Below are 63,372 nucleotides of genomic sequence, written 5' to 3'. Positions count from 1 at the left end.
CATCCACATTTTGTTGTTGCATGGCTGTGTCAATAATGTGAAATGTGCTACATGCATTTCAGTCAGAGTCCGTTTAATAAATGCAAAATATGTCTAGTGTGTGATTCTTAAATCAAGCCACTTGGTTTGGTATTAAATCTTGAAATATGTTTATTTTTGATGAGACCTTTGCTGAAAGAACCAGTCTAACTTATTTTAAGGGTAATTTGCTTTATTTTAAGATATCCAGACTAATTTAGACAACCTAGACATGTTTATGCTCAATTTGGGATAATAATAGAAAGCCAAAATTTTAAAATAAGTAAATAACCATTAAAACAAGATACGTTTCTAAATTTAAGATTTTAAATCTTGGCAAGTGCCACCTTATTTGCAGTGTAGGAGATGTACAGATGGACAGATATAAAAGGAATACAATAAAAGTTAAAGTCATCATTAGACTTGAAGTGTCATTTCCGTCAGTATTTTAATATGGTACACAAACACATGAAGCATTTTAATAAAATTAACAAAAAATATATATATATGTACACATTGTCTACAGTCAGTGCAGTGTACAAAAACTGTATGCAAAAAAAAAGGTAACTGTGTTGTCATAAAGTGAGTCTAGAAAATGCCATTTCTGGAGAAATTGCATGTGAAGGCTGTAAGGCTGAATAAAAACCTGTGGAATAGATGGAAGAGCTCATGGCGTGAAAAGGTGGAATATATTGAAGTTGGAATGAAGTGAATCGGATGAAAAATGTGGAATTAAATGTGAAATGTAGAATCTCCCATTAAGAATGAGTGGGGAAAAGTAGGGTACAAAATGGGGAATTGTGGGTAAGGCATGAATATTTGGAATAAGAAAAATACACCCTAGAATGGCGTGAATTTTTAGAATATGTTAAAATTGGAATAAGGAGAATCAGATGAATTATGTGGAAGAAGATAGATGCCGAAAAAGTGGGAAGTTGGAAGTATAGGAATAGCATATGCGTGAAGGCCACAGCCTTCACACAATTAATATACATTGAATTAATTATTAACTGATCAACAGAGAGGTTAATGACATGAATTTGAAGCACAGTAACTGTTTGCTCCCTAATACTTCTGAAGTCACATGTTACATTTTGGTGCATATGTGACAAGAAGGAAAATATTACTCAATGACTTCTAAATTAAATATGAAAGTAACATTAAAGTGTGAATATTTTTTTATTTCAGGTTAAAAACTATGCTTTTCATCATGCCTATGTGTTTAGATCTTTCAAAGTTTTTAAGTACTTTGTAGGTGTCTTTAGTTCTTTAGATTTTTTGTTTTGTTTTTGCTTTAAAATATTGTACTTTTAATTATGTAAAGCAGACCGAGTTTCCTTGTGTTTGATGTGCTATAGCTGCCTGCCTTAAATTTGTTTTAAATGTCTCCACTTTCTGTTCATTACTCTCATATTAGTCTTAAATGATGCACCTTGACTGGCATGTTTCATATTCATAATATTAAATCCATTTTGAGTTTTAAATTATTTTTAGACTACACTGTCTGTTTTACAATTTATTTATTTTTTCTTGTAAACTGAACTCGTTTACACTCACGTCTCTAGTAAGTATCGCTCCACACTTGCTCTCTCTTATACTTGGAAGTAAAGGGAAAGCAACAGATTTATGATTATATTTAAATGAATGATGAGGTTGTGTGCCTTAATATTTAGTACATTTCGCTTTCTGTATACTATATATTTAAGGTTTTTGATCTTTTTAGTAAAAAAAAACCTATATATTCATAGGAAAAAAATTACACGACCAATTAATTTAGGCACGGCTTAAGAACATTTCAGGTAGGCTTAAGCCCCGTAAAATAGGTCGAACGACGCCATTCGGTGACACAATAATAATGTTAATAATGTTATTGCAAAGTAATGGTCAAAAATACAAAACGAGTACATAATAATGTAGGCTACTTAAAAAAAAAAATGTGTAAGGACATCATGGAATATGGCTAGCAAATTGTCTGACAAAATTAATGCAATGTAATAAAGCTATGCAATAAATCTTGCCTTCATGACGATTATAATGATGAGCTCATTATTGCCTCTCTGAGTGAGGTGGTTATTTTAATGATCATTTTAGAGGCTGTAAATTGTGGTACTGTGCAGGTTTCCCGGGTTAGCAATGTCCTCACAGCGAGACACTGGAACACAAATTTCTCCTTATGACCCTTCCATCATTGATTTACTAATGCATGTTAAAACCGACTGAACGGGTGAATTTTATCTCATTGGAAGAATGAATGGGTGTATAATTGGAATAATTTTAGAGCAAAATTTTGTCTTTTTTTATGCTTACAAAAAAAAAGCACAGAAGAAGCTCAAAATGTAAGGTTGGGAACAAACTCAATATATCCCCACCCACTGGATCATTAGTTGAAAATGGAAAGGTATACTGCTTAATCAAAACTGCTGTCCTGTCAATGGCATAGAATCTTTTCAAACAAAAATTAGAACTGCATTATGCAACTGAAGTACATTTGTATGTTGACACTGCTTGTTACAACAACAAAAAGTGATCTATCACTAGTTATTTTTCTTATTGTCAACAAGTGCACCCGACTTTTACATAAGTGAAGAACAATCAAGAAAATGCCTCTGCAATCATGTACAGTACATCTTTTTTAATAGAGCATATAGGCTTTCGTGATCAAAGTAAATTCCATAGCATATTATTAAACTGAGAATGACCATGACAAATGCATGTTCAACAATGAAAATTGCAAACTCAAGTATCAAAACTGGATGTACCACGGACTAACCACGGCCTCAGATGGATTAAGCTTTTTCTGATGTCAGTCCCTCTTTGGATTGACCTCCCACTAAATGTGAGAAGTCCCCTCTCTGCTCTTTTTTTAAATTCATCTTAAGACACATTTTTATAGTATGACCTTTGAATTATTGTGAGACAAATTTTTTAGTGTTGTATGATATTTACAGTTATTAATTTAAGGCTTTAACTGCCTTTGTCTTTTTCATAGCTGGTCCATGTATCACGGAGCCCTGTTTTTATTGCCGTTTGCAAGGCAAGTGAGAGATTGGGGGATGTTTTGGGACTGATGTGTATGCTTTGAAAAAAAATTAACTTGTAAGATGTGGCAAATTCATGACAGAGATGAGTTGGCCAGCCTCGCTCTGCAAGATGAATTCTTGCGGTATTTGTGAGTTCACAAACTCTGGAGAATACATCTTGTTGATTTCTACCGATCCGAAACACTGGTGGTTCGAACCAATCACAGAGCGACATTGTGTTTGGAGCGTGATATGCAGCTGTGACGAAGCCAATCTAAGCAGAAAGCCAGCGCCGACGCCGCAGCAAACAATCAAACCTAACATGGACAAATGGACGCGTAAACTAATTCTGTTCTTGCAAAATTACTCACCATTTCCTTGTTGAACAGCGAGAGGCGCTTGGTGCATTTTTAGCTGATAAAGATGTTCGTGCTTTTGTCCAGAGGTGGACGTGTCAATAAATTTTGAGCATCCGTCATTCGGCAATCGTCAGCAGTCAGGACATCCTTCCGTCATCAGCAATCCGTCAATATCTCAAGTTGAACAGCATTGTAATCATCAGTACACGCACCACATTTGAGTGAAAATGGTTTGATCCACCTCAACCCCTCCCACCTGTGCTTTTGCTTACAAGCACAGATGAGCAGAGCGCGTCCTCCTCCTCGAGTCCAGTCACAGTGCACAGTACTTTTTTTAGATTTGTTGACACCATGGAATTTAAAATCAACATAGTTTTCCCTTCAAATGATAAATTTTCTCAGTTTAAACTTTTGACCTGTTCTCTATGTTTTTATTCTGAATAAAATATTAAAATTTGGCACTTCCACATAATTGCATTCAGTTTTTATTCACAATTTGTATTGTGTCCCAACTTTTTTGGGGAATTGGGTTTGTAGTTGTTAAAGATTACATATCATCGAATAAAATTATTAAACATGGGGTCCCATAGGGGTCCATACTAGGACCACTTCGTTTGATTTTGTATATTAATGACTTTGTTAACTCCTCAAAAGTGTTCCATAAAATTCTATTTGCGGACGACACTGGTCTCTTTTTGGCCCACAAAATTCCACTTGAACTCAAACGACTCATAAATCAAGAACTGTGTAATATTGATTTAAATGTAATAAACTTTACTTGAATGTCCAAAAAAAACAACTATATGATATTTCGCTCCCATCAAAAATAAGAATATGCCAAACACATACATGTCGAAAACAATGGACAGACAATTCCACAAATACGCTCTACCAAATTCTTGGGAATACATTTGGATGAATCACTGAATTTTAAAAATCATACTGATTTCATTGTCAAAAAACTCTAAATATGTGGGCCTGTTTACCAAACTGAGACCTTTTCTTCCAAAGCCAACGCTCCTCACCTTATACAAAATTATTTTTGAACCACATTAGCATTACTGTAATGTAATCTGGTACAACACTTTTCCAAGCCATACAAAGAAACTCCAAGCTCTGCAAAAGAAGGTGATGCGTATTTTTTCATGGTCTGAATACAATGCCCCTTCCTGTCCTCTCTTTCATCATCATGGACTATTAAGACTTCCTAAGCTCCGTTTGTACCATAACCCATGTTTCATGTATCAAATTGGCAATAATTTGATCCCTCATCTCAGCAACCTTATTCCTACGTGCTCCTCCCAACATGGACATAACACCAGGTACAAAGACATTATCACAGGGAAAATGCGAAGGCTCAAGACAACCAGTTCAAGTGTTGCATCTTATGGCCCTCAGATTTGGAACCAGCTTGATATACACCTCAAAATCGCCCAATCTCTCCCCATCTTTAAAAGGAAACTCTAAACGGAACTGGCTACATTTTTATAATTAGCTGAATCATCTGCCTGGGATCAACATTGTTTGTTTGTCATTTGTGTAGTGTTAGGATGTTTTTAGTTTGTATGTGTGTTTGTATTTGTTTAGCTTGTTATTTGTCTCGTTTCTGTTCCGAGCCCTCCATTAAATAAGCTTTAAGTAGCTTCTAAGGGGTGTCTCTTTCACATATAAATGTATATTTAGATTGTCTTTATGACAAATGCCAGCTGTGATATTTCAACATGTGAATAAATCGAATTGAATTGAATCTGTACATTTTCAATTTGACTTTCTTTTAACCAGGTTTCCGTCATAGCAATCACTTTAAATTTTTGTGCTAGATCACTTAGAAACTCTTTGATTATAGTTGTTTTATGGTTAAAACTTCGACAATTGAAGTGTATGATGGAGAATCTTTCATTTTATTAAACTGTTCACTTGAGTAATAATACCATTCCCCTTCTGTAAGTAAGTTTTGTACAAAATCAATTTCCATATCATAGATTTTACAGTTTGTCTTGATTTGTGTCCATGATATTGTGAGTTTGTCCTTGTTGTAGTGCATCAGAAGTTTAGCGAAGCTAAACCACCAAATGCTGATTGTCACAGTCTCTATTCATATTTGTCCAAGTCCTGCATATTCTGGACACACAACACTTTTGCTTCCTCTGGTGGGCCATTTAGTTTTATATAAACTTTACCCAATTTGTTGTCCAGGTAGAGAATATTTTTTTCTGTTTCCTTAAGAAACGCGCCTTCTTTGCAATTTCCGCATTTTGCTTTGTTAAATGCTCATTCAAAAAAACATTTGCACCTTTCAATTTTTTCCCTTGTCTCAGTATAGCATTTTCCGCTTTCTGTTTGAGATTTTTGTTGCTTATTCTTCTTTGGAAGCGGGTGACAAGTTTCAACGTCTTCTTTCTCAATATCTATACCCTTATTGCGAAGAAATGATATGACCTGTTGCTCGACAGAAGACACATCACAATCTGGAGCCTCGCCTCCACACTGTCAAGAAGGGGGAGCTTGAGGACCCAAATGCGGGAAGACAGGGCAAGGAGGCAAAGGATCGATCAAAAAAGGGATTTTAATTTCTACAAAACAAAAGGCGAGATCTAAATTGCACGGAAAAACATAACATGGAGAAAACAACAAGGCAAAACGGGCAGCATGACATGGGGGGGAAAATCCAAGGCAAAAACGGGCAGCATCACAGGGGGAAATACAACAATGACCCGACACAGACAGAGGGGAGACAGCAGACTAAATACACAGACTAACGACACAACAAGACACACCTGGGGCAAGACACAAGTGGCTGAGGGCACTGATTGGATCACACTTAAACAAGACCAAGAGAGACACACAAGGAAAACAGAACCCAAAACATGACAGAACCCCTCCCTCAAGGGACGGCTCCCAGACGTCCCTAACACAAAAAGGTCCAAAAACAGGGCGGGCGGGGGGGTCCCGGAGGCGGGAAACTGGCACACCCATCAAGGCCAGTCCGGGGGGCGTCCCGGACGCCAGACGAGGGTAGCCCGGCGGCGCCGGTCCGGAGGGCGCCCCGGACGCCACACTGGAGCAAAGGGCGACCACAACGTGCGCCGCCAGACAGGGAGAAGACGGCAGTGGGACATGCACCTCCTTGGTCCGGGGTCTTGAGGCTGCCGTGGCACGGGGTCTTGAGGCTGCCGTGGCACGGGGTCTTGAGGCTGCCGCGGAGTCGGCAGACCTGGCACGGGGTCTTGGGGCTGCCGCGGAGCCGGCACGGGTACATGGGGCTGCGGCGGCAGACGTGGCTCGGGTACATGGGGCTGCGGCGGCAGACGTGGCTCGGGTACATGGGGCTGCGGCGGCAGACGTGGCTCGGGTACATGGGGCTGCGGCGGCAGACGTGGCTCGGGTACATGGGGCTGCGGCGGCAGACGTGGCTCGGGTACATGGGGCTGCGGCGGCAGACGTGGCTCGGGTACATGGGGCTGCGGCGGCAGACGTGGCTCGGATACATGGGGCTGCGGCGGCAGACGTGGCTCGGGTACATGGGGCTGCGGCGGCAGACGTGGCTCGGGTACATGGGGCTGCGGCGGCAGACGTGGCTCGGGTACATGGGGCTGCGGCGGCAGACGTGGTTCGGGGACTTGGGGCTGCGGCGGCAGACGTGGTTCGGGGACTTGGGGCTGCGGCGGCAGACGTGGTTCGGGGACTTGGAACTGCGGCGGCAGACGTGGTTCGGGGACTTGGAACTGCGGAGGCAGACGTGGTTCGGGGACTTGGAACTGCGGCGGCAGACGTGGTTCGGGGACTTGGAACTGCGGCGGCAGACGTGGTTCGGGGACTTGGAACTGCGGAGGCAGACGTGGTTCGGGGACTTGGAACTGCGGCGGCAGACGTGGTTCGGGGACTTGGAACTGCGGCGGACGTGGTGCAGGGACCTGGGGCTACGGCGGACGTGGTTCGGGGACATGTGCTTGGCTTGGCGGTGCTTGGCTTGGCGGTAGCTGGGTGAACATGGCTTGGGGTGGCGTGGCTGAAGTAGACTTGAGAGCAGGAACTGGGGCCACATCAGCCTGCCACCATGGGGAGTGAGGAGCAGCAGGGATACTAGAAACCGAGGATACTGAGACTGAAGGAACGTGACGAGAAGAAACGGGATTGGGTAAGAAACAAGGTGAAGTGGGGACTAAGTCTTGACGTGGCGGTAATGTGGGGCTATGAGGTGCACAAGACGGAGTGATGAACTTGGCGGGGACCGAGGTGACGGGGGGTGACATGACCCGGTGTTAAAATAATCAGCAAAATGGTGACAAAATGGTGTCATAGGGCAGGGACTTAAGTGAACTAAGGAGATCGGGTGAATGGGGAACAGAGGACAAGGTGGAACCAGCCAGAGAAAAAGAACTTACATGGAGGGAATGGGATTGGGTGGCAGGCTGACGGTGCTTTCGAGCCGACCGACGGCGTGCCGGTCGGCAACGGGAGCTTCCCGCTGGGTCTGATCGTGGTCGGGTCATTCTGTCAAGAAGGGGGAGCTTGAGGACCCAAATGCGGGAAGACAGGGCAAGCAGGCAAAGGTTCGATCAAAAAAGGGATTTTAATTTTGTTAGAATTATTAACATTGTTTTTCTGTTTTACATATATATTCTTCAAAGTGTTTTTGATTTTAGTTAGATATGTAAAACTGTTCCCATATGGTAGAAGAATGTGGTCTGTTTTTCCTCCTAAGGAAGTGAGGTGTCGGAATCCACAAGGCAGATATGCGGGAATCTCCGGTGCAAAGCTGCTACAGAGTTCAATAGTTTATCTAGGAAGCCAATAATTTACCTCACATCTGTTAAGGACTGAAAGAACTCAATGGGAGATGGCCTGATTGTATTTCACTCTGCTGACAGGACAAGATCAAAGGGGGGCTGTGCTCTGTGTGGAGTTTTATGGGGAATCTCTGGTGCAGGGAGGGGGTGTGGGCAAGTTGCCCACATCCTTGAGGAAGAGATAAGAGAGGGGGTGTGTAGACTTGTTGTGACAGGAAATGTCACATGTTGAGAAGAGACCAAATGGTACTTTCTTTGTCAATGAAGGGTGAGGGAACGATTTCTGTATCTATGCATGCATGAACTTTGAGAAGAACACATTTGTGGGTGAGCTGCGATGATTGAGCAGTAGCTCCAAGTGGCTTTCAGAATCTGAAATAAAGCTGGCAAACTTGTTCACAGATTTCAACTTTGAATTTATTTGAACACGCAGAAATCAAAGAAATTATTTCCAACAATTGGTGACCCCCGACGCTGAAAGGAGGTAAGAGGATTTCGAGCTGCAGTGATTCATGAACGAATGGAACTTCTAGGCGCCTAAATAATTAATTACGGTAAGTGGAGACGTTGATCCACGTAGAGAAGTTCTGTCTGTTTGAAGATCGCTGCAACTTGTTTTCGTCTTCTAAATTGTGTAAATTTGTACATGAGATCTGTTTGAACAAGTTGTAGTTTGATGTCGTTCTAAAAATTTCTGCGACATTGGACTATAAACACGTACGTGAGGTGGTGCATTTTTGTACAGCAAAGTGCAGGCCTGGATTGCGCATGTTTTGACAGGAAGAAGCAGCGTTTTATTAATTTGTTTTGTTTTTACGCTGTGAAGGATTCGATGGACTATGATAGTTATTTTTTGAATATAAGGATAAAGAGGATACGGGGTTTCGTGGATATTTGAAGATCCATTGGTAAATCTGAAGATCATAGTAGACGCGCCTGCCCTTGGCAGTTTGATTGGTTAGGATTGTTCTTTCAGGTAGTACATGTCGCCTGTTTAAAACGTCCATTTTCACGTAATAAGTTATTTTAAAATTGCGCGCGCTGTTGAAATTGAACAGTTGGGGGAGTCAGGTCGATTACAAAGGACATTGGGTTTTTCTGCTGTTGTATTTGCGATCGCTAGATTACGTGTGATTTTTGGTTTGGTTTTGCGCTGAACGAGCGCCTTGAAAAGAGAGACAGTTTTGACACTGCGGAATTGGATGACACTGCTGTCTGTTGGAAACGATAGGTCACGTGATTCGTTGTCTGTGTATGTTCTGTGATTCGTTGTCTGTGTACGTTCTATGTTGTGCTGTGTGTTTTGTGAGCTTCTGTGTTGCTCGTTGTACGGTTGTTTAAACGTTGTCGAATAAATTTACCCTATTGAACTATCATATTGTAAAGTGAGACGTCACTGCATTGATAAATATTAATACTGCTTAGGTAGTATATACACTTGTTGGAACTACGAGTGGTAAGAACTCTGAATAATGGAGGGCGATTTTGATCGTAATACTGAATGGTTTGATCTTAATGTACTTCCGGTACATGGTGGAAATTTGAACTTGGACGCGCAAGTTAAGCATGCTTCCGGAGTTGCAGTTGGGACCGTACGAGAAAAGAGTCGGCGAAAGATGCAAGCAGTGTTGATAGATTGGGTTACGGCTGCTTGCGACAAGGGTTGGTTCCCACCGTTGATGTCCACGGTTTGTTTGATCGGTCTGATGAAAGCTGTGGAATTAGCATGTGTAAACAAACGGCTCTCGCTGGAAAAAATGGTACGACAGACTTTTGTGTTTTCTTTGAAGGGTAGAAAAGTGCGACGAAATTGTAGACATGTGGATCAAATGATGAGGAATGCTAGAATGTTGGCGATGGGCAGTTCGGTTAAAATTGCTAGAGGAGCGTTGGTAAAAGCGGGTGCTATGGATGTGGCTAATTGTGATGCTAACATTGTTGCACCTCTGGCGAGCAGCGGGCCACTCGGGGCTGTTTTGTCTGATGTTGTTAACCCGTTTACAGGCTCACCGTACAAGCCTGCGGCTCAGATGCTGCAGGATTTGCAGGCACCGATGTTGACGGTAAATAGCGGTAATCTGGATGTGGATTGGCATAGTGGTAATGATAAAAATTCTGGACCGCTTCGGTCTACGTTACAGGCCGCGGCTGACGGCTTGGCAGCTGGCGTAACCGCCTCTGTGACACGTTTGGAGACTCTCTTGTACGAAATTTTGGACATGAGGGCGAGTCCGAAAGTGAAATTGGACAAAGCAAGTGCTTTTAAATTGGAACTAGCTAGACATGCTGAAGTGCCCCAGGTTGTTCGTCGCAAATGGCTTATGGTTATTTCTCGCTTTGAGAAAGATGCAAATGACGACTTGACAGAAGACGAATACTTTGGACGACGTAACTGTGACGTGAGGTCTGACACTTCTAATGCATTGGCGAAGAACTATGTTATTGTAGACGTTCATGAAAAGTTGGATGATCTGTCATGTGGAGTTGGGGATGTTGTGGAACAATATGACTTTAGCACGCCTGACAGACTCCCGGAGGATACTCCGAGGAGAATTGGGACTCGTTCTAAGGGGGTTTTGCAAGCACCTATGTTGACAAAAGTTGATCCGGCTTCCGGACATTCGGCGACTGTGTATAAACCTTATTTGCCGACTGATCTGTGTGTGCTTGTGCAGAAACTTCCCCCGTTGCAAGCGGGTGGAGAAAATTGGTTGCACTCGCTGCAAAGAAGTGTGACAGGTCAGATTTTGACAGCTGGAGACATGCGTGCTCTTTTAACGGGGGCGTGTCCTTTGTCTCAGCTGGATGCGCTGATGGCTAATTCAGGAATGTCATCTTTGAGTGACGGTGAGGCATTGTCCCGTGAGGATTATTTGACGCTGTTTGGTCATATCTGATTTACTGTACGCTCCGAAAGTTGATGAAGAGGCTGCGACATTTATTGACCGTGCTCTTGTGGAATTTTCCTTAAAGACTGGTCATTTACCGACTGATTCTACACTGTACTCTCAAGTTTTTCGTGCGGCAGTGCTAAAAGGTGTCCATAAGTCTGTGAGGCAGGCCATGGAAGTGAATCCCGATTTGCCTGGCTCTGAACACGTTAACGTTATAACGTTATGGTTATCTCATCTGAAACATCATCTGAGAAGGTATGCGAAAGATCTTGAATCTAAAACTGACAAACATAGGTCTACTGAATTACAATTGGCTGCTATACAATTGCAGACTTTGAAAAAAAGTACAGAGGAGACTTTTGCTCTCCCGGCATCTACTGTTGACTCATCATCTATTCTTGTTTCTGAGTGTGCTATGTATCAATCGAGATCAGCTATCAGCCAGGACCAGTGTTTCAATTGTGGACGTTTCGGCCACTGGGCGGACACCTGTCGAAATCACCTACGTGGGAGAAGCAGAGGTGGAAGGCGTCTACAGGGCGGACGCGGCTATTACCAGCCAAGAGGACGTGAGTCACGAAATGTTCCTCCACGCCAGACTTCATCCCAGCAACAGTATCCGCCGGTGCCGAATCAGCGATTTCTGCCGCCACATAGCGGACAGTTTCCACAATGACGGGACCCAGAATCCACCTTATGTGCACTGCAGGAGCCTATGATTGCATTAAAGGTGAGCGGAACTACTTTATCATTTATGGTAGACACTGGAGCACGCCACTCTACCATTATGACTTTACCAAATGGAAGTACGCTCTCCAATGATGGCATCTCATTGGTTGGATTCAAGGGAGAAAACACTATCCTGCACATGACGAACCCGTTGCAGACAAAGTGCTGCTCGCAAACATTTATGCATTCGTTTGTTTATGCTCCAAGTTGTCCTGTGAATCTTTTGGGAAGGGATCTTCTCATAAGGACTGCTCCATTGATCCAATGTGGGCCAGAGGGGCTGACGCTTCAGTTCCCAGATGGACATACTTTTCACTGCGGGGGTGATTCCTCCTCGAATGTCTCCTCCCAGTTCCCTGTGGTGACTTCACACGCCATGTCATGTTCCTCTGCTGACATGTACTGGGCAAAGATTGACACTGATTCCCCCGGCTGGAGGGAAGCGGAGACGTTTTGGAAAACTTGGTCCTCCTGGGTGCGACATCTCAGGTCATATGATGTGATATCGGATTGTATACATTGTACACTATTTTACGACAGATGTGGTGATGAGTTATACAGTGAAGCTTTCAGTGCAATTGTTGACAATGTCTGGGAGTTGCGTGTGGGTGATCTGTTTGCAGGACCTGCCGGAGTGGCTTTTTCGGTTGATCTGACGGAGGAACAGTCTCGATGGTATGAGATGGCAGTACCACCTGGTGTATCTGTGCTGGCATGTCATCCTCACATTTCTTTGATGGTGTCATCCCAGCATACGGCGAAGGATTTAGGTCCATTTGTCCTGGCTTGCACAAAAGCGACGGATTGGCAGCCTTCAATTCATACAGATTTACTGTATTCCAAATCTCTTGATGCCTATTGGATTAAATCTGATTTGTTTATTTCCATGTCTGTCTTAGAACATCAACTTTTGGACCGACATCATGGCCGAGAGACATCTGACAGTGAGCTTGCTGGTGACATCTTACACTCCATGCCTGCTGCACTGTGGTCTACTGACCCGACTGATGTGGGACTGTGTAAAGTTGCACCTGTGACTTTTGAAATGAAACCTGGCTCCGTTTGGGTACCACAGTACCCGATGAAGGAGGAGGGGCGACTTGGCATCTCAGTAACAATTGATGGGTTGCTGAAAGCAGGAGTTCTTTGTAAGATGGATAGGTCTGATTACAATACTCCCATTCTCCCAGTAGTAAAGAAAAATACTGGCGAATTCCGAATGGTGCATGATCTCAGGGCAATCAATGCTAAAGTTCTGACACCCTCGCTGCCGGTGCCAAATCCTCATTCAGCTCTGTCACAGATATCTCCGTTGCACACGCATTTTACCTGCATTGACCTTGCAAATGCATTTTTTGCATTCCTCTTGACTTGTCTATGAGGAAGTATTTTGCATTTTTGTGGAATAATGAATGTTATTCCTACACCCGGCTTCCTCAGGGTTTTGTGCTGTCTCCTGGTGTGTTCAATGCTTCTCTTAGGCAATTGCTGTCACCTCTCAAACTTCCTACTGATGTTCTTTTAGTGCAGTATGTAGATGATCTGCTCCTTGCTGCGCCATCCGAGGAGTCCTGCCTTCAAGCTACACAGCTCCTTTTGAGTCACCTGGCTTCGGTGGGATTGAAGTGCTCCAAAAGCAAACTTCAGATTGCCCGGCCTCAGGTTTCATTCTTGGGTCGACTTATATCGAGGCATGGAACAGGTATTTCTCCGTCGCATAAAGATGTCATTTTGCACCATCCTAAACCGACAAATGTTAAACAAATGTTGGCTTTTCTGGGTCTGTGTAACTTTTCCAGACATCATGTTCCGGATTTTGCGGAACTGACTCACGCATTAAGAGAATTGGTGAATGAAAAGGGAATGAGAAACCTGTCGCTTGTTCTAAATTGGACACATGCTGCTGAGAACTCTTTTGTTCTGCTGAAACAATTTTTGTCTTCAGCTGCAGCTCTTGTAGTTCCTGACTACACTAAAATGTTCTTCCTTGATGTTTCTAAAAAATCCAGCAGTGTGTCAGCTGTTCTTTTTCAGAAGGGGGAAGATGGTAATAGACATGTTTGTCTTTATGCATCGACACCTCTGGAAAGATATGAACAACGTCACACGCTGTGCGCAGCTTTTGCTTCAGCATTAGCTCGCTTGATTCAGAAAACATCTCATATTGTGCTACATCATCCGCTGACAGTACGTACAGCTCATAGTACAGTACAATACATAACCAGCCAAGCATTTACTATGACAGGGGGACGACAGAGAAAGATTGAATCAGTTCTAACACAACCTCACATTTTGCTTGTACATGAGGGGGCTAACATGGCAGATGGCATGATTGAGGGACAATCCCACTGCTGCACTCAACGAATTCTGGAAGACAACTCACTGAGAAAAGATCTTTATGATACCGCAATAAATGACTCAGACTTGACGTTATTTACTGATGGCTGTTGTTTTAAGGGCAATGAAGGACTTCAGTCAGGTTTTGCGGTAACACAGATGATTGGAGCATCCTTTGATCTGTTAGTGGCAGACAGACTCACAGGACCACAGTCAGCTCAAAGAGCGGAGATAGTGGCTTTGATAGCTGCACTTCAGTTAGCAAAAGATAAGACTGTGAACATTTACACTGACTCGGCGTATGCACATGTAGTGATACACACAGCCATGAAAGAATGGCAAAGAAATGACTTTAAGACTGCTTCAGGGATGCCTATCAAACACCATCAGGACATATTTGAATTAAAAAAAGCTTTGCTTTTGCCTAAAGCAGTAGCTATAATTAAGTGTAAAGGGCATTCAAAAACTAATGATTTTGTGTCAGTGGGAAATGATTCCGCAGACAGGGCTGCAAAACATGCAGCAGGGTACAGCCCAACCTTACAACTGATGGTGAGTGAAGGTGAATTAGGACAAAAAATAACTACGGAAACAATTAAGCTGTGGCAAGAAAAGGCCAGTCCAGAAGAACAGAGTGTGTGGCTGGGAAAAGGAGGACAAAAGGATGAAGCAGGTATATGGCAGAAACAAGGTAAATATATCCCATCACAGAAGCAATTAAAAAACCTGATTTCTGAAGCACATGGACTTTGCCATGTGGGTACAGAAGAAGTGATGAGACGGCTACAGAATTGGTGGCATCCTTACATGAGACAAATTGTTAAAAGTGAACTGCAGGACTGCAATGTTTGCAATAAATTTAACAGTATGCCTACATCTAAACCTCCCCAGGGCACTCACGATCCAGAAGTGACTGCCCCGGGACAAATAATCTCAATGGATTTTACTGACATGATCAGGCCCGTACAAGGGTACCGATATTTGTTGGTAATTGTGGACTCCTTTTCCGGATGGCCGGAGGCATATCAATGCAAATCTGAAACCGCAGAGGTTGTGGTAAAACATTTGATAAATCATTACATCCCATCACATGGGTTTCCCAGGAAAATTAGATCAGATAATGGGACTCATTTCAAAAATAAACATCTACAGGAAGTAGAAAAAGCATTGGGACTAAGACATACATTTGGGTCCGTATATCATCCCCAATCTCAAGGACAGGTCGAGAGAATGAATAGAAACATAAAAGAAAAATTAGCTAAAGCACTGGCCTCATCAAATTTGAATTGGCTACAAGCTCTTCCTATTGCACTAATGAATGTGTGAATGTCATTAAACTCAGCTAAAGGCTGGACTCCATTTGAAGGTCACAAAAACAGACCATTTCCAGCTCCAAATGTGCCGCTGGAAGAGTCACACATTGAAGAACCTCCAGTACTAAAACAATTAGTGTCTACGTTCTCTAAGCTAACAAAAAAGTGGCCAGTTGCTCCTTTAGAAATAAATGATTGTGAATATGTGTGGTTGAAGGTAACTAAGCGAAAATGGTCTTTCCCCAGGTGGACAGGCCCACATCGTGTAACCGAGAGAACGTCCTGTGCAGTGTGCTTGCATAGGAAGGGGGACACCTGGTACCACCTGTCATCCACCAGGCCGGCAGGGAAACCAGCTGGCTCAACAATCCAACCTGCAATCATCGGATGTCCCGATCTAGGAGCCACGTCAACTGATGATCCAGTTTCCGGCTCAGGAGCTGTCGTTTGAGGACATCATTCAATCTTATTGAACGAAGATCAAGATCAAGTGCCTTTTCTTGGGCAATCATTCCAAGAAGAAGTCAAATTTTGGGCAGAATAATCCCAGGTGGCAAATCGAAGAATTTGGGTAGTCTACCCCAAATTTTTAAAGAAGAGACGAACTATTGCGACACTCTTTTCATTCAAAAATGACCTTCAAAGAACTTCATCACGAGATGGCTTCAAAGCTGAAAAACATATCCTTCTGCTGTACTGCGACCTTTCTACTCATGTTGACTTGGTATTTTTGTCAGCCTTTTGACACAACTTTGAACGCAATTACAACGTATCGTATTAAGCGAAGTATTAAGTCTACATATAATCCCTGGGTCACATTCTGGACTTATGATAAATCAATTGCTGTGACAGTTGCTCCAAATACAAACACTTCTGTTAAAATTCCTATTAAATCCTTAAAGGGATTTGGTAGGGGGAGACAGACTAAGGGGGAAGATTGGATAAAATACTGGTGGTATTTGACAGGTCATGTACAACGAGATTGGAATGCTCTAATAACAACACAGGATGGAAGATACTGGCGTCCGGGAACTAGTGAGGAGGCAGTCTTCTTTAGCAAAAAAATAACATTGCGTAATATGGGGGGGGCGACTCTATATGAACTTTATTTTTCCAGAAGGGGAATTACGGTCGCCTAACACAACAATTGATAACGCCTCCTGTTTTGGATTTCTGTTGTGGGCCTGGTTCTCCGGACATGACCCATATTTCCCCATTTTGGTATGCGTAAATAAAACAATGAGTAATTTAGAACAGCCAAAAATGACTAAATACACAATGGAGAGCGGAGTGAAGGCGGTCAGCGTACCAACTGAGGGAATAGTTGAGAGGTTTCGGGTTACAAAAGGATTTTCCGGGGGCAGTAACAATTGGCTATTATTGGCGAATGAAGCGGCTCGAGCCTCTGATAAAAACAACTGTGTGGTATGTGTAGGTCCACGTCCTTTATTGAGAATCATTCCGGCTAAAATAGATGATCACTGTATAATGGAACTAATGAATAAGGCTGTCCCCAATGTCAAATGCTCGAAATGGGATAAGGTGTATCCCCTCGTCGATTGGCAGAAAACTAAACCAGTATTTTCAAACACAGTTGCAAATGGTAATTTTACATGTATTAAAATGACAGGTACTGGAGAACAATTGGGGGAATTAAATCACATCACTCAGTGCGTGTCAATAGTAGATGTGGGACAGAATTTCCAACCGAAATCCAGAGCGGACATATACTGGTGGTGCGGTGACAACAGAATATTTGATAAGTTGCCTTTAAATACAAAAGGATATTGTGCCCTCATAACCCTTCTCATGCCAGTACAAATCTACCCCATCTCTATTGATAACCTGTTACAAATGATTGATAATTGGGAACCAAAACCTCCTTCTTTTCAGAGGACCAAACGACATTCTTGGCAAGAGCAGAATGTTCCCACCTACATTGATGCAATTGGAGTACCAAGAGGTGTGCCAGATGAATACAAATTAACTGATCAAGTACTCTCAGGATTCGAATCTGTAATTTGCTGGTGGTGCACCATAAACAAAAATGTAGATAGAATTAATTATATACATTATAATGTACAAAGGCTAGGAAATTGGACTCAGTCTGGCTTTGAGGCTGTACGCGGCCAGTTAGCCGCCACATCTTTGATGACATTCCAAAATCGAATTGCACTAGATATGTTGCTGGCAGAAAAGGGCGGAGTTTGCTCAATGTTTGGAGATCAGTGTTGCACTTTTATTCCTAACAATACTGCTCCAGATGGAAGTCTGACAATTGCAATTGAAGGGCTGCGAACACTCAATAAGAAAATGAAGGAGCAATCAAGTGTAGATACTTCTGTATGGGATAATTGGATGAATGTGTTTGGCCGTTATAAAGCTTTGATTTCCTCAATTTTGATATCTGCGGCTGTTTTCACTGCGTTATTAACGATTTGTGGATGTTGTTTTATTCCATGTATTCGTTCACTTTGCCAACGACTTATTACCACTGCGATTGAGAAACAGGATGTACAAAATAAGTTGTCTCATATGATGGTAGCTGTTGCTAATCAATGGATGTCTCCTGTTGCTTCGAATGAGGGGGATGAGGATGCCGCTGGCATTTTCCTTTAAAAACAATATCTAATGTGTTGAACTATAGCATAGTTCAAATGAGGGAATGTTAGAATTATTAACATTGTTTTTCTGTTTTACATATATATTCTTCAAAGTGTTTTTGATTTTAGTTAGATATGTAAAACTGTTCCCATATGGTAGAAGAATGTGGTCTGTTTTTCCTCCTAAGGAAGTGAGGTGTCGGAATCCACAAGGCAGATATGCGGGAATCTCCGGTGCAAAGCTGCTACAGAGTTCAATAGTTTATCTAGGAAGCCAATAATTTACCTCACATCTGTTAAGGACTGAAAGAACTCAATGGGAGATGGCCTGATTGTATTTCACTCTGCTGACAGGACAAGATCAAAGGGGGGGCTGTGCTCTGTGTGGAGTTTTATGGGGAATCTCTGGTGCAGGGAGGTGGTGTGGGCAAGTTGCCCACATCCTTGAGGAAGAGATAAGAGAGGGGGTGTGTAGACTTGTTGTGACAGGAAATGTCACATGTTGAGAAGAGACCAAATGGTACTTTCTTTGTCAATGAAGGGGGAGGGAACGATTTCTGTATATATGCATGCATGAACTTTGAGAAGAACACATTTGTGGGTGAGCTGCGATGATTGAGCAGTAGCTCCAAGTGGCTTTCAGAATCTGAAATAAAGCTGGCAAACTTGTTCACAGATTTCAACTTTGAATTTATTTGAACACGCAGAAATCAAAGAAATTATTTCCAACAATTTCTACAAAACAAAAGGCGAGATCTAAATTGCACGGAAAAACATAACATGGCGAAAACAACAAGGCAAAATGGGCAGCATGACATGGGGGGGAAATCCAAGGCAAAAACGGGCAGCATCACAGGGGGAAATACAACAATGACCCGACACAGACAGAGGGGAGACAGCAGACTAAATACACAGACTAACGACACAACAAGACACACCTGGGGCAAGACACAAGTGGCTGAGGGCACTGATTGGATCACACGAGGAAGGGCAGGATCACACTTAAACAAGACCAAGGGAGACACACAAGGAAAACAGAACCCAAAACATGACACACACCCGTATTTCCCGATACTGCCTCCGCATAAGAGCGTGGCTTGATCTCCAGCCCTGTGACAATAATGTCATTTATTCGGGAATACTGTTCCAAATCCTAAACACGGCGTTCCAGATTTGCGATTATCTTGCTCTTTTCCTCATTTATTCGCTTGAGGTCTTTTATTTCCTGCATAAGTTCCATTACTTGAATCACCTGCTTTGAAACGGTTGCTACTTCTGCTGAAAGGAAATCAACCGATTCCTCTCCATACTTATTTCTTGCCATTTTGGCTGTTGAAGGGCTATTCTTAAGCTCGGCTTGACACTAGAGTCTTTAACTGTTCTTTTTGTGCACAACATATGTACAACAAGTATAAGAGAAGGTTTAATGAGTTGAAGTTCACTTCTAAACAAATGTCTGAATTTAAAACATTCTAAAGTTAGTGTGCGGATACGGTGGCCATTAAAGGGTTAAAATGGTCAGCACTCTTATCACGCTTGTTGTACTGTTACAATGTAGGTTGTGATATTTTGCAGCATGTTTATAAATAACATGATTGTAATACCATACAGGGTCGCTGTCTTGCGTGCTGTGCAAGAGTAGCTGTGTCCGAGCACTGTTCGCTATTATATGTTGGTTTTTTTTGCTTTTTTTTTTACTGTTTGCCGATTCGGGCAGCCAGCTCACTGCTTCCTCCTTGATGCATATCACGTGACCAACGTACTTGACATGACGCAACAGCGACTATTTATTGTGAATAAAAAAAAATTTTAACTGTATTTTGTTTCATTTTCTAACTAACAAATTATTTCCGTACTATCAAGATAATGTATTGCTTTTATTCTCGCGCCATTCTTTTTCATGCTTGCAATGCATTGTGGTCTGACACACACACACACACACACACAACACACACACACAAATATATTAATTCATAAAGTGTGGACAGATTTTTACACACCAAAAAATTTATAAAAATACAAATACTGTATATTATTTTCAAACTGTACAAAACTTCAAACACAAAAGGTATTTACACTACAAAACTATGTGGAAAACAAACTCAACAAACTTTAACTCATATTTAGAAATTACTGTCCCCTGTCCGTGTCCCCGCCGCCCCCCCCCCCTAATTTTTTTTTTTAATGCACCATATACACTCAGTGACATGCTTGGGAGGCGGGTGGATCGGAGCGTGGGAATATCATTTCCCTCGGCTCCAGTTCACCTGCTCCTAATTTTAATGCACCACACACACACACACACTTGTATATACACTGGGTGGGGTGCCATTCACGGTTTAGGGGTAGAGTTCGCCAGTCGGCGAGCTGGCGGACTCAGTAACAGGGGTTAACTTTCACAAAGAACGCTGGGGTGACGACCGGTGCGGGGGGGGGGTCCCCGGGGGCTGGGGATTGGGGGGCTGCCGGTTGGTCGGCGGGGGGGCGGCTTTGTTGGGGGGGAGGGGGGGGATTGGCGGGGTGGGGGGTGTCTGGGGGCTTGGGGACCTGGGGGACGGCTGGGGCTGGGTTGGGGTGGATGGCGGGGGGGTCGTGGGCCGGTGGGGTGCCTGGTGGGCCTGCAGTGCCCCGTCCTGCTGCGTTGGGTCGGGCGGCGGGCCGTGTTGGGGTGGAGGGCGCTCCTGCTCCTGGGTTTGCTCTCCGGCCGGTGGCCCTGGCGGGGCCCGGGGGTCGTCCTTTGGCTCTGCCGCGGCCTGGAGGGCCCTGAGGTGTTGCGCTTGCTCTGTCCTGGCAGGGGTCGACGGCTCCCCTCTTTGGTGGAGATTTTCATGCATGCCAGATCCACCACACCAGCATCTATCGAAACTCAGACACAATCTGCTTCCTCCTCAGGTCATTGAATCGGTGTAGGCTGGTGTCTGTGGATCTCACTCGGCTTCGTCTGTCCTTCCTTCCTTTCCTCAGTCTCTTCTTCGGTCTCTTGAGGTCTCCCTGATTTTTTTTTTTGATTTGTTGGAATTTAGATGTTTCTGGGATTGGGGAAGAATTCTGGTGGGTGGCCCTGTGGGTGGTGTCTGGTCGGTGCTGGATTTCACTTTCCTTTGTTTTCTTTGGTCCCCTCGGGTCTCCTGACGGCGGTGTTCGGTTTAGGTGAACGGTATGGGATTTTTTCTAATAGGTTTTTGGTGAGCTAACAAATACACGCACGCACGCACGCACATACACATACTCACCCACATGCAAAAAAAAATATATATATATATATATATATATATATATATATATATATACATATTTAAAAATAAAAAATAAAATAAAAAAAGAGCAATGATGATGACATTTCCGAATTAACAATACTGAGCTCTTTAAAAAAAAAAAAAAAAATTACTCTTGCTCCTGGTTCTCCCCAAGACGCCCCTTGTAGTCTGGGTACCCCAATATGGGCATGTTCCCCTTTAGGAACACCAGCCTTTGAAAATTGGCACTGGCCAGGGCGGCCCTCTCCGGCGTGAGGACGTCGCCAGCTGTAGAAATCAGAAAACATTCTCCCCACCGCAGCAGGAGGGGGGTGTTATACTTGATGAACAAGTCGACCCACGCCTTCCTGTGCTCCTTGGGGAAGAGGTCCCTGTAGAGGCCTTCCCGTTTTGGCCTCCAAGTGTGGATGCTGGCCCTCAGCTCCTAGCCCACATCCGAAGCGCTCACCTCCTCAGTGCCAAACAGCTCCCTGTAATCAGCAATAGCTGTTTAGTGAATTTTTGGAAAAAAATGTTTTATTCATTTAATATAGTGCCACACTTTCAAGTTTAAATCTTCAAACCGACATTTCTTAGATACAGCGGAGGTGAGGTGGCAGAGTTATATGGGGATTGGCAACAATATCCTCTGCGTCAAGCAGTTCTTGGACGTCAACAAGCTGTCCCTACAACATTTCCTCTGCCTCCTCCTCCTGAATATCCTCCATTTGGTTAGTTTCCGGCGGCACGGTGGGTGACTGGTTAGCACATCCGCCTCCTAGTGCAGAGGACGTGAGATCGAGTCCGGGCTTTGGCCTTCCTGGGTGGAGTTTGCATGTTCTCCCCGTGCTTGCGTGGGTTTTCTCCGGGTACTCTGGTTTCCTCCCATATTCCAAAGACATGCATGGCAGGTTAAATGAACACTCCAAATTGTCCGTAGGTGTGATTGTGGATGGTTGTTCGTCTCTGTGTGCCCTGCGATTGTCTGGCAACCAGTTCAAGGTGTACCCCGCCTACTACCCGAAGCCAGCTGGGATGGGCTCCAGCTTCCCCCGCGACCCTTGTGAGGACAAGCGGTTAAGAAAATGGATAGAAGGATGGATTGTTCGTTTCCCCAAAGGCATTGAAGGCTGTGACGTAGTTTGCGCCATTGTCTGTGGTGGAAGATACCACCTTTCTGACAATATCAAACTCCTGGTGGATGTCATGGATGACTCCCCCCAGGAGCTGATGTGTCCGGCTGGCCTGAGAATTTTTTTTTTGCTTTTATTCTAAATGTTTTGATAGTACCTATTAGGTTTTTTTAATTTTACACTCGTCGATAGAGTTTAAGTGAAATCATGTTGTATATCAGGGGTGCTCAAGTTTGGTCCTTGAGAGCTCCTATCCAGCCTGTTTTCCATGTTTCTCTCCACTAACACACCTGATTCATGATCAGGATCGTTATCAGGCTTCTGCAAAGCTTGCTGATTAGCTGATCATTAGATTCAGCTGTGCTGCAGGAGGGAAACATGGAAAACAGGCTGGATAGGGACTCTCGAGGACTGAACTTGAGCACCCCTGGTGTATATGATTTTACTTACACTCTATGGCAGGGATAGGGAACCCTGGTCCTCAAGAGCTACTGTCCTGCCTGTTTTCCATGTCTCTCCTCAAACACAGCTGACTCAACTGATCAGCTAATCAGCAAGCTCTGTAGAAGCATGAAAACAATCTTATTCATCAATCAGGTATGTTGGAAGGAGACATGGAAAACAGGCAGGACAGCGGCTCTCGAGGGCTCGGGTTCCCTACCACTACTCTATGGTGTATACCGCCACCTATAGCGGCGGAGTCCCCTCTCAATATTCACAAAAGAAGAACAGATGGAAACGGGTATAAGTCGCATGTCCGTTATGCGCAGTTTCAGTAAATTCGCTTAAAAATTGAAACAATTGGATGGAAACCTGACTATTGACATCCCACCCATGTACCTTAATGGTGTAAAAGGCAATGATTTGAGAGTCTGGTTGAACTGACTGGTACTCAATTCACACTCACTATGACACAATGCAGGTGGGGTTATTGCATCATGTTTACTGCTTACCTGATTGATTGCACAGTGTTTATTCCCAACTCAGCTTGGGAGACATTTCAGACATAACTGAGTGGGTGTCCGTCATTGGTGAATTTAGACGGATTGACGATTACATTGATGGATGGAACCCCCCTTTCTATCAATGATTAGTTCATAAATGTTTTTAAGTTTGCCGTCAATCTACAATCGTCAACAAAATGGGCATCCGCCATTGACGGTTTGACAGACCTTCTGTCAATGTTGACGGAATGCCGACCTCTGCTTTTGTCCCCCTTCTGACATGAATAAGGACGGCATTTTCATCCGTGGCCGTGAAAAAAACAAAACAAAACGTGCACAATGCCACATCAACCAATCAGCTCTAAGTATTGTACAGAATATCCCGTCTTTCCCGAGGAAATCACAGTGGAGCAGTCCCAGATTGATATTGTGGAGAACTTTCTTGAGTAAATCACAATATCAATCTGGCTATTGCCAGGTTAGAGTTAGCCGCCAAGGCAACAAAAAATACCTCGCTCTGAGGGTAAACAAATGCTATAAAACATTGAACAAAAGGCGCCTCAAAACGGAGGATACCTAAACTACAAACAAAAGGCATTCCTAAAACTAAAGACTAAACTGAAAAAATAAAATTATCATCATAAGAATGGTCGCAAAATATTTATTTTAAGTTTTATGAGACATCATGGCTAAAAGTATCTTTGTGAACCCACAAACAAGACTGAAACCAGTTTATTGCTTCCCTGCATTGCTTGCACATTGAGCACAAGCAAAGCAAAAAAATCTGCTCAAGAAATTTGAAAGGATTATGGTAGAATTCCAAAATATCTTGTTGGTAGCTCATAGCATGTATGTGATTAAAAAAATTAATATTTAAGTATTAAGGGCTAGCTTTTGCTAAAAGTCACATTATTTTGACAACTGCTGTTTGGACACACAAGTCTGCTTCATTTAATAAAGATCCACAACTGTAAAAATGCAAGGGCACCTCAGTTGTTCATATTACAGGAGTGCAACATAATTGAAGGCCTTTCATAATGAAAAGTGTAGTTGGGAGATTACTCTTTTGAAGGCCTTTGAGGTTAAATACACATTTGTACCGGAGGTTGTAGCATCCCTCTGTCTTTTGCCTAATGTGTGTCAGGGTAATGGGGAGATTCTAAAGCCAGATGACGATGCAGAGGACAACCTTGACCCCAACCACCCTGTGAGGCACCACAAGATAATGAGAGCTCTGGGAATGCGCCACTGAACACGGCCGCCTGGCCTGATCCTGATGTGCAAGCTACATAAGGATGGCGCCTGAGCACTTCATATGGACAAGTGTGTGGTAAATCGGCATGTTTTGGTTTGATTTAAAAGTAAAAAAATAATAATGCTGTCTCTTGTTGAACTCAGGGATGTTCGTTTTGGCCGGCTGTGTTCGAGTTTGCTGAACTAGTTGTGAGACCTGTGTAGAGTTTTTGGTGGAGAAAATGAACAAGCTTAATCTAAATTTAGTTTTATTTAATTTTAAATAAAACACAAGATCTCAGAGAATATAGCATTATACGAGCAGTTGAGCATGTACGCTCATGAGCTCAGCTACCGTGTTGCAGGTTGCAAGGATGAGCCAAGTACTTATTGCAGCGAAGCCGGCAGATAAAGCAACACTCGCTACGTTCGCGAACCCTCCCAAGCCTGTGCCGCTCAGTGAGATACAGGCTGAAAGCAACAGTCTCTCCACTTTGCCACCACATAATATTGTTGTCTTTGTTAGAAAACGATCCTTATGTTTTCCGCGTGTTCGTAAAATCAGACTGGAGATCGGTGAACAGGTCCTTCGAAGGATTTATTTTACAGAAATTTCTGGACACAGACAAGTTACAGTCAAAACGCTGTCGTTCCCCTTGTGTGTGTGTCTCCCCTCCCACTTGTAGTCATTCTTATAGTTTCAGCATAGCAGCCCCCAAAAAACACCCCTCCCCTTCCTCTTCCTCCTTTGCTGCCCTTAAGCCCCGCCCCTAAGTCCCAAGACAGACAGTACTCAATACACATGGACAGATGGCCGATTGATGTGGAAATATAGTAGGTCAGACAACCTGGCCCCCCCAAAGCAAACACAACTTTACAAAGGAATCCTTTTTTAACACATTTTCTCCCCCAAAACAGATGGCTAATTACGTGGGAAAAGGAAGGAAGAATCTTCAAACGTTCCGTCACATTATTACACTCATCAAGCTTTACTGAGGAAATTAAAGCAGTTATGACTTAATCTAAACAGTTATAACTAAAATCAAACAGTTATAACTAAAATCAAACAGTTATAATTAAATCTGAGCAGCAGATTGTCAACATCTTCAAGGGAGATCCATTGGAATACTAACCATTTATATGTCACTTCATCATGGGGTGGAGAGAAAAATGGAGACCAACCAAGATTGCCTATACAGTACACTACCTACCTGGAGCAGCATACATGTGGAAAACCCAAATAGCTGATAAAGAGCTGTATGCATATATATAACAAGGGTATAGTAAAGCTAAGACGCTCCAATTGTCCAATTACAAGATGCTAAGCAACGCTGGGAAAAACTGCAAGACTCCATTGCTGAGTGAGAAAAAACTTCAGGCCTCTAAGCAAGAACTCCACAGTCAGCTGCCGACAGCGGAGAATGAGATGAACAATCAAAATAAAGAGCTTCAGAGATCCCTGTTGATTCCATGCAGGCTCATGCTCAGGAGCTCAGGAGCTCAGGAATGCCAAAAAGGAAATACTGCAAGCACAAAATGAGAGCACAGTTTTGCTGACAAGGCGTTTCAAGGAAAGAGCCTGGAGGATTCTGTCAATGCTGAACGGAGCATGGAAACTAACATACAGGCCTTACACGATGACAATATCTCACTGAAGGCAGATATTCAGAATCTGTGAGCACATGGCTTACTGATCATACATGCCTCCATGTGTGTCCATGAAAAAGTGGGAGACATTGTGCTGGTTGCTTTTTCTTTCTCTCCGCCTGGAGACATAACATTACAAGGGGGCCCCCTTGTAATGTTATGTTAGCAGTGATTTATGTTGACTTTAACACCCTCTTGTGGTGAAATGTGTATTGCATCTGACTCACTTGAGTTGACAACGTCAGTTTTCAATTACACTCCTGAAAAGCAACACGTACTCGGTGGAGCGTTGACCCACGTAAGGCTGTAAGTGACTGTTTGTGGTCAATTGCACAATTTTCGGTAAGGTTTAAAGAGCTAATAAGTCAAGTCTAATGTTTTTGCGAATTCAAATGTTGGTAAAAATGCGTTAAGAAGAACAAATCTTTGAAGATGTTAGCATTCGTTAGCCTCTCATTCTAGCGGACTTGAGTTTGCTAACTAAGCTAACTACAGTATGTTAGTGTTTCTTGGTTTCTTGGTTCTTGGTACTCTAATTCAGAACCCATGTTCTAAACAACGTAAAAGAGCATTTATTGGTGTGACAATTATTCATTTACATGCACTAGATAAACAAAAAGTACAGTAAATAATTAAAAAATGAAATAAACATAACTTTCTGTCAGTTCAATGGAAAAATTGTCACCTTGGCGCAGATGATGAAAGTGTTCCCAGACATCCCCATAAACAAAACGGCCCCACATATTTACCCTTCTTTAGTTTGTTTAAATTTGCAGTTGGATGGTGTGTTGTCAGGCCCTTGTGACCTTTTGCATACCTTTTGTCAGGGTCTCAGTAGGGGTTAATTGTAGGACAAACAATGGTGTCCACAAATCATGACATATCTGCTGAGGCATCGGGATTTATATTATGCCTGCTCAAAGTCAGAGCTGCTGCTGCATCAGTGTGTGAGTGCATGTGAGAGTGAACTGAGTTGAGGGCACAACCATGAAAGTTGACTGCCATAGTGGCCACCCATAAAATAATGCCATGAACATATTGAATAACTAAGTGAAGAAAATATAATGGAGGAAACCTTAAATCATCTCTGAGTCTCTTAATCTCCCAGTTTAAATGGGTCATAAACAGTCATTTAATCTCTTTAGAGAGGAGACTTTAAGACTTTTCTAATAAAAATTCAAGATGTGTTGAAAAGGGCAAAAGTGGAGGGTCTGACACTTCCTTAAAGTAATGATGTAGTTGGGAGTTACAGAAATGGAAAATATTTTTCTGATCTTAAGGGTTATATATATATATATATATCACAGAGTTAGGGTTGTTTTGCGTGCGTATTACAGTATTTCTTCTGACTGTACCTTAAAAAAAATAACAGAAAATAAAATGCTTGTATCATGCTTGAAATCTGTTTGAGGATAACAAATTAAATTCAACCAGAAGTTCTTAACAACCTTAAGAAGCATTCTATTCTGTACAGTAATGCAAAAGTTGGAACTTCTATCGTCATCAAACAAAGCGATGGTAATTTAATAGTAAAATAAACAATTTAAAATGTATTTCATTTTTATTTACTTTGATTCATTTGTGTAATTACATAATTGCTTGTCTAAATTATTGCAAATAAAATAAAACAATAATATTAAACAACACATTTTTGCATTATTAGAATAAAATATTTTTGCAATAAAATATTTTTGCACACACATTAACTATAGATGTTTTACTTAATCTACAAATGATAAATGACTGGGCCCGTTAGTCTATTTAAAAAATAGCTGTAGCTGTGTCCAAAATCACAGGCTGGTCCGAAAGCCAATTCGTAGGCTGGGCCCTTCAATGCCTTCGAAGGCTCCTTCTAATGTTGCCTCATAAAGCAAATTAATAGGCCGTGTCATGCCACATGACGTCACTTCCGGCGCGACTCAACTACATGTCAAAATTCACGCAGCCTTTGAATCTAGCCTTCAAATCTGGCCTTCGTTTCCATGGAATTTCCAGGAAGACGGGCCCTGAGCGAAAGCAGCCACGGAGCATACTTTCACAGCCTTCATGGCTCGGCTCTTTTTCTACGCCGCTATATGTTTCGTCTTCGAAACTTAATACATGAAGGCACCTGAAAGCAGCCGTTCAGACTTGGCAGAGTTTGCCTTTGAAATGTAAGTATACATTTTTATATTTAATCTTAAAATATCACTTAGAACATAAGACACATTGGGCAACAATTTACTTAAGATAAACTGTAAGACATGTTTTTCCCTTATTGTGATTTAAATTTTGGATTTATGGTGATGTATATAAATTGAACATTTCACATTTTTATTTTTTTATTTAAAGCTACCACAGCCAACCCTCAGCCAAGATGCTGTTCTCAAATGCAACAATCATGTCACTAAAAAACAAATGACAAAATGATTAATTACTAATAATAACAATTAAGCTGTGAATCACTTGTATCACATTTTCACAATGGCAGCTGTAACAAAGCACATTATAGAACACAGGACAACAAAATAAAATGTATAATTACAAGATCATGGACAAATATCTTGAAGTGTATAATCTGCATTTTATTGGCCTGCCAGTCATAAAATGCAGCAGCAGCACTTGAACTGGCCAGTGCATCGCCTGTATTGCAAACCCCAGGGTCACTGCCTGAAAATCTGCTGTTCGAGAAGTTGATGACTTGGTAAGAACTACCACTTCCCCAGTGTGCAATGTACAGTACAGACCAAAAGTTTGGACACACCTTATTCAAAGAGTTTTCTTTATTTTCGTGACTATGAAAATTGTAGGTTCACACTGAAGGCATGTGGAATTATATACTTAACAAAAAAGTGTGAAACAACTGAAAGTATGCCTTCAATTTTGAATAAATCCCCAACAGTGTCACCAGCAAAGCACCCCCACACCATCACACCTCCTTCATGCTTCACGGTGGGAACCAGGGATGAGTCCATCAGTTCACCTTTTCTGCGTTGCACAAAGACACGGTGGTTGGAACCAAAGATCTCAAATTTGGACTCATCAGACCAAAGCACAGATTTCCACTGGTATAATGTCCATTCCTTGTGTTCTTTAGCCCAAACAAGTCTCTTCTGCTGGTTGCCTGTTCTTAGCAGTGGTTTCCTAGCAGCTATTCTACCATGAAGCCCTGATTCACACAGTTTCCTCTTAACAGTTGTTCTAGAGATGTGTCTGCTGCTAGAACACTGTGTGGCATTGACCTGGGGCCTCATGTACACACAAAAACGTGGCGTACGCACCTTTCCACTCTCACGTTCTGATGTATCAATAGTGAAATGAGCGTGGGAATGTGCGGTGCTTCACAGCAACTCCTTGGCTGGCGTACATACGTTTTTCTTGCTTTGGAGCTGTTGGCGAGTTGTATAGGTGATGCTGGGCAGTTGCGAGAGGTGGAGTTTTCGGCAGGTGGTCACTGTAAAAGTATAATATATTTAGATATCATTTTACACCACGGGAGGGGGCGGTGGATGGCTGCATCCATGCGCCGAAGACGTAATCGTAGTCGTGGGGGTGTACGGCGGACGACATGTGGCTAGGTTGCATGGGTGGAGTGGGGGTGTTGTGTGTGCGTAGGTTTTCTGATCAGAAATTGATCAATGACAAAATGATGCCCCGTAAACAAGCGCATTGAACATGTCCTCTATCTATCGTCGGCGGACATGCCAGGAAATGTTGTCACTGTGGGATGCGCGGGGGGAGTTTTGTATGGAGGTAAATATGGTGCAAAACTAACTTGTAAAAAAATGTTGTACCTGTAGAAAAAAAGTCTAAATTTGTATCTGTAAAAGTCGTGATTTGTACCTGTAAAAAAACATGTGTATCTGTAAAAAAAAAAGTGTACCTGTAAAAGTCATGATTTGTACCTGTACAAAAAAGTGTAAATTTGTATCTGTAAAAGTTGTGATTTGTACCTGTAGAAATGACAACTTGTAGTCAAAGAAGTCACCATTAGGAGTCACAAGTGTTTTTTCTGCTGCTGTCCAGTCACGTGAGTTTTGCACGAAATATCTCGCTACAAATGGTGCAAAACTGATTCGTACTTGTAGAGCTCCGTGATTTGTACTCGTAAAGAAGGGGGCGGGCTCTGGTGCAAAGCAGGGTTATTTTGACCAATCAAGTGAGAAGGATTTGAGCGGGCTGATGCGCAACCTCATTGGTTTAGCGAACGACGGTGGCGGGACTCGCGGAAGTTGCCAACCACATACGTATTAAGAAGACTTCAGTCTCTTTTGGTTTTTGGTATTACAAGGTAAGTATTATGTTACTTCATCATTCTTTCAAATATTGTTGTTTAAACGCTGGTCATCCAACCTGTTTTTATGATTAGCATCACATATTTAGCTTTCTAGCTAGCTGGCATTTGATTTCATGCTAAAGCAGTCTAGTCGTTATCGTCATTTCTGGCGCAACTGACTTAATTGCATCTCATGCTTTGAATACTGTGGCTATATGACAACAATGAACAACTAAACTACTTCATTATATGCCAAGAATGGTGCAGTGCGCTGCTCCCCTGTGTTGGTTAAAATTGTTATTTCTTGTATTAGTTAGCTGGCTAACAAACAAATTCATAAAGCTGACATATGCGCCATTGACAGGTACTGGAGGGAAGATGCACCGAATCGATATTATGTATGTACACATTTGACTCCATAGTGTACTTTATCTTGTTTTGCCTTGTAGAAAAATGACCGATCAGAGCAACAGCTCTTCGCTGAAGCCGCAGGTGAGCGGAATATCGCTACTGTCTTGACATTAATGGTGTCTTTATTATTATTTCTTACTGTTTGCATAATAATTTAATCAATAATCAATAATTATATATAATAATAATAATAAAGTCTCTTTACAATTATAAAAATGTTGAGATATTTTAAGTACCTTTATTTTTGTGAGTTTTTTTTTTTAACTTAATTTAATAGACCTCTATATGGGCATCATCATTTACACCAGGCACATGAAAACGGTACTCGATTTGTTGCCATGTTTGCTGTAGGTTTACCATCCATCAACACAGTATCTGAAACAAAAAAAATGCAATATGAATAAATACTTTATTTAATAAACACTGGTTAAAATAAAACAAATCTGGTTAAGACATCTCAACAACTGCCTTTGTAATATATTGTTTTAAAAATGGTAAACAGATGTTATGGACATCCTGTATTTCTCTCTCGGAACTGCTGCTGAATCTTTTACTGGCCCGACTCCATAACAGACTATCAGGTGCCCTTGAGCGTGCCCCTCTGGACCTGGACTATCTGCAATTTATAATTTCACAGGACATGGTTTTACTGAGTGCACTAGCTAACCAAATTCAGATCCCTGAGCAAGTGTATGAAGCCCTTACTGATGTGCATGGTCTATTCTCTGCCCAAGATGAAATGGAGCTTCATGTAACGGTTCCTGTGGGGAGAACAAAACCTGGTTGTCCAAAAATTTTAATATGTAGGGAATATGTTTCGGAGCTCCTCAGCATAGGGCTATCTGCAGCGTACATTGCCAGACTTTTAGGAGTTTCTAGGTAGACGCTGCAGAGAAACATGAACAGCTGGGGTCTGTCTGTTGGGGCCTTGTACAGTCAACTGACTAATGAGCTTGACAACCTGGTGTCACAAACACACCTCTGCAATCCACATGCTGGGTACAGATTAATGATGGGATTGTTGCGGGCACAGGGGCATCGTGTACAGTGGCAGAGGATTCGTGCATTGATGCATAGGGTTGACACAGCAGGAATTGTGCTGAGAATGTCAGCATTGAGGTGTGTTGTTCGCAGAACATACTCTGTCCCAGGCCCAAGATCGCTGATGCATATAGACACAAACCACAAACTTATAAGGTTGGTTATGTTTTTCAAATCAAAATATATTACCTGTACATGACTTAACTATGTACAAAAAAAGTGATAATACCTAATGTTTTTCTTTATCTCAAATGTCATTGAAGGTACAATATGGTGATATTTGGAGGAATCGATGGTTTCTCAATGAAGGTATAAATAATTGGATATTCCCTTTAAACGTCTAAACTTTTTGTCATCGAATCAGGTATTTAAATTGTGATTAGTTGTTTTTTGTTTTTGAAGACCTTCAGATTGTAGTACTAGTTTAGGATGGCTACCTCAGAAATCAGTTTCATTTTGTTTGGGAGCACCTTTGTATTTGTATTCTTCAATGGTAACATAATAGTACTGTAATACTCTTACTTACAGTAATTTTAGTTGTAAAGCTTTAATTGCACTTACAGTAACAAATCAAAACTCCATCATCTGTTAGCTGTGACTTTATGCTAAGACTTCGCTGGCACTCTTTGTCTGAGAATTAGATTACATGTTTTCTTTTTTAACATTTTATAAAGACTCATTTCTTATGTAATCTCTTAAACAGATGCAAGGTAGAGAATGAGATATTCTCAAGTGCCATTACACCAATTGCATTGAGTATTATTGCTGCATTTTACCTTTTTAAATATAATCCTGTTTTAACTACATGACTGTTAGGGGTTATTGAAATTGTATTTGTTAAGAGCTTTGAAATTGACACTGAAAATTTATATTGTTATTGTTAACCTACTTTGATCATTTGAAAATAAAAAGTACAGTTGTTTGAAGTCATAATGGGACAATTCTATTCTTCTCACATAGATAATGTATCTTGCTGTTGCAAATAATAACAAAGCCTCCACAACCCTTGCCTTCTTCAATGAAGCTGTTGAGAAGTATGGCTTACCTCAAAGGTTAGTCCGACATCATCACCAAGCCTATCCTACCCTTAATAATGTCAATCTACCTATTCTAACCATTGACTTGTTTTAATGTTTTCGTTTCAGTGAAGTTTAATGCATAATTAATAGGAGTTCTCATTTTTGTTACATTTTCTTCTCAAGGGTTCGTGGTGACCATAGGGTGGAAAATGTGGATGTAGCCCAGCTGATGTTCTCCACAAGAGACTCGGCAGAAACAGCTTCATTACAGGGAAAAGTGTGCATAATCAGAGGTACTTTAGAAGACACTTCATTTTTATGGAACTACCACATTCATAACCTTGTAAGTTTACAGGGTGAGTAAAAAAAAAGTATACGCCAAAATCAATACGCAATATTAAAAAATAATAATAATAACAACACAGAAAACTTCCGGTTAGACACATGTTGTAAATACATTCAAATTATTCTTGTTTTTGAAGTGGTTAATGTGGCCACCACCAGCAGCACGGGCAACATCTAGCCTATTTGAAAAAGAGAAAAGAGCTTAACTGAATGAAAACTTCACTTAGCAGTCGATGGCTGTGATTGGCCTGGCAGAACCTCAGTGTGTGTGATTTAATTTTTTTTCTTCTTGTGGTGGTATGTTAAAGACAAAGTTGATGTTCCACCACTTTCATCAAATATCAATTACATGAAAGACCGAGTAACAGTTGCAATCAACATTGGCAACTTACGGTTGTCTTTACTGCCAGTGGTAGACACTAACCACTTGTAAAACCTAAAAAGCTATTTACAACACAAGTCCAAGCTACAGTTTTCCATTGTTTTTCATTTTTGAAATATCGTATGATTTTCAATTTTCATTTGATTTGTAGCTTTAAAGGATATCCCCTTGAGATGCAACATCTAATTTTCAAAGGTGACATTCCAACACATACAAATTGTAATAATGTACAAAATAAAGGTAAATAATTCTGCTGTGTTCTTTTTTTTAATCACCCTTACTTTCTCATTACTTGAAATTAGTGGAATATTTGTTTCATTTATCAACTGCATTTATCATTTTTAAACTACTTTTTTTGTTGATAATAGAAAAAAAACATTTGCCATTGAAATGCTTAAATTTAAAAGGATTTGGAACAATTCAAACATGCTCTCAAAAATTATTAAATAATTAATTGGATAGCCAAGTAGTTGATTAATTGTTGCACCCAGTTGCTTGTTTTTCCAAATATGATTCACTATTTTACATGGTTTAAAAGGTATGTCTTCTTTAATTAAAAAAAAAAAAAAGGGGGGGGGCACAATTACATTGACTTTACAGAATTGAACGTCTTTGGCGAGATGTCTACACAGCAGTCACTTGCCTCTACTAGCTGTGTTGCACCAAATGGAGGAAGATGATCTCCTGGACCTGTCCAGCAGTGTTCACTTTTTCTGCTGCCATTATGTCTTCATTCCTCGCTTACAAGTCCAGCTTGATGTTTTTAAAGATGGCTGGGACAGCCATCCCATGAGCAGCGAGGGAAATCGTACCCCGAACCAACTGTGGCACATGGGACTGCACTATAATTTACAAGAGTCTAATGATGTTGTAAGTACTTTTAAAAATGTGGTAAGCAAAACTTACTTTAAACAGTACACAATGAATTTTTTTTCACATCAACTACAGGATTTGAACATCCCCCTGATAAACTGGGAGAGTAGTGGCCTTGTGTCCAGCAACACCGACTCTTGTGTCTATTTGCCTGAAACTGACTGCCCTTTGACGCCTCAAGAACTGGCTGGACTCCATGCTGCTGTGGATCCAGCAGAACCTTCTACATGCATAGGAGTAGACCATTATTTGGCTGCAGGGAACTACATGCACAGTATAAACTATGTGTAGGGTCTAGCCAAGCGCTTCTGGGCTGTTGTTATTTGTTTCAAACTGCTTGCACTAAATTATATTTTATGATTTAGTACTATATTAAGTTTGTATTTGTTTTTAAATTGCTTACACTTTAAGAAAACAACCTGTTAAAAGTGGAGCACATTCATTTACAGTAAATGTATATTAAAAAAGAAACTATTCAATCAGCAAGCAGACTCTTTATTGACATTGACATAACAATTTGGTTCATTGATTGCGCTGCAAACTACACTAAAACGCTGATAGTTATTTGAATTGTCTTTTCGTACAAATGGACAATGAACTGTAATAAGAACCTATCTAGCGAAACATCAGAAATACATTATTTAAAGTAATTAAATAAAGATTTTGATCTATACCAAACCAAAACCAGTATCAGTTGTGGCGATGCAGTTCTTTAAATGGTCACTGAATTCTGTGTAATGGCTGTAGTGGCCAGGCAACTTTAAGTTTTGGAAGCACGTAGAAGACGTCGGATGTTCCGCTCTCACCACCTCCACTTTCATATCTGGCATGGGTATCTCCCATCCCACCCAGAACTTCAGGAGCCTTTTAAGATTCTCTTGTGACTCTAAAAAAATAAAATAAAAATAAAAAGTGGAATTAAGTTGTCCATGCTATTAAGTAACAATAATCAATTAGATTACAGTTTTTATTAAAAAATATATTTTATTTATGTATTTTTTTGAGAAAAAAACAAGGGTTCTGCAACATCTGGAAAAAAAGTGATCCCTGCTAGAGGATGATCATTTAAGAAAATCAAATCACAGAAGTTCCTATAAATAACTGATTAAAATTCTGCCTTGTAGCAATATGTGTCTGCTTATGCTTAAATACTCATAATACAATTTGTGTTCATAAACAAGAAAAAATGGTTAAAACAAACTTTTAATTTTCAACCACATTTGAAAATCTGCATTTATGCATTACAAAATGTGTACAAATATCAACATGTCATTTACCTGTCCTCACAAACTGACGCAAGTACCCCATTATTCTACATCTACAGTCAACGGAGTAACCATCTTCATCGTCCAACCCAGGTTCCTCAGGCCATTTGATTAGGTCCAAAACAACCTAGGACAGCAAATGAGACAATCATTATGGCACCACAGTTGGCATTGAACCAATTCATTCTATTTTGCAATTTTCTCTCTAATTTATACAAATGGTCAATCCAGACATGGGTGTTAATTGTGTGAAGGCTGATGTGGTCTCAACAGCCTAACAATGAAACCTGTATCCTGCTGAGGGGAACAACATGTGATTGTTGATTTCTCGTCAGACTTTGTTCAAGGTTGGAATTGTTCACTGAAAATGATTCCAAATCAAAATGTCCTTGGAACAAGGAAACAACATTAAAAATGTTGGCAAATGTTTGCATAACTGAACATATGATGACGAATATTCAATAATATAACCCTAACCCTAAGCAAACACTCTCCCTCTCATTTGGATATGGGCTTAAAGGTTGTATCTAACGTGCGTCAAAGGTTTGCGTGCAAGGGACTGTGCATGTAGCGAGTTTTTCTTTGTTTTCAGTTTTTTATTATTATTTATTCTAAGGTTGCAAAGATGTTCTCAAGACACTTGCAAAGTCTATTTACGGCCCCAAACATTCTATGTAAATCACAAAGGAATAATGAACATGTTTTTATGGGGAGCATAAAAGTTCTTTGCGAGTGTCTGCCAAACAGCGGCCGAAATTAGTTTCTTCCGTTGGGTGTCCGGGCTCTCCCTTAAGAGATTTGGTGAGAAGCTCAGTCATCCGGGAGGGACTCAGGGTCGAGCCGCTGCTCCTCCGCGTGGAGAGGAGCCAGTTAAGGGGGCTCGGGTATCTGGTTCGGAAGCCTCCTGGACGCCTCCCTGGAGAGGTGTTCCGGGCATGTCCCACCGGCGGGAGGCCCCGGGGACGACCCAGGACATGCTGGAGAGACTATGTCTCTCGGCTGGCCTGGGAACGCCTTGGGATCCCGCCGGAGGAACTGGTTCAAGTGGCTGAGGAGGTCTGGGCTTCCCTCCTAAAGCTGCTGCCCCCGCGACCCGACCCCGGATAAGCGGTAGTAAATGGATGGATGGATGGATGGATGGATGGATGGATGGATGGGTGGTGGGTCTGGCAAACATCTTCGCAACCTTAAACTAACCTTGAGGAAAAAAATAATAATGTTTTGCCAGACTGTCACATCAAATCAAAATTGATATAGCTCCTTTTATACATTACATTGCAACTCAAAAGTGTTGAGTGAGTAAAACATCCATAGTACAGTACAAAGAAAACTCTAACCCTCCCCCCAACATGCCCATGAGCAGGCTCTCTCAAACTCGCACAACTTTTAAAAAAATATATATATATATTTATTTAACCCAAGTGTAATGAAGTTATCTGGCCAATCTTGACCTAATGAAATCCATTTGCATTCCCATAAATTCCAGTTAATTCCCATGCAACATTTTTAACTTTGAAAATTACAGACATTTTAAAATCCTAGTCTTGTGTGATTTGTGTACTCAGAGACAAAGTTTTACAAGACATACTTCGTTGAATACCTCCACACTGCACTCAGACTTTGTTTCTGTTGGAAAAACTGATGCCACTGCATCGGGTCGAGACTCCAATAACAGCATAATGAGGGTTTCTTTCAGTCCTTGCTTCAGCTGTTTGAGTTGGCGGGAGTTTCGGCCGAGCACCTTAAAGTATCACGTGTGAGTGAGGTATTACAACCGTGTGAGCCATTGAAGCCACAGGGCGACCATCTTACCTCTCCCATCCTGAGAGAAGACTACAATATATACTATAGGTATACATACAGATTAGACATATACAACTCCTAGGCTCTTAGTGTTGGGCCGGGGGGCAGGTGTGGCAAGGTGGTCACTATTTTTTTAACAAGTGGACACTGGACAGTATGTGCTGCTTTGACGACCCCCTTTTACTTTTATCGCTCAGTTCTTTAGACCCCAATATTAGATTTGGCAGAGGCATCTTTTGTTGAGTTACAGTACAGCAGTTATAATTCATTTATTAAAAAATATACAAGTTTCCTCCTACAACCCTCATTAAGCATATAATGTATACATGTATTTAAGGCAAGTTGTAAAATGTCTGAAGTCCTCTTGTTTATGTTTAATAAATTTATAAACATCATAAATCAAATGTTCTCCAATTTCGATACTGTAAATATATATGAGGATCGTGTGTGACATATTGTTTATTGTGACATATTGTGATGCTGCGAGCCATCAGGAGGGTATAATTTGATGCTCAAAGCCTGGTTTCCAGCTGATGCTGACAGGGTTTGTGAGGCTCACTTTATTACCGGTAATTACTTGTGACTATAGATTTGTTATTTGGAGAGGATTTAAAAAACGAAGAAATCGAGTTTGTGCAGTAGCTATAAAAACCGCTGTCATATTTATTTTTCGGTCTTATTCAGGTGTTCCAAAGCATGATCGACAGCCACCCTGACTTGTTCCTCGCCTTGAAATGGGCGATATTGTTTTACGTCTCATTTATACAGCGCGGCTGAGCCCGCTATCATTTTCTGTCAGACAACCAACCGCGCATGCGCCAACATTTTTCATCAAGGATCCTCCTATAGGATCGTATGCCGAGAAACATTTCTTGAGAGTAGTAATATGGCGGCTTCAAAAGCATTGGCCTATCGGCTATCCAGTTACATATACAGAGGCAATGTGTAAAATGTACATTCATCAAAGCATTATATACTGTTAGATAGGAGACACTTAAGTAGGACAACTTTTGATGGATATAACACTAATCAGCCACACTTACTGCATGTTGAAGTAGATTGTGAAGGAACCAGGTGCTGTTACTAGCCGTTAATATAGGCATGTCCCATGCCAATGCCAGTCCTCTTTTTTCACTTGTTTCTTCCTTTCCAGCAGATTCTTGATTCTCAAACAGCTTTAAAAAGAAAATACTGCACATTTATTTCCAATAAATTACATTAAAAAGTAAAAGTATAGTCCATATTTTTTCATTGAATAACAATGTTTTCCAATGGATAACGTTGCACTTTACCGTACTTACCGGGCGTATGGTCTCCCTGATGTCCATGTCTGCCACATCTTCTAACATGATTGTCACTGTCTGTGGTGATTTACCAAGCAACACATGAATTACTGCTGGGCTAATACCTAACAGACGAGGGCCCCCATGAAGGAACATGACTGCCATGACAAACAGGTCATTCTGTGCAAATACTTGGGAAGTGGCAGGAATTAAATTATCTGGTTGGCCTTCAAACAGCACAGTGGTTCCTGTAAAAAAAAAAAAAAAAAAAATGTAAATGGGGTTTGCCATTTTATGTTCAATACGGTAATAAGAACCACATGATTGCAATTTCCTGCCTATGATTGTGTATTCATCTTCAGATTGACTGATTTGTCATGTGTTATGGCTATGCTGTCTGTTGTTAGTTATTCATAGTATGGCTGAAAGATATCTTGTATTTGCTGAATGATTAACTTACAATAATTTGCAATATAATCACTGTGTTAAAACAAATTTTAAATGATATTTTGTCATGTCTGGGGCTCTGGTTTGGGTTGGGGGTCCCGATTGGTCCTGAGTGGGGTCCTGCCCTTCCTCGGCTTGACTAATCCGGGCCCTCAGCCACTTGTGCCGGGCCCCAGGTGTGTCTAGTGTCCTCATTAGTGTGGGTGTATTTAGTTCCCGGGTGGTGATCAGTTGGTGGGGGATCATTGCCGCTTGTCGCGGTCACCTCCGGTGTTCTGTCTGTCACTTTGATTTTGTATCTTTTCAGTTCTTTGTTTATTTAACACTAACCAGTACCCCGGTTTGTGTTTTTTTGTAAAATAAAGTACGTCAGTCTAACCCGCACTCCTGCCTTGGTTCTCCTGCCTCCCTGCATTTTGGGTCCTCCACTCCACACGCCGACAGACTCAACTCCGCTCCGTGACAGATTGTAACAGAATGATCCCACCACAAACGGACCCAGCAGACCAAGAGGCAGGTACCGTTCCAGTTTCCGGCGGCGCTAGTGGAGCGCCCGTTGCCAGTTCAGGCGGCGCTCGTGAGCACCCGTTGCCAGTTTCCGGCGGCGCTAGTGGAGCGCCCGTTGCCAGTTTCCGGCGGCGCTAGTGGAGCGCCCATTGCCAGGTTCCAGCGGCGCTAGTGGAGCGCCCGTCGCCAGTTTCCGGCGGCGCTAGTGGAGCGCCCGTTGCCAGTTCTGGCGGCGCTCGTGGAGCGCCCGCCACTGGTTCCCGTTCCGGCGGCGCACGTCGTGCGGCAGCGGCCCTCGGCCCGTTCTCCTGTGCCGCTGCAGCCCCTGGCCCGTTCTCCTGTGCCGCTGCAGCCCCTGGCCCGCTCGCCTGTGCCGCTGCAGCCCCTGGCCTCTACGCCGGAGCCCTCATCCGGGTCCCACTAAAGATGTTGACTTTTGTTTGGGACGTCTGGGATCCGTCCCTTGAGGGAGGGGTACTGTCATGTCTGGGGCTCTGGTTTTGGTTGGAGGTCCTGATTGGTCCTGAGTGGGGTCCTGCCCTTCCTCGGCTTGACCAATCCGGGCCCTCAGCCACAGGTGTGTCTAGTCTCCTCATTAGTGTGGGTGTATTTAATTCCCGGGTGGTGATCAGTTGGTGGGGGATCATTGCCGCTTGTCGCGGTCACCTCCGGTGTTCTGTCTGTCACTTTGATTTTGTATCTTTTCAGTTCTTTGTTTATTTAACACTAACCAGTACCCCGGTTAGTGTTTTTTGTAAAATAAAGTACGTCAGTCTAACCCGCACTCCTGCCGTGGTTCTCCTGCCTCCCTGCATTTTGGGTCCTCCACTCCACACGCCGGCAGACTCAACTCCGCTCCGTGACAGATCGTAACATATTTAAAATAGTAGTAGTGGAGGAGGGAGGGAGGTGAGGAAGTGAGCAGATTAAGAAATAATCACCATAACTAAAGCTGTCTGCCATGATGGTGCACATAATTTCTTCATAAGATCATGAGTCAATTATCTAACATTTATGTTCTATTTTGCCTTGCAACTTAAACAAACAACCTTTAGTGGAGTTGGCCCAGTGTCTTTAGGATTATTTAAGACTTACCGCAATCAAGTTTGAAACCATGTTGTAACTTGTGCATTATCATACTGAAGAAGTGTCTGTTAACACCTTCTCCAATGGTCACATCACACAAGCAATCACATCCATCTTTCAGGTCATGGGTTTTCTGGCCTTTTAATTTGTATTTTTCATGTTTTCATATGTTCATGTGGGATTGCTGTTGTTACAGCATTGTACTCCCACAATAAAAATATTTATGCATGATTGCGAGTGTGCATAGTTGTTGGATTGGCTGGCAACTAATCAATGTTGTATCCTGGCTCTTGCACAAAGAGAGCTGTAATTGTATAACCGTTCTGCTGCGTCGGGCCTGGGGCGCGGGCCCTTGAGTTGGTCGACAATCACCATACTACTGAGTAGGGCTGGGCGATATAAACGATATATTGAATATAAGGTATAAATTTTGCCGAATGTAGAGATTTTGACTCTACCGTCGTACCACTGTAGCGCATGTTGATGACGTCATTGCATTGTGCATTTTGACGATGTCGTGCCTGCTAGCAAAGGTAACACGAGAAATTTGTTTTATCATCTTAGAAGAAAACATCACATGCAATATTTCGTTACCCCTCTAGATTGTGCTCTTGGTTTAAAGATGCAATGTAAATGTAATCAATTTAAATTTCACCAGCCATTATCTTTAAACCAAGTGGACCATCTCCATCCATCAATCCATTTTCTTAACTGCTCGTCCTCAAGGAGTAAAAAAAAAAGAAGAAGAAGAAAAACACATGGTTGATGAAGCTTCATTTTCCATCACTATTTGCAACTATTCAGTCTGTGTCATATAAAACCAAGACTTGTGCTGTTTTCAATGGCCACTTGTGCATTGTCTTTGTGTTCTTCAAGAGAATACTTGCTCTAAGCCAATTGTACTGTTTGCATTAAAAATATCTGCAATATTTTTTGTTTGCACTATTTTGCACCAGAGAGGGCTGACTTTTTTGATTGGTGATGATTTGCACATTAAATGTTTTCCAAAGTAAATGTATTTTTTCTTTGTTCATTTAATCCATTGAGCTTCTACAAAGGAACATCTAAGCCAGTAAGCAAATTATTTATACAAAATAAATAAATAACTCTCTACCGTGATGTATACCGTTAGCGTGAAAGGATGCAGTTTATACCGTGATATGAATTTTGGGACAGACAAATCTAGACAAAGTGTTAATTTTAGGCTACTTTTATGGCCTTTTTCAGATTATGCAACACCCACACTTGTAGTGGGAAAAAAAACGTATACTCGTGTCAGAAGACGAGACCATTTCACCCTTGTACGTGGGCCTACCTTCACTTTGTCTGCTTTATTATGAGATCAGTGCTGTAAATTGCTTGATTACATGGTTTACCAACCATCTGTTAATTATGCTTTGTCATCCTTTACCCAGAGAAGTCACTGTCTTATACAGTAGTCTGCTTGCGGGATGGGAGGGGTAAGATGGCAGACTTGTGGCTTAAACGGCTTGCTTGGGCGTGTATCTACCGGCTATCCAGTAATATATACAGGTCAGTGAATTTAACCTAATTTAGTGGCACTGCAAGTTCAAATAAAAGGTGGCACATTTGTTGGCTTACTAGTTATCCACTCCTTTGTGCAACATGGACCACTTTCGTGTCATTACATATTTTGAATGACTGCCGTAGCCACAGTTCAGTAATGTGAAGATAACTGTCCTTCTGGCAGCACTTGTACGACGCCTTCAGCCACATCTCCATGCAAATGCATCCGTTACCAGGGAGGTAGGCTACTCAAGCCAGCTGTCTTAGCGGTTGTTCATAGAAAGCTATGCTACATGTCGCAAGTGTGAACTTAAAAAAAAAAAAAAAGTTACGTTTAAGGCTGCACATGTAAATCTATGCATTTTTATTTGAAGTTGGCTATCGGAAGCCATCTTTGTGGCAGTTGACTTGACTTTGTATTTAGGCTGGCTTGATGTGTACCTAGTGTGGAAAAGTTTAATGACAGATTTCACATTGACTACATTATTGTAATTTTGGTGCTCATGCGCACTAACATGCTACTTATCTGCACCCCTGCAAATATATAAAAAGCAAATCATGTTACGAATACAATACTCAAAAACAACATGTTTGAGTTGAGGTTTGTTTACAGCACCTTTTAGTTTAGCTTGAAATGGTTTGGCCCAATCTATATTGGGAGTCTTGTAAAAATTGAGGATTCTGGCTTCCTGGTCCATTACGTCTTCTCCAATGTCTATTATTATTTTTAGGTATGGCTCATCTTCTTTGGTTTGCAGACACTGCCTTCTGTACTGGTAAGTTGCTAATTCTGGATCCACTACGTTTTGCCATGCTGTAGTAACACACAAAAAATAGAAGAAAAAAACAGTTTATTATAATTGAAGTTGTAATTGAAAAATAATTAATTGCACAACATTCACTACTCTACAAATTGTGCCTATAACCAATTTGTAGAATAAACAAAGACATATGCAAGTCTATGACAAACTCAATAATTGTAATTAGATTTTTGGTGAGATGAAAAAAAAAATACAGCACTGTAATAAATATTGACATTTAACATCTTTCAATGTGATAGTTTTTCTTAACTTTCACCAAACATATCATTATTTCTTAAAAAAAATAATAATAATACTAACGCAACTCATCCATTTCATCAGGTCTGGACTGTAAAAGGGTATTGTCTGTTGAGAGGGTCGCTGTTGATGTTGTTATATCAGGTGATGAGCAGACAGAGACAACTGATGCACCAGTGCTGCTTTGAGTCATGTAGTCACTAGGCAAACATGATTGTGCAGAAGTGGAGCTACCACATGGAAATCTTGAAAAAGATTGAATGAACACATGTTTTAGCACACATATTAAAAAAAATAAAAATATTTTATACAGTTTGATTATCACACTTGCATCATCCAAAAAAGAAAACTTATACACAGTAGTCATGTGTCAAATTATGTACAATTTTATATCTTGAAAATGTACCTGTTGATTTACATGAAGAAATGTACGCTTTAAATTTCAAACACCATTATAAGTAATAAAGGAATTGTAGTATATTGTGCATATTCTCATGCAGTTTTGATATCTCTAAATTTATGTCTGTCATACCTGTTACCACATGAACTTGCATGGTATGCAACAATTTGCGCAGGAAATACATTTCCACAAATTGGACAGGAGTCCTAAAAGTACTGTTAGAGTACAAGTATTTTTGTCCTCTTTTGCGTGTTTAAATAAATCAGAGTTGAGATTCTTGTGAAGAGGTTCCTTGCCAGGTTTATTCAGAAATTTCTGATAACACAATATGAAGTCACCCAAGCAGTGATCCGTCCAAAATGTGTGTCCCCAAAATGTAGCACACGGCACATTTATACAAAAACAATGTTCACAGGAAATCGCTTCTCCCCTCCCTTCCCGAGTTCTTGCAGGTGCAAAAATCAGATTAGACTTCGACAGCAGTATCCTAGCTCGTCCTTGAACTTCATTGACCGGATTACTGACGAACAGAAAGTCCTCAAACTATACTCCCTTAGATAAAGAAAATAAACTTATTAACTTTCTTTTTTCCAGGCAAGAGAACAAAGATAAAAAAGAGAACAAAAGCATTAAGCATCAAACTATATTGAGTTATCATAATTACACCTACATCTACACAGCTATAACTAAATTCAAAACAGTTAAAATATTAAAATGAAACAGTAAAAATGTTAACAATGTTAACAGTACCAAGCATATAGAGACATGGTTTCATAAAGTAGAAGTAACATAACTGTTGAATACAGTATAGAACAAAGTATAGCAGATCATGACATTTGAATAAACACACTACTGTTACACAAATACACGGATTGCTTACCTCACCAATTACCTCTAAATCATGTTCTGCTGTCGGGACCGTTTCGTCTTCACACTCATCCTTCGTCTATGGAAAATATAGAATCAAATGAATAGAATTTTCATAAGACAAACTTGACAGTTCCACCGAAAAAGCCCAATTTTCATAAACAGACGCCTGTGACAGAAGTTTAAAAAAGAAGTAATTTGACAAAAAAATTGTTATGCTTAAAATGACTTTGATCTGTTAACCCTGTGGTTTCTAACAAGTGTGCAGTGAGAAATCATCAGGTTTTCTAAATAATAATTAACTCTTTGACTGCCAGACGTTTTCAGAAAAGGGATGCTGTCAGTGCCAGCCGATTTAAGCATTTTGACTGATCTTTCAAGGTCCACAGAAAATGTTCTGTTTGGACTATAGAAACACAGATACTACCAAATGAAAGATTGAACTCTCATCTTTCATCAGAAAAAAAGTTTGTTTCTACCTTATTCCGTTCTTTAGTAATCAACAATAGAAAATGGTTAGTTTCATTTGAATGCGCTTGTTTTGGACCAAAATACGGAGAAATCAAGCTTTTAGTGAAACAATATTATTTCATGCACTCAAGTGAATTTTACACTTCTTTTTGTCCATGAATGATGCCACAAACACCTAAATAGTGCTTTACTTCTATAAAACACTACCACCAAGAATGAAAAAGTGTTTTTTGATAGCAAAATACGTTTATTTACATTCAACAGTGTAACAATTTGACAACAATTTGGCAAACTATTTACAAATGTGTGCAACTGTGGTACTATTTACAATTATGTGGATGTTTCAACGACAGTTTTTCTTTTTGTGTAACACTCCCTTGCGTGCAAGGAGACGCAACAGCATTTGCACAACAAATTAGTTTCACTGCGATTGCCTCTTCGCGTGCAGAAGCTACACTTTCTTGCCGGCCGTTTTTTCCGGGGAATAGCAAGTATATACTGCAGGGTGTGTTGCCATAAAGTCTAATATCAGGATCATGCTATGGTTACGTTACGGTGGTGTTACGTCTGGCTTCCTCATGTCCTTCAGTTGCTATACCGGGTGGTAAGAGATGTTCTGATCCATCTTATCCACTCCATTCATGGTGGCATCGTAGTCCAGAACCAGTGTCTTCTCCGTGATCAGACTGTACCCGCTCCTCCGATGAATATGCATTGGACTCGGGGTACTCTTCATTGTCCGATCGAATGTCCGCTTGTGCAGCTCCGGCGTTAGCAGCGCTAGCCGGTGAGGCTTTATGACGTGAGAATAAAGGCCGCGTCCAACTGTGGCGTCAACCTCGGGATTCACCATCATCATCATCATCAATGTGCATTGGTCGATGCTTTTCGACTACTCTCCATCGCCCGATCGAATGTCCGCTTGTGCAGAAGTACCCGGTCGGTTGTGCTGCGCGTTTTCCGGCGTTAGCAGCGCTTGCCGGTGAGGCTTACTACGTGATCATAACGGTCGCGTCAAGGCTTCCAACTTTAGCATCAACCTCGGGATTTACCATCATCATCATCATCAATGTGCATTGGTCGATGCTTTTCGACTACTCTCCATCGCCCGATCGAATGTCCGCTTGTGCAGAAGTACCCGGTCGGTTGTGCTGCGCGTTTTCCGGCGTTAGCAGCGCTAGCCGGTGAGGCTTACTACGTGATCATAACGGTCGCGTCAAGGCTTCCAACTTTGACGTCAAGCTCGGAGTCATCATCATCGTCGACATCAATGCGCTTTTTAGTATTGATCGATGCTTTCCGTCTTTGAAAAAAATGCTCAAGCGTGAGCTGCTTGCAACCGGTCGCCATTGTTGCTTCATCAGCCATTGTTGCATCATCAGCCATTGTCCCCTCAACACTCTAGCTCCGCCTCACGTCTTCTACTGACGCCCACGGTGGGCGGCCCACCCAATCTTGTCCAAAGAGAGTCATCGCTGCCATCTAGGGGCCAAAATGAGTCATTAAACTAACTAGATCTGCTTGATACACAGCTGCCCAAGGCTTTCCTCCACCCGTTTCCAAAAAAAAAAACCCATAGTGAACGTCTTTTAACGTCCTCGGCGCCCCTCCGTAGGTTTTTACTAAATGTTTTATAACGTTTATGGCGGTCAAAGAGTTAAAAATAAATCAAATGTCAATTACTAGGTAATTTAAAAAAAAGTTTATATCAACCACCGTGTGTAGTAGCAGATATGGTCTACATGCCACGGACTTCCAACTTCTGTAACTCAGACACCTACGCTGTTTACGATTACTGTTGCGACATATAGGTTGCGCCCCAATAATTGCACTTCCACCCTTGCGTTCCTCAATTGAACGTTGCCGTTGATAGGTGTGAGTGTGTAGGCCAGGGTGTCTCAGTTCTCCAAAGCGCTTCGGAGAACTGAGACACCCTACACACGAAAACAGCATAGGTGTCTGACTTACTCAATGCTGACTGAAAAATAAGTGGGTATACTCAGTATACCCGCGTATACCCTGGACTACACCACTGGGTGTTATCAAGGGCTTAAAGTAAAAAAAAAAAAATCCTGAGCCTGAACTTTTTCCAGGGAGCGGTGGTGCAGTGTCCAACATGCCGATTCGTTGTTCGGCCGGCATCAAGCCATTACTATTTGATTTGTCGCCGTGGATAGACTGGGCATTTGGGAAACTCATCAAATTCCCAATTGGCCAGTCCTCCCCAAGCGTCAGGTCATCTCTTTCATTATCCATTTATATTATGTATGGTATAGTATCGCACTGCAGGTTGCAGTCCCCTCTAGTGCTGCAGCTATCGAATATTTAGGTATTCAAATATCCTACGGGAAATTCTATTGAATAATCAGGTATTTGGATTAAAAAGAAATATTTCCGCATGGTGAAAGAATAATTATGAATAAAGAAGACAATAAAAATATATTCCCACTTACTAATGATCGACCAACTTTCCTTTCTAGATAATCAACTTTTTTGTTTTACTTAAATTTAAATTGTGCTTAACAGCACATTATTTTCCTCTCTAGAAAGTTTGGGAGATTTTACAAAAATCTCTCCCCATGGATTGAACTTCCGTTAAATATTAGGACACTTTCCTCTCTACCCACTCTTAAAACACATCTTTGTTCTTTGTTTGACTCGGCATGAGACTCATCATTCTTTCAATTTTTTATGGTGCCTTCTGTATTTTCTTATTCATTAATTTATTTTAATTTACTTACCTACTTGTGCTATTTAATTGACTTATTCATTTACCCGCTTAAGATAATTATTGATTTTTTTGGTGTTATTTTTGTTTTACCTCTCTTTATTCCATTACTGATTTTTACTTCATGTACAGCACTTTGTATGAAATGAAATTCCGAGTTGAGTAGTTTGTGGTCTGTGGGGCTCCAGGTGGCCGTCACTTGCCTACAGTGTAGATAGGTGTGGGTTCGCTTCGCTGCCTGGGTGACCATGTTTGTTTATTTGTGTGAGTGTCTGCAAAAAAAGGTCTGTGAGACAAAGTGATGTTAGAACCTGTTGAGAGTCTTCTGCCCAGATTTAGTTATAACTGTTTTGATTTAGTTATAACTGTTTAGATTTAGTCATAACTGTTTAGATTTAGTCATAACTGTTTTAATTTCCCAGAAGTAAAGCTTGGTGAGTGTTTGAATAATGTCTACAGGTGACGGAATGTCTGAAGAGCTTCCTCTATTCCCACACGCAATGAGCCATTTGTCTGGTGTGAAGCAAATGTGTTTAAATTATTTATTTGTAAGTCTTATCTTATGCTAGGTGCCGTCAGGTCTGAGAACTACTATATTTCCACATCAAAAGGCAATCTGTCAATGTGTATTGAATGCTGTAAAAGTCTGTCTTGGCTGGGGGCAGGGGTGGGGAGAAAGGGGAGAGGGGAGGGGTTTATTGTACCGCCTTTCTGATAGTATAAGAATATTGCAATTGTCAGGAATTGACACACTTGCGAGAGGACTGCAGCCATTTGTCTGTAAACTTGTTTGTGTCCGGAATTTTCAGTAAAATAAATCCTTCGAAGGACCTGTTCACCGATCTCCAGTCTGTATTCGGATAACCAACATTCTCACTACCCGGAACAAAACAAACACGCGGAAAACAAAGATTGTTTTTCCAACAAGCCACAGTTGTGATTTTGCAGCCAAGTGTGAAGCGGTTGGGATGAGGATCAGCACCTCCAAATCCGAGACCATGGTCCTCAGTCGGAAAAGGGTGGAGTGCCCTCTCCGGGTCGGGGATGAGATCCTGCCCCAAGTGGAGGAGTTCAAGTATCTTGGGGTCTTGTTCACGAGTGAGGGTAGGTTAGAGCGGGAGATCGACAGACGGATCGGTGCAGCATCCGCTGTGATGCGGACGCTGTATCGGTCCGTTGTGGTTAAGAAGGAGCTGAGCCGAAAGGCAAAGCTCTCGATTTACCGGTCGATCTACGTTCCTGCCCTCACCTATGGTCACGAGCTGTGGGTCGTGACCGAAAGAACAAGATCCCGGATACAAGCGGCCGAAATGAGTTTCCTCCGCAGGGTAGCCGGGCTCTCCCTTCGAGATAGGGTGAGAAGCTCGGTCATCCGGGAGGGACTCAGCGTCGAGCCGCTACTCCTCCACGTTGAGAGGAACCAGTTGAGGTGGCACGGGCATCTGGTTCGGATGCCTCCTGGGCGCCTCCCTGGGGAGGTGTTCCGGGCATGTCCTTTCACTCGACATCAATGAGAAAAGCTGGCTAACCATACTGTAAACAAGGCTTCAGATGAAGGGGACCACTGTAACAGTCACACTGTCGGATAATTTAGAGCTTGGTATAAAAAAACAAAATTAAATCAAAGAAAAATTGAAGTATGTATCCAATGACGAACCATACCTGTAGATTTTTTAAGAAACCAGCCACCCTGTAAATCTCGCATGCTGGGATATTCTTCTAGGAGCAGTCTGCTTATCTGAAAGTAGTAAGCAAGTGCTGCTGTAATAGTGTATTGTTATATGTATACATTTTCATACAACTTTGTTAGCTGCAAATGAAAATTAACAGTTTTGCGATATGGTGGAAAATTCACATGACGGTATCGGGAGGGTAACCAAACAGACCGACCGACATCTTGTGATTATAATTCGTTGTCCGTTTGACAGAGGGAGTCAATGCGCACAAGGATCAGAATTAATTTATTTATTTGCAGTAATTGCGGAGCAGTTTTGCATATCATGACTTCATTTAAGGAGCACATTTCTTTTTTCCTCTCCTTTTTTTCTTTCTTTCTTTCTTTAAGGAGCGAATTTATAATTTTGTGGAGCAATTACTTTTTTGTTTTTGTACCCGGTTAATTCCAGGGACGCTTAACCTGGCGGAGGGTCAAGAAAAGCCTGGCGGCTCGCCGCTCTATTAAAATGCTGGGGAAAACACTGGTTTCCATTTAGTCTTTTCACGATACCAAAATTTTGACCTGCATAAAATACCTCGATTACTGAAACGCTACCTCGACAAAACTCTAAAACATCAGCAAAAGCAGCAAAATTAAAACTGCCTGTCATCAAATACTACAAACTGGGAACAAAGTAATTCGCACTCCACTTATTTTTAAGGGATGTGTCAAAAATGCGTCACAACCTGTGTCTGTTGCTCTGTCAGTCGTCTGAGCTTTTACTATGCATAACTGTGATTTCCGACTGTGTGCCTGTTCATTGAACGCACCCTAAGTCCACTGCAGGAATGATTGCTGCTTTTTCTTCTGCTTCTTCACGAAAAACATTTGCTCTCGTCACAAAACGTTTCTAAAACTGAAAATTGAAAACCACACATGTGTTCTTCATGTGTTTATTGAAAACATGCGTAGGCAATGCCAATGCTGTCGCATAGCTTACGTGGCCGTCCAGCGAGCACTACACTTAATAAGCTTAATTAGCGCTTCATGCTTCTCCACGAGGAGTGCACGTCCAGCGAGCGCTTCAGTGCGTGAAGCTATCTTCCTGCGCCCTCTCGCACACACGCTGAAAGAGGCGTGTCGCTTACTTAAGGCGTTTTCCACATATCGGTAGATATAAAACAGAGTTGGCGGGCTGTCTCGTATTTATTTTTTTAAGTACCGGTACTAAGAAAAAATTATACTGAGCCGTTTTTGAGGCCAAAACATCAAGGTACGGTACTGGCACCGGTATCCCGTGCAACACTATTTTCATTACACTTTTGCAAAATACTTGTATTTAGACATGTCTCAAAAACCATGGGAACGCAAATTACAGTGTTTCCATTAACAGTTTGCTTTTGCGCAACTTGCATTTTGCGCAAATTAGAGGGTAATGGAAACACACATATACAGAAGGAAACAAAAAATTAAAAAACAATACATTGGCAAAACTCAAGTGTAGAATTGTCTTTTAGGCTTACCTCTGCGTGATCGGCATTGTCACCCATATTTATGGTCCTCCTCCCAAGACCCGCTTCCAAGAGAAAAGTTTCCTCTTTTGGCGTTTTTTCCATGTTTGTTGATAGCAGACAGAACTGCAGTTCTATCAACTTACACACAGAAACATTAAGAGGATTTGCCAAACTTATTTTGCGCTTCTGACCTCGAGAAGCAAACACTGGGAAACATCTATGAAGCACAAAACGTTTTTAATTAGTGAACATTAAATTGTCAAGGATCTAATATCTTTAGCCTTTTATTTAATTCAATGGTACAAAGTTGTTGTTTTTAAAGCTACATACCACATGAGTACTCTCATTCTAAAATCGTAATATCGTTAACCAACCATCTCTTGCTGCACTGTGCCTGGTCTGGCTATGACACTGCTGGTAGGCCTCATAGCTGCTGGTTGAACGGTGTGCTGGGATGTAGGTTGAGCAACAGGTGTAGAACTTGTGGTGCTTCCAAACTGATGACTTAAGCAGTCAAGCAGCACACGGACTGCTGATTCCACATTTTGTGTATTCTGAAAATATAGAGATATGTGAATGCTACATACAGCAATTAGAGACAGCTGGAACATGAGATTGAGTGACTAAATGGATGTGTTGTCACATGTGAAGAACAGCTGAAAAATGAAAAGATGCATTAATTAAATAATTGTTTAATGGATCAAATACAAGACATTCCCAAAAAAGAGGGGGAAACAACCAACTACAGCACTACAAATCACACAAAAGGGCTCATCTCGATTGTCTTAATTGAAACATACAACTACGAGTTCCAAGTTGTCCCTCAAATCTTTGGAAGCAACTCAAAAGATGTCCTTATGCAGCCGTTTCAAGGAGGGAGTAAATTGTTTTAAAGACACATCTTGGAACAAGGATGGACCACTGAAAAGATTTCATGGGTCAGCTTAAGTAACGGGTCCGCTGATAGATCCTCTAAGGAAGTCATATAGCTTCTCGATGTTGAGGTTTGAAAACAGGCGTGTACCAGCTGGACTGTAAATGATCATAAACTAATATTGCATTGTTTATCATATTGGATAGTATATCATATTTCAGATTTAATATATAGTACATATTTTGTTGCAGTATGTCTGTTCTTTTTTGTGAAGTGTTTGATACTAATATGACTTAATTATATGGGTGTTGAAAAAAACATTCAGCAATATATCACAAAATTACAGCGCACAGCACAATTCTTGAATTGATTCGATATGCGGCCGAATCTATTTTTAAACCTCAATTTTTTTAATGGAAATATTCAACCAAGTGTCTTACTTTAGGGTTAGGGTTCATACGTTAAACATGGAAGAATGTTATATTAATGGACATTAATATTTATTTCAATGCTGTTCAAACATGAAACAGATTTCAACAGATTGTTTGTTAAATACAGTGGCTCACAGTTATCCGCCCCCCGGATACTGGGTCCCGCCCGAGGTGCCAGGACGCCCACTGGAGCGGGGCGGGCACGACACCAAACCCCAGCCACCCCCGCCGGCCCCCGTAGCACCGAGACCCGGGCCATGGATGGAGCCCCCGGCCCAGGGGAGGGGAAGGAAGGCGTACCGGGGAGGGGGAAGGGAGGGGGGAAGGGGACGACAAGAAGGGCAGGGGGCAGCGGCAGGGACGCAAGGAGAGGGGGAGAGGAGGAGGAAGGGTGACGAGGGAGAGGGGACAGGGAGGCGGAGGACGGGCGGGGAGAGGCGAGGAGGGAGAGGCAGCAAGGGGGAGGAAGGGGGAGGGGAGAGGGAACCACCGGGCACCCCGGCGGCCCACAGGCCCCGAACCGCGTCGCCGGGCCCAGAGCGACGGACCGCGCCGGAACGGCGCCGCCCCCGACACCAGGGAAAGCCCCGCAACGCAGCACCCCCCAAGAGACCCAGGGAACGGCCAAGACGCAGCCGCCACCCAGCAGCCAACAGAGGGGCAGACCCGCCCACGCCCAGCCAGGGGGGACAGCACCCACAGAATTAACCCACTGGCATGCCGTGAATCCGAATATCAACCCCTGGTGCCCATCGGAGGTGAATCCGCTCGATCCCGCTGGCAGCAGCCGGGTTCCTGACTATAGAAACACAACCATTAGTTACAAATTGCCTAATACAGAAACATCAATGCAAGTTATAACGCTGCTGTGGCTCTCGCTAACAGGCAGAATTAAAATCCAAGTTTAGGTTAAAAAATTCTATATACGTAGACCATGTTTCTTTAAATTTTGACATTTGGTTTTTATTTGAGGCAGATATTTTTTCCATTAAAATATGATTTATGAGGAGGTTAGACCATTGGTCGATATTCAAAGTTTGTTTATTTTTCCAGTTAACAAGAATTGTTTTTTTTGCGATAGTAAGGGCTACAAGTATAGATTGAAATTGTTTATGTGGTAAGTCAATTGTTGTTAAGTCACCTAGCAAACACAAGTTTGGAGAGAACGGTATCCTACAGTCCAAGACAGCGGAAAGTTTTTCTAAGACTTTAGTCCAGAAACACATAACCGGAGTACATAACCATAAAGCATGAAAATAAGTGTCTGTAGTGTTTTGTAAACACTGGAGACAAATGTCGGAGTCTGAGAGTCCCATTTTCTTCATCATATATTGAGTAATGTATGTTCTGTGAATAATTTTATATTGGATAAGTTGTAAATTTGTGTGTTTTGTCATTTTAACAACGTTTTCACAAATTTGAATCCAAAAGACAGATTCCGGAGCTATAGACAAGTCTGTTTCCCATTTTGAGATGGGTAAAGACGTTTTATCAGTATATGAAAGTAACTTATATATTTTTGAGAGTTTTTTTGTTGTTGTCGGAGAAAGCTTGGTAATATCTTTAGCTAAAACAGGCGGTTGGAGCGTACCCTGGAGTGTTGGAATTTGTTTCTTTATCATACTTTTAACTTGCAAATAATGTAAAAAGTTTCCGTTTTTTATTTTATATTTTTGGAGCAAGGATGTATATGATATAAACATATTATCTGAGAAGAGATGGTGGAGATGTGTAATTCCTTTCTGCTCCCACACATTCAAATAAAACGATTGGTTGTTAATTTGAAAGTCGGGGTTATGCCATAGGGGAGAAAGCCCGCTGGGCTCCACTTGGGCTTTTGTCATTTCTAGTGCCTTCCACCAGGCAGTCAGGGTGGCGGAAATCATTGGATTTTTAAAGCAGTTATGTCGCTTAATCGATGTTGTAATAAAGAGTAAATCTAGGAGTCTGAGGTTATTACAATCCTTCTGTTCTAGTTCCAGCCAACAGTTAGTATCTCTATTGGGTTGTGCCCATAAAATAATATATTGTAGCTGGTTGGCTATATAATAGTGCATAAAATTTGGTGCCTCTAGACCTCCTTTGGATTTATTTTTCTGAAGAGTAGATAGACTAATCTTTGCTTCTTTTTTTTTTCCAGTAAAATTTTGTAACGGCTGAGTCCAACAACTGGAACCAGTTAGCCGTAGGTTTAAATGGAATCATTGAGAAAAAATAGTTTATTTTGGGTAAAACTTTCATTTTAATAGTGGCTATTCGTCCTATTAGAGAAATAGGAAGATTATTCCAGCGCTCCAAGTCACTATAAATGCTATCCAGAAGTGGAGTGAAATTTAAATTAACTAAATCAGTTAATATAGGTGAGATTTTTATGCCTAAGTATTTTAAATTACCTATAGGAAATGAGTAGTATGGGTCCTGGCTTGCAGGGTTCCATGAATTTTCTGTAATAGGTAGAAGTGTTGATTTTGTCCAGTTAATAGAATAGTCTGATAACTGTGAGAATTTAGTTATTAAGTTAAATACTTCCCCTAACAAAATAGCAGGCTTTTCTAAATAAAGTAAAATATCATCGGCATATAGATTAATTTTATGTTCTGTTACCCCAGAGTGAATTCCTTGAATCATTCTTTCCTGGCGTATGGCTAATGCAAGCGGTTCAATAAATATTGCAAATAATAAAGGCGACAGTGGGCATCCCTGTCTTGTGCCTCTCTGTAGAGTAAAACTCTTAGATATAATCCCATTAGTAGTAACAGTAGCTTTAGGAGAATCATATAATACTGACACCCAGTGAATAAATGACTTCCCAAAGCCAAATTTATTTAAAACAGCAAAGAGGAAGGACCAGTTAACTTTATCAAAAGCTTTTTCTGCATCCAATGATATAATAACTGCCTTTTTATCATGCCGCTGTGACATACTAATAAGGTTAAAGAGCCTTCTAATATTATTAGTAGAGTGACGCTCTTTAATAAAGCCTGTTTGGTTGCTATGAATGATTGTCGGGATTACTGTTTCTAATCTAGATGTAAAAGCCTTAGTGATAATTTTAATATCAGTGTTAATTAGTGAAATCGGACGGTAACTTGAAAATATCTACTCTTCCAACAATTGGTGACTCCCGACGTGATTTCGGGCTGAGGTGTTGATCAACAGACAGAACATCTGGCGCCAAAGTAATTAAAGGTAAGAGGACATTTATCCTCCTAGTTGATTTTCTGTCTGTTGAATACTCCGAGACCTGTTTTCACGTCATTTAATTTGTGACTAAATTGTATATGAGATCTAAGTGAACAGATATTAGTAAAGTCTAAAACACAAGGTTGTTTCGTTCTATTACGGAATCCTAGAAACAAGAAGTCCTTGTTTTTGGATTTTACTAAGACATTAAATATACAAGGTGGTTTCGTTCTATTTTAGAATCCTAGAAACTGAAGTCCTTGTATATGGGGTAACGTTACGAAGAAATGAGCGCATAAGAAATAACTGAGTGAAGAGAAATAAGAGAATAAGAAGTTCGAGTGGTTTTGATCAATTAAGGCTCGAGTGTTTTTGTTTGGTCCTAGTCAAGAACTTTTGAATTAAGAGGAATAGTTCCACCACTTCTGAGAAAATTAAGGCTCGGACACTTTTGTTTGGGAATAAGCAAGTGTCTTTGAATAAGGAAAAAGAAGGCCTATGTGTAACTGTGGTACCACAAAAGACTTCAATGAAGTAACTAAAATAAAATAATAAATAATAATAATAAATAAATAAGGAAGTAAGTAAATAAATAAAAACTAAATGAAGGGAGAGTTTTGATAGGGAAAGTGAATGGTTCAATTTGCGGCAAATACCAAACCATTCTAAATAAGTGTGCTGGGTGAGTAAATCAGGAATGTATGAGAGAACGAGGAGGGGGGAGTGAGAGAGAACAGTTAAAAAAAAGAGTGGATGAGAAGTGTTGCGAGAATGGATGGTTTCCTACAATGTCTTTAACTGCGTGTTTGGTGATATTAATGAGAGAAACGGAAAAAAGCTTGTGTTGGAGGAGCGGCGGCTCTAAAATTGGAAAAAATAAAAGATTAACAGGTTGTCTCCAAAAGGGAGGGTGAGAGAGAATGATAAGAAAGTTGTGGAAATTAAAGCGAAAGCAAGAATGATGACGCTGCGGAACGCGTGGCTGGAAGCCCTTCGGGTGGGGAGGGGAAGAGCAGGTTGTACATTGCTCATTTACAGAATCAAGTAGCAGAATTAAAGTGTCAAGTGTCATGTCCAGAATCTTTCAGGTGCCCACCCTGACTCCGTCTTCCAAAGGTCCAGCTTTTCCTCCTCATCGGTCTGTGACTCGTTCCCAAATCTTGCAGGCACCCATGTTAGCCAAAGTTGACCCGCCCACTGGTAACTCTGCTATGCTTTACAAACCTTTCTCTCCCACTGATGTGTGTTGATGCAGAAACTTCCGCCTATGCAATCTGGTGGTGCCAATTGGCTTCAAGCAGTGCAGAGAGCGGTTACCGGACACATGTTAATAGCAGGTGATATCCGTGTTCTTTTTACACAATTATGTCTGCTTTTATAGTTGAATATTTTAATGTAAAATGTAGTTTTTATTTTTTCTCTCTCCCTGATAATTAGGCTCTTACGCGAGAAAATTACTTAACCTTGTCGACTTAGACCTTTGTTTCCCCTCCCTGAGTGTGTTATTTCAGATCTGGTGTTCGCTCCCAAAGCAGATGAGGAGGCCGCGGCTTTTGTTGATCGGGCCCTCACTGATTACACTCTGAAAACAGAACACGCCCCTACGGCCTCTGCCTTGCATTCGCAAGTGTTCCGAGCAGCCATTTTTGAAGGGCGTTCCCAAGTCTGTGGCACAGGCCATGGAGGCCAATTCGGATCTTCCCGGTGCTGAGGTTGACCGGTGGTTGGCACATCTTAAAGATCATTTAAGGAGACATGCAAAAGAAAAAGAGTCTAAGGAAGAAACAACTCTTGCTGTGATCTCATCTCCCTCTGTCGATTCCGAGTGCATGATGTATCAAGCAGGTTCATTCATGGGTCAAGGTGCGCCTCCTGGTAGCCGTAACATGTGCTTCAATTGTGGACGGCCTTGTCATTGGGCCCGCGATTGCAGACAGCGACCTCAAGCGTCTGGGTGGAGAGGCAGAGGCCAACAAACTGCACGTGCCTACAATCGAGGAGAGAGAGCAACCGCAGCAGCAACAAGGATATTCCCTGAATCCACATGCTCAGTGACTGTTCACACTCTTTTGCATTCTTTTGTGTTTGCACCTAACTGTCCAGTAAATGATTTGGGCAGAGATCTCCTCATCGCCACATGCCCTCTCATCAAATGCAGCCCTGATGGATTTATCCTGGAATTTCCGGATGGTAACACCTACTGCTGCTCTGCCTCCAGTGCCACCTCCCAGTTCCCGCTTGTTGAATAACGCCCTGTGGCATGCGCCACTGCCGACATCTACTGGGCAAGAGTGGATATTGACTCTAGTGGTTGGCTCGAAGCTGAGCTCTCTGGTCACCTTGGGTTCGTAACCTGAGATCTTATGATATGGTAACTGATTGTATGCATTGCACTCTGTACTATGACAGATCAGGGGATGAGATCTATAGCATTTCAGGAAATTGAAAACAACATATGGGAATTGAACATGGGTGATTTGTTTGCAGGCAAACCAGGTGTCGCCTTTTCGGTGTCCGGCTCCTGAACAACTCCCACATGTCTCCTTGATGGTGTCATCCCAGCACACGGCGAAAGATTTGGGTCCGTTTGTCCTGGCATGCACACAGGTCACTGATTGGCAAAATTAATTTCCCCGTCACTTGATGCTTATTGGATTTAGCACATTTTTACCCACTTCCGTTTTGGAGCACCAGCTTCTGGATGGGCACCATGGACGTGAAACAACCGACAGCGATTTTGCTGGTTATCTTTTTGATTTTTTTCCCCACATCGCTGTGGTCCATGGATCCCACTGATGTTGGTCTCTGTAACGTCTTACCTGTTGTGTTTTAGATGAAACCAGGATAAATATATGTTCCCCAATACTCTGTAAAAGAGGCTGGGATGATTGGCATTTCGGAAACAATTGGCGGTTTGCTTAAAGCAGGAGTGTTGTGTGAAATTCCCGGCTCTCATTATAACACGCCTATTTTACCCGTTGAGAAGAAAGATATTGGAAAGTTTCGTATAATTTATGACTTGCGAGTCATTAATGCGGCCGTCTTAACTCCTACTTTGTTTGTCCCGAACCCTCACTCGGCATTGTCCCAAATTACATCAACCCACACTCATTTCACTTGCATTGATCTTGCTAATACATTCTTTTGCATTCCTCTTGACCTCTCTATGCAGAAGTATTTTGCATTTAGGTGGAATAATGAATGTTACTCCTACACTCGTCTTCCTCAAGGCTTTGTGTTGTCTCCTGGACTTTTCAATGATTACCTTCGACAGTTGCTGTCACCTCTCCAACTTCCTCCGGATGTTCTTTTGGTGCAGTATGTGGATGACCTCTTGCTGGCAGCTCCATCTGAAACTTCTTGTCGTCTTGAAGCCACCCGGTCTTTGCTTTCTCATTTGGCCTCTGTTGGACTGAAGTGTTCCAAGTCTAAACTCCAGATTGCCCGATCACTGGTTTCCTTCCTAGGACGTCTGATTTCACGCCACGGAACAGGAATGTCTCCCTCTCACAAAGACAATATCCTTCACCACCCAAAACCAACAAATGTCAAAACAAATGTTGGCTTTTCTGGGTCTTTGCAACTATTCCAGACATCATGTTCCGGATTTTGCAGAACTGGCTCATTCTCTCAAACAATTAGTTAATGAAAGAGGAATGAGAAATCTATCACATACTCTTTCTTGGACTCCAGCCGCTGAAAACTATTTTGTTCTGCTTAAACAGTTCTTGTCATCAGCTGCGGCTCTTGTCATACCTGACTACAACAAGATGTTCTTTCTGGATGTTTCTGAAAAGACCAGCAGTGTTTCTGCTGCCCTTTATCAGAAGGGGGAAGGAGGAAGTCGACAAGTTTGTCTGTATGCATCAACTCCACTGGAAAAATATACACACATGACAGTTCATGTTGCATTAAAAGAATGGTAGCGAAACGATTTCCAAACTGTAACCGGTACACCCATTAAACATCAGGGTGATATTCTTAAATTGCGAGATGCTTTAATGCTCCCAACAGCGGTGGCAGTAAAAAAATGTAAAGGTTACTCTTGAACTAATGATTTTGTATCAGCAGGAAACGAATTAGCAGATCGAGCAGCAAAAAAGGTTGCAGGGTACCGACCTACACTCCGACTAACTGTAAGTGAGTCTGAATGTGACAATCCACAGGAGGTGATAATAGAAACAGTTAAATTGTGGCAGGAAAAAGCAAGTCCAGAAGAAAAGAGTGTGTGGATGTCCAAAGGGGGACAAAAAGATGAAGCAGGTATATGGCGGAAAGAAGGTAAATGTATTCCACCTCAGAAACAACTTAAGGAACTGATAAGTGAAGCCCATGGAACATGCCATGTAAGTGTGGACGACTACACTCCTGGTGGCATCCTTTCATGAGACAAATTGTTAAAAGTGAACTGCAGGACTGCAGTGTTTGCAACAGGTATAACAGTATGCCTACATCTAAACCTCCCCAGGGCACTCACGATCCGGACGTGACTGCTCCTGGTCAGGTGGTTTCGATGGATTTCACTGACATGATAAAACCAGTGTCAGGATACAGATATTTGCTGGTAATAGTAGATTCCTTTTCAGGATGGCCAGAGGCATATCCTTGTAAAACAGAAACAGCAAACATCGTAGTAAAACATTTGATTAATCATTAGAATACCATTACATGGATTTCCTAGAAAAATTTGATCAGACAATGGAACCCATTTCAAAAACAAACATCTACAAGCAGTAGAAAAGGCATTGGGATTAAAACACACATTTGGTTCAGTGTATTATCCCCAATCCCAAGGACAGGTTGAGCGAATGAATAGAAATATTAAAGAAAAATTGGCTAAAGCACTAGCCTCATCAAATTTGAATTGGCTACAAGCTCTTCCCTTTTTTTTCTTTTCTTTTTTTTCCTTAAGGAAAAAAAAAAAAAAGGCTACAAGCTCTTCCTGTTGTATTAATGAATGTGCGAATGTCACTAAACTCAGCCAAAGGCTGGACTCCGTTTGAATGTCATACCAACAGACCATTTCCGGCTCCAACAGCTCCATTGGAAGAGACGCACGTTCCAGGACCTCCAGAACTTAAACAACTAACATTTACTAACTCCCAGCTAACAAAAAAACAACATCCAGATGCTCCTTCAGAAATAAATGATTGTGAATATGTATGGTTGAAAGTGATTAAACGAAAATGGTCTGAGCCCAGGTGGACAGGACCCCACAAGGTGAAGGAGAGAACAACTTCTGCAGTTCGCCTGCACGGAAAGGGGGACACGTGGTTCCACATCTCGTCTACACGACCCGCCATATCCGCCTCAGGCTCAGCGATCCCACCACCTGACGACGACCGGAAAACCACGTCTACTGGTCCAGTGTCAGCTACCCCTTTGATGACATCATTCAACAAAGGTTGAGTTCACGGTATATGGGCAGAATAATCCCGGTGACTCATCCTGAAACCAGGCAGTCTACCCTAAGGTCCTGAAGAAGCTGACAGCGCCCTCCAGCAGCAACCCAAGAACATCATCTCGAGATGGCTTCGAAGTGGGAACGCATCTCCATCTGCTGCTACATCACGACACTTTCTCATATTGACTTTTATGCCAATCTGGTATCTCTGGAAGCCCCTCAGTATAACCTTGAACGTAACCACAACACATCGTACTAAGCGAAGTATTGATTCTCCACAAACTCCCTGGCACCCCATGGACAGAGGACATCCCTTAACTATCAACCAACATACGTACCTTTTTTTAAAGTTTTGTTCATTTCATGTGTCGGACTCTTTTGAGTCCGAAAGAGGGATTGAAAAGGGTCTTCTGCCCAGATTTAGTCATAACAGTTTTAATTTTCTAATTTCCTCAGTAGAGCTTTGTTTTGCGGATATATCCTCGCCATGAGTGTTATCGCAATTTTTGCCAGGTGCAGTCATGACTGCATAACCTCCTCGATTCCTCAAATGGTCAACTCCGGTTGAACTGTTTACTGGAAACTGTGTGGTACCGCTCTTCTAGATAGTATAAGAATATTGTAAATCCTCTGTAATCTTCGCACTTGGGAGAAGCTGCAGCCATTGTCTGTAATCACTTGTGCCTGGAATATTCTGTAAAAATCAAACCTTCGAAGGAACTGTTTATCGATCTCCAGCCTGCATTCAGATAATCAACATTCTCACTATCCGAAAGAAAACGAACACGCAGAAGAAAAAGCTTATCTTCCAACACTAGAAAGCTAAATATGTGATGCTAATCATAAAAACAGGTTGGATGACCAGCGTTTAAACAACAATATTTGAAAGAATGATGAAGTAACATAATACTTACCTTGTAATACCAAAAACCAAAAGAGACTGAAGTCTTCTTAATACGTATGTGGTTGGCGACGATGTGTCCTGCTTGTACCCTTCCGCGAGTCCCGCACCGTCGTTCGCTTAACCAATGAGGTTGCGCTTCAGCCCACTCAAATCCTTCTCACTTGATTGGTCAAAACAACCCTGCATTGCACCTGAGCCCGCCCCCTTCTTTACAAGTACAAATCACAGAGCTCTACAAGTACGAATCAGTTTTGCACCATTTGTCGCGAGATATTTTGTGCAAAACTCACGTGACTGGACAGCAGCAGAAAAAACACTTGACTCCTAGTGGTGACTTCTTTGACTACAAGTTGTCATTTCTACAGGTACAAATCACAACTTTTACAGATACAAATGTACACTTTTCTGTACAGGTACAAATCATGACTTTTACAGGTAAATTTTATTTTTTTGCAGGTACACATTTTTTTTACAGGTACAAATCACGACTTTTACAGATACAAATTTAGACTTTTTTTCTACAGGTACAATTTTTTTTTACAAGTTAGTTTTGTACCATATTTACCTCCATAGTTATGCGCGTCGTGCGCATCTTTCAAGTTTAAACCTCCACGATCACAATCAGATCAATGCTCTTTAAACACGTAATTCATCCGGTATCAGCGGCGGCGGAGGGTTGTCTTATATTATTGTATTAAATTTACCTTAGAGCCTCCGGGATCACAATTTGATGCCCCTTCCAGGAATCCCGAGGGTTAAAAAAAAAAAAAAAAAAGTCTAAAATTCAGAAACTTTTAAATTTTAGGCCTTATATGTCTTTAAAAAAACACCCATACTTTCATCCCAGGTCGAAAATTGTATTTACCGAAGTCTGAAGTCTTAAAATGTACATCCGCTCCGTCCATTCTGAGAAAAGAAACATGCATTCGCTGTCTGCGCTTTTTGACAGGCGGAAATGTCATATGTAGACAACTGTGTGTCACAACTCTTCACAATAAAGCTGTTGTCACAGCTGGAATATGCATGTACTTTTATTTTGTAGGTGCCGCAGGAAGTGTTAATTTAATCTTCATGTCGTGTGAGCGGGGACAAGCGTTGAAACTTATCGTTGCCAGTGTCCAAAGCTAACTTATTCTGGAAGCTTATTTGAAACGTTCCGCGTTGGTAAACCTCGATAGACCTGAAAATTACACACCTTTTGGCGAAATACGCCATTAAGAAACTAAAATACGTGAACTATGTGAATCGTGGAGAAGCGATGAGAAAGTGGGAACGTATGGTGACGCGCTTCCCGGCTAACGTAAGTCAAGTGTTAACCCCCCTGTCATAAACCACCTACAGTTTTACTATTTTAAACACCACAATAACAATAAATACAACT

At 41.6% G+C, this 63,372-nt stretch overlaps 1 protein-coding gene and 1 long non-coding RNA gene across 2 annotated transcripts; one reads left to right on the top strand and one right to left on the bottom strand.

Annotated features, from left to right (window-relative positions):
• Positions 1-28,174: 28,174 nt before the first annotated feature.
• Positions 28,175-35,054, top strand: LOC147168025 (uncharacterized). The gene is made up of 8 exons (XM_086084146.1): positions 28,175-28,409; positions 30,961-31,003; positions 31,956-32,119; positions 32,227-32,272; positions 32,924-33,015; positions 33,166-33,275; positions 34,479-34,579; positions 34,658-35,054. Exons 1-8 carry the CDS (start codon positions 28,357-28,359, stop codon positions 34,871-34,873), a joined length of 825 nt encoding a protein of 274 aa, XP_085940272.1. The 5' UTR covers positions 28,175-28,356; the 3' UTR covers positions 34,874-35,054.
• A 9,807-nt stretch (positions 35,055-44,861) lies between these two features.
• LOC147168024 (uncharacterized) lies at positions 44,862-51,272 on the bottom strand. The gene is made up of 3 exons (XR_015095921.1): positions 51,205-51,272; positions 49,687-49,762; positions 44,862-44,904 (listed from the first exon to the last, which is right to left on the bottom strand). It is a non-coding gene; the product is annotated as an uncharacterized LOC147168024 (long non-coding RNA).
• Between the last annotated feature and the right edge of the window lie 12,100 nt (positions 51,273-63,372).

Source organism: Leptonotus elevatus, chromosome 9 (genome assembly GCF_054856555.1).
Source record: "Leptonotus elevatus isolate MCC_2025b chromosome 9, RoL_Lele_1.0, whole genome shotgun sequence".
NCBI classification, from domain to species: Eukaryota; Metazoa; Chordata; class Actinopteri; order Syngnathiformes; family Syngnathidae; genus Leptonotus; species Leptonotus elevatus.
Note: the sequence above shows the minus strand (reverse complement) of the source record. Positions and strands in the feature narration are given on the sequence as shown.

Excerpts from the sequence above, each read along its gene's own strand:
- LOC147168025 (XM_086084146.1), top strand. The coding sequence starts at position 28,357 with ATGAAGGCACCTGAAAGCAGCCGTTCAGACTTGGCAGAGTTTGCCTTT. Across the intron at positions 31,004-31,955 it reads GCTCTTCGCTGAAGCCGCAG|GGGCATCGTGTACAGTGGCA; the intron begins GTGAGCGGAATA and ends TTGCGGGCACAG. Across the intron at positions 32,120-32,226 it reads ACAAACCACAAACTTATAAG|GTACAATATGGTGATATTTG; the intron begins GTTGGTTATGTT and ends ATGTCATTGAAG.